The sequence below is a fragment of the Charadrius vociferus genome, unplaced genomic scaffold, assembly GCF_000708025.1.
Source record: "Charadrius vociferus isolate BGI_N301 unplaced genomic scaffold, ASM70802v2 scaffold147, whole genome shotgun sequence".
In the NCBI taxonomy this organism is placed as follows: domain Eukaryota; kingdom Metazoa; phylum Chordata; class Aves; order Charadriiformes; family Charadriidae; genus Charadrius; species Charadrius vociferus.
In genome coordinates, this window is record NW_009649570.1 from 359,772 (window position 1) to 430,067 (window position 70,296).

The 70,296-nt window shown below is 37.0% G+C and overlaps 1 protein-coding gene across 1 annotated transcript; it reads right to left on the bottom strand.

Moving 5' to 3' along the window:
* Positions 1-2,548: 2,548 nt before the first annotated feature.
* TFPI (tissue factor pathway inhibitor (lipoprotein-associated coagulation inhibitor)) lies at positions 2,549-30,377 on the bottom strand. Its single transcript, XM_009890125.1, has 8 exons — positions 30,263-30,377; positions 22,764-22,964; positions 15,453-15,491; positions 12,114-12,290; positions 10,462-10,557; positions 9,903-9,995; positions 3,036-3,218; positions 2,549-2,661 (listed from the first exon to the last, which is right to left on the bottom strand). The coding sequence occupies exons 1-8, from the start codon at positions 30,375-30,377 to the stop codon at positions 2,549-2,551; spliced, it is 1,017 nt and encodes a 338-aa protein (XP_009888427.1).
* Between the last annotated feature and the right edge of the window lie 39,919 nt (positions 30,378-70,296).

Below are 70,296 nucleotides of genomic sequence, written 5' to 3' on the forward strand. Positions count from 1 at the left end.
GTTTAATGTGAATCATGGTGATATATGTCAGAACCATGTCAGGGAATACCACAATTCTTTGTAGAAGGGTTTTAGCATGGTGTATAGGATAGTACTGCCTGTCTGTCAGATGTCAGTGACAGAAGGTGGGTGCTGCAAATGTGTTACTTACCTAGCACTTGACATTTTCTTTTTTGCTTTAATCCAAAACCATAGACTCAGAATGTCCTTACTGAGTCACTGCGCTGCTGGAGAAGCTGAGTTGCACATACCTCAGCTCTGTCTCCGTTCTGAGGTACATCGCACGATCTAGCGATGACCTAAGTTTTAATACTGGCAAGCCATGGGAAATTAGTATGACTAAGAATGGAAGATTAGATATTTTTACTGCCTTCCCCAACATTTATACACGAAAAAGTGCAGGCAGCTGTGCACTCACCTGCATTCCTAGCCAGGCAGACAGAAGCCAGTGTCGGCGTGGAAGCAGGGTAACTGCGGCATTAGTGGGGTGTTCAGCCCCCTGGTAAGTCCTGCCTCTCCCATACCTTGTGTGCCTAAAGCAACTCGTGCTTTCGGAGGCCACGTATGCTACTGTGCTGAGGCAGTTGCTATGCTACAAGTGGAAAGGCCTGGGAGCAGTTTAAACCATGGGCTCTCTGCTTGTCTGTGATGACAAATTCCAGCTGGTCCAAGTGTTTAACCTACCGCTCTGCTCCTGTGTGGAACTCCCAACTACAGACTCGACTCCTGGTGCGTGGAGTGCAGACGATACCTGGACAGTAAGGTCAATAAAAATGATGAACTAGAATGGGAAGATGTCAAACTGGAACAGAAACTGGCAGGTAGCTACACACCAAGTTGATTCTGTGTAGAGAATGGACATTACTAGTTTGCAGCAGCCTATGGAGTTTATAGGTTTCCTGTCAGATTTATATAGTTATTGCACTGTAAGTCTGTGGTGTTTATACATTTTAGATTACAAGACTCTACATAAATATTTTCTGTTGTGCATTTCAGTTTCATGAGCGTTTTTCGAATCAGACTTAATAGGTCCTAGATTAAAAGCCATGAAAGGGCTTAGACACCAGAAAAGAGATTCGGATAGAATCTCTGTACAAAAATGCGTGACTTTTACTTACCCACTCACTCAGATACTAGAATGTAAAAATGCTTTCATTTTCAGCAGTAAAGCTTAGCCTCTTTGTGGAGTTAGTCCAAAGCTTATCAGGCCTATAAACCACAGGTTTTCTGAAATCACACATGCGATTTGTGGTGCACAGGCAAAGGCAGCTTCGTACAACAGATCATTTAGTAGTCTGTCATTGCTGTCCTTGTCCTTGCTGTAGTGTCTGAGCCACTCACATGTATTTCGGCTACTTATTTCCACACCACCTCTCACAAACAATAGTGTAACTATCATCAGTAGTTTTAAGCATAAATAGTGTAACTATCCTTTGTAGTTTAAGCATTTAAAACATTGTGTGTGATACATAAAAAAAAAAAAAGATTTACGACATCAAAGACAGAGAATAGTTTAAAAAATATCCTGCTATCTTTTGTTTTGTGGGCAACAAGGTGCTTCTAAAAAACTTAGTAGGAAACAAACTCCCTTTTTATTTTTTTTTGTTCTTTCCTTTCCTTTAAAAAAATCTCATTATAAAAGATTTACTCAAGATCAGAGAGCTGCCTTGGAGAAGGGCAGAAACTGCACCACTGTTTCATGTCAGTCTTAAAAACACTCATGAAACCCCAACCAAAAAACCCCTCAAAGTCAACTGGAGAGTAAGTACGGTGTTATGTCTAAAGCAACTATACTGATTTCTATGAACGGAATTTGTTCGTTTTTTTTTTTTTTTTTTAAATTAATACTTATTTCTGGAAATTATTAACTTGCTAGCCATGACTCTAGTTCAGTAACAAAGATAAAAATCAATGATCCCAGCAAATATATTTTTACATCTTAGCAAGTGTCTGTCAAATTGCTTCACACATTCACAACTTTAACACTCTCTTTATGGGTTTCGGTGGGTTAATTCTGATCTTAAATTCACTTTACAATAGTGTAATTATATATACTTTGGAAGAGTTAAATCTAGCTTGCATAACCTAAAATAAATCTGATTAAAACAAACCCGGTGTCTATTTCCTCTTTATAGCAATAGGCCTGTCTTTTAATCTATGATTGAAACAATCATGCTTGACAAAGTGATTACTCTTTGACAAGTATTATCCTTTTTTTAGCACAAAAATAGACTTAAAAAAAGAATAATGGGTAAAAAAATAAATTTGAATCCTGTCTACTTTTTAATCCTTATGAGTTACACACCCACACAGTCTGTTCTGTCCTGTTTCAGCTCTGACAATTATATACAATCAAACGACAATTTAAGAGCCTTTATCAAAGTAAAGGGTAATGTTTATTAACATGAATGAGGAATACATAATAAAAATATAAGCAGCTTAATAATATGTAATCAAAATAATCAGTACAGTAAATATTTTTAAAGGGTGTACAATAAAGGCCTCCATTCACAGACAAATAGTAGTTGACTTCACATTTCCATAAAAATCAAAGTTGTATTTTTTCAGACATGATTTCCTCTCCCGGAGCCTTTACTGATTGTTTCTTTCTTTTCTTCTTGATTTTTATTAATCTTCTTTCACCTTTTTTTTTATTGAATCCTAAAGGTAAAATGAAGAAAGTAAGATTAAGTGCTGTACGACTAACACATCCAAGATTATCAGAAATAAGAGACAAGTCTTGCTTTCAAGGGATATTCATTAAAAAAAAAAAAAAAAGAACATTGTCTTACCTAAAGTCTTCATATGCCTGACCAATGCCAAGTTGTCTTATTTCTGTTCTTGTACACTGTACTTTACTGTCCATCTTTCTCTCTCTATCTCTGTCTCTCTTCTGATTTCCATTTTCACTTTTATAGGACTTTCAAGCATCACATTATACCAGGCCAATACTGACTACCAAAAGATGCACGAATGTTTCAGCCTGCATAATATTTACCTCTTAGGATAGTCTGTGGCAGTATCGCTTCTCATACCTTTCTTGCAGATCCTCAAACATGACTTTCTGGAGATGAAATTATTTTCATTCCCACCGCAACCACTGTAGCTGAATGGGTGACATCTTCCAGTTGAGTAGTTGTAGAAAAATCTTAACTCTTTGGCTCTACAAAGTCCTCTGTCCATAGGGGTCATGCACAAAGAAGGGATAGGGGGTGGTTCTAGAAAGACCGAGAAAAACAAAGTTAGAGACAACACTGCAGTTTACCAGTTTTCTATTACATCAATACGGTATATGATATTTGAAGGTTACGGAACTCTGAAATTTACATGAAATTTAATGGCAAATTTATTTCTGCCCTCCTGAAAATCCAGCATACTTTACATAAACATCTGTCTTTTTATGATTTAAGACAGCAAAAGCTTACCTAAGAGCAAGGTTTATTTCCTATATATTTAGTGATAAAATTGCCATTTCTGTGATAGGAGATAGCATTCAAATTCAATTAGAGAAGTTTCAAGTGAAGTATTTGTAGAAAGAGAAGTGAAATAAATGAAACTCGAATAGGTTTTAAAACATCATAAACATTTATGATAATTACTGAAGTGATTTTTCTTAAGTACTGCTAGGCATTCTGAAATCAAACAGAGGTAAAAGTACGCAGCATTTCCACTGTCAGATTCAATACCTTAATATTGGGTTTGTGGTATGAATACAGAAAGCTTGACCTGAGTAACAGAAGTTGGTCTATTGGAAAACACTGAGCAATTATCAAGAAATAGCTTGTAAATTGCAAAATAACAAAAGATGGAACGTGAAGAATAAGTGCACAAAGTGACCGAGATGCTGGTGCTTTAGTGCTGCTGTTAGGTTTTTACCATTCCAAGGAGCAGGCTGATGGTTTGTTTCTTCAGTGTCGCTGCAAGTGAGAGTATGAGAACTGAACCACTGGAAGATGAACCTCAGGTGTCCGAAGTACCTGGGCACTGCAGCAAGTTCAAGAAGCAAATCCGTGCCAGAATTCCCAAACCTGGAGAAACTCCATCATCTATCACCCTGGAGTGACCCGAACAAAATCAGAACTGACACAATTGCTGCACAGGATGCAGGAAACTGAATGGGAGCCATTTTATCAACAGTTATGAGGGACCCAAAGGATCACCCTTTTTCTTCAAGAAGTAGCAGAATTGAGATAGCTGAGATCTGAATGCACAAATGGAAGTATGAAGCTAGTCAAATGGCTTCTTGAAGCTACGAAGCCAGGTAGAAGTGGTTCAGAGGAAAAACAAAGTAAAAATTTTAGGGGATAATCTGCGTTACAACAGAGCAGAAGACATCCTGTTGTCACAAAAGCGGGAAGCAGAGGAGTTGCCGAAAGCAAGAAGTTATGAATTAACTTGGGAAATTCAAGAGGCTGACAAGAAGATATCCAAAAAGGACATGATGCATCTTACTTGTCTTACACATATTATACCTGCTGAAAAAGGTTCATCTGTGAAGTATAATAGTTGAACTGGCATGGTGAAAAAGTATGAAAAATTGCTGGGGAAAAAAATAAAATGATGATTTATGGAAAGCTAAGACAGCAGAATGAAATTAATATATTTGAAGCTGTATTAGCAACATCATACTATACAAAAAGAATTCTGAAATGCAAAAAACTTAGTCACAAGTTGGTTTTTCAAGACAGAATAAGTTAGTTTCAGATTATAAAATGAGCACTACTTAACTTGTTTTTATAGCTGTGACATTACTGTAAGAGTAAGGTTCACTCTGGATCAAGAGGAAGAGCCCACAATGTGATACGATTTATATTAAGTCTACTGTTTTATTTATAATGAAGACGGTAGTTAAATTAACTAATGCAATGCTTTTGGTACTGCTCTAATTGAGAACTCTTGTGCCTGGAACTAATTTCATCTCACTGTAGCTGGAAAGGATGTTAGCTTTCAAAGCATATGTTCAGCAACATTAAGAAAAAATGCTTGCCTATTTTAACCTGATAATTTCAGAACAAAGCAGAAAGGCTTGCCAGGGATGAAAGGGCCAAACAGCATAAGTTTCTCAAATATACAACAGAATGTAAATGTATTCTTTGTAACATAACTTACTTATCTGGTATGTAGAATTTTCCAGAGACTTCAGAGTCCCCTCATGAAGGAGTTCTCATGACTGTAAGCTTTAGGGGAGCCATGGAGCCAGTGATGTGGTTACTGATGAATAAGGACTACCTATGTACATATAATGCAGCTGGCAGAGTGGCATCCAAATGCTATTCAAAATCCTTCTTGCACTCTTTCAAAAATTATGTTGTTGTTTGTGTAGATTATTGGTGGATACATGCCCCAGATACCAAACACTATTCCTGTTCATCTTCAAAATATCTGCATATTCTTTACACTCACAGAAGCAACCAGCCCATGAAGAAAATATCTTAATTTTGCCATATAAGAACCATTTTTTTTCAACAAAACAGTATACTACAATAAAAATTGAAATGACATCATGATTTCCTGCCCGCTGAGGGTCATAAAAATTATGAATTTGTTTTAATATACTGATCACTAAAAGACCTGTTAGCTTTAAGTTACTGTAAACATAAAATATGTACTGTGCCATGCCCAGCCCAACATCTGTGTTGGCAGGACAATCTATAAGCCAGTATGTTAACACAGTCACTGGGAGCATTAGAACCAGGTAAGTTTTCTCTATTCAGCCCCAGCTTCTAATGCTGTACTTGGGTATATGGTGTTACAGTAAGTTTACATATTTTTCTCAGTGATCAAAATGTTTTATCTCCTGCTTTTTTTATGAAGAAAAGAGAAAGAGAAAGAAACAAATCCCACAACCTGCAAAACTACACAGAGAGGAAAGGGTACACACTGAAAACAGTAAAAGAAAATAGTAATACATGTCCCACTATCAGAATTATTTTCCCCTAATCTAGTCCTTACAAGTCCATGAATTACAGATGTCAACTTTATTGAGAGACTACTTCAGATAGAAATGCTGGTTTTAACTCTACCTTTTCCACAATTTAGATTACATTTGAACATTATTTTTTTTCCACAGTGCAAGTAGCATTACTCGTGACATTATATAACACAATACATGTTAACATCAATTGGATCATAAGAACATAAAAATTAATAAGTGTTATTACATTCTTTCTAACTTTTTTTATCCATGGAACTATACAGCCTATCCTACGCCTTTGATGCAATTTCTACAGAAATCAACCAGTTATTTGCACTGACAGCAACAGGCCTTGAGACTCCAGCTTCATCCTTGTGTTCTATTCTGTTTCTCCAAAATATCTGATTTAAACAGATTTTCAATATTCAATAGCAAGCTCACAAACTTGGATTTGCTATGTATATTATTTGCCAAATATATGGAACATAAGTCAGGTCATGAACAGGTATGGGAAAAAAGAATTTACAATTCACAGAGGCAAAGGACAAAGGAAAGTTTCCAAGCTGAGTTATTCAAACATTTCCAGGTGTAAAGTTTTCTTCTGGAAAATGCTGGTACAATGAAATACAAAGTTCTGTTCCCCAGAAACATGGCAATTCCATCAAAAACTTCTCAAGGAAATTAGACCTTGGAACCCATCTTCAATGGAGCTTGGGAACTAGAACTCTGGCCACTAGCTCTGCAGGAGCTTCTCAGATGTGTTTCAGGCTTTACATCAGCAAAATACAGCATAGCCCTTTCTGTTATCTTGTCTTTCTGTTACTTCTTTTTCTTAATGATGCAGATGTTTGGACTGATTTTATTTTGGTGAGAGAGTAAGACCAAAAACTGCAATATTTGATTTTTTTTTTCTGAAAAAATATCTAAACTAATTATATGAAATAAGCAGTAGATAAAAAAAGGCCATCATTCTCACCTATAAAAAGACTACTGTATCTTACCCTTCACTACCACCTAAACAACCTTTAAATGTGTATGGTTTAAGACATAATTATTACAATACAGCCTTTTCTTGAATCCCAGACACCTCCCCTCTATGGTGTGAACAGATGACATGATCATACTTCAAATCTCTGAAACATGCATATTCAGATATAGACTCATTTATAAAAATAATCCCAACAATAATCATTATCCCTCAGGCTGAGCTGGGGTTGTGTGACAATGAACTGTTAATTCATCACAGTACAAAAGAAGTTTGAAAAGATCTCGGTGAGCTGGACGAGAAACAATGCTTCCTGCATTCTCTTTCGCTAGACACAGGTGCATGACATTTGTAAAGTTTCAGCTTTATTGCCAGATTTTTGATATAGGCGGACCTCAGTATCTCATTTCTGGTTTCAGCAAAGAGAAAATAAAAGAATCTTCATGTAGACAAGCTATTACAAAAATAACGAGTCATTTGCACTTGACAATACTCTATAGGTATAAATTGGTGCAGATCCATTATAGCGAATAGAACTGTGTCAATTTATATCAGCAAAAGATATGTCCCTGACTTTGAGAAGTAATAACAGAAGCTGCCTCTGTGTGCCATTCCAGATTTACCGAGTTGAAAATTGCTTTTTGATCCTGCATCCCACTTAGCGAATGCAGAGTATAGCACTTGTAATTTCCTAACATAGATCACTACGTATAATCTAAAAATGAAAGGTTGGATTCTTGGCTTCACTTTCTCTTAACTTTCCCAGAATAAAAGTTAGTTTAGGTCTCGCAGCAGAGTAAGACCAGAACAATCTTCACGCTCTGCAGAAAGTTCATAGCTGAGACATAGCACTAGAAGTTTCATGTTTATATACAGGGGGAAAAAAATGTTTCTTTTGTTTGGCCACAGAAGAGTTCAATTTTCTGAAGATCAAGAACTTTGTTGGAAATCTATTGATCTGATATCATTACAGAGTTATACATACCACCAATAATATGTATTTTTTTCTTGAGATCAAGATGAAATAGCATTTCAATTGTGAGGTAAGGTATTCTGTAAAAGACAACTCCTTGCAAAATTGTTTTTTAATGGTGGTCATGTATTTAAAAAAATGAAGATGCATAGCCACACCAATATGCATGCAAAATAGATGTTACAGTGGCAGATTTTGCCCCTGCTAGAGAAGATGGGCATCAGCCACTCCACCCTGAACAGTCCATCCTGACTTCATATGTGCACAGCCAGATTCTTGTCCCTCACTGAGAGCTGTGGGAGTCACCATGCGTGTTTGTACAAGATGGCTCTACCTTGCAACTTCAGTTTACACCTCTACATCTAGTAACAGCAGGACTGGAGGCTATGCTCTTCGGAGAAATCAGCTGTCGGTTTTGGCCCTACCCTTTCCTCCTCCCATACTGAAACTGCACAGAGCACAGGATTTTAGCCCATCCCAGCAGCCTGGAAGGTACAGACTGATAAACAGAATGGCAGCAGGTGGCTGCACGGGGCAGGATAGTGCAAGACAGACAAAGGTAATACAGTAGGGAAGAACCTGTGGGGTCTTTCCACTGAAACACACTGGTCCTTCCAAGGTCACGTTTCTTACCCAACCCATCCAGCTACACCGACTCCACCCACACTTGTTCCCCAATCCTTTCTTCCATGGACTTTCGAGTCTTCTCTTTCTCTTACACTCACCTCTCCCTCCCAAAATCTGCTCTACCAGAAAATTCTCTATTGCTGACACACCCAAGAACCCTTCAGTTTCTTCTAAGAAAACAGAGTGAATCATGCCCCTTTGCTTGTATAGATTAGTTGTTTTGAGAATTTGGAGATGCCTATTATGAGTAAAAACCTTCAGGAAACGTGTATGCTCTTATGTCCCTAGACTTATTAGCAGCCCTTAAATCATACAGATATTTGTCAGTGAAATAACTTGCCAAAAGCTTCACTGTTTTATATTCAGTTTTTTTAATAACAGAGTGCATTGATGCTTTGTATGTGGTAAACAAACAATCCAGCTATCACAGAAACTTACCTCAACTCAACAGTGCATGTGGATCATAGTGCAGGCAAAAAAAATAGAATACAACACACATTCCATCTTTATTAGACATATCATTCTAAGCAAAGAGTACAAGAATGTTATCCTACATGCCCATTATCTTACAGAACATATTAAAGACAAAAACCTTAATGAATTTGTAAGCCATCACTCAGTGCCCAAAAGTACAAGTAAGTGTAAATGCAAAAAAGCAACAGAAATGCTTGGTAAGAACGCTCAGGCTTTTCCCAACTGTTTCTTGTTTCCTCTTGCATAACTGTGGATCATAAAAATGACATGCCTCAAATTCAGTCACCCTTTACAGTGTGAGCAAGTACCAGCAATCTATAGTGGACAGCCTCCAGCTGTAGAAACTCTTAAAACCTATCACTCTACAGTGAAGGTCCAGATTCTCATCTGCATTATAATACATAATGCAAAAATACCTTGAAGCAGACACAAAATTAATTCATGCTTATTTTGATTATACTCAAACCAAGGATTGAGTTTAATATGGCCCTACTGAAAAAAAAAAAAAAAAGTAGTATTATGCTAAATCTATCGTGCCGCATTCCAAAATCCAAATTATGGTCCTTATTTAACAGGTCAGAGGAGCTTTAAATCAGCTGCAAATTAGATCCCCACAAAAATACTAATTTTGACTAAAAGAACTCTTCATCACTGCTTTTTATCTTTAAATTTTTGTATTTATAAGACCTTCAGGAAGCACACACTTTCAGAAGATTACAAGATATGGTCTGTCTTCCACTTTCTAACATTTATTGAAGATCTGCAAGTAGCAATATATTTCTTTGCTTTGACTTTCTCTGCTTATCAAAACATTTGACATAGATTGAAGCCCACTCTTTAGTCTCAGATATGTTGGAGAATGGGCGGAAATGGAAAAGCAATCCAGAGTGCATATAAAAGACTGAGAGATAAGAACTGCAAAATCTTACCAAAAAAAATGGGAAACTGGTTGCGCTCCTCCTTTGAGGAACTACTGTTCAGATTGTTGGACTTCTCATTTTGAGCAGTTGGCAACAAGTTGACTGAAGGGAAAAAAAGTGAAACAGTAAGTGATGGATTATCTAGACACAGTGAAGCTCTGAAAATAAGCTATGATTGGTACCCGTTTGCCTTACTCCATGCCAGTATTAAAGAAATACTGCCTTTTAGTGGTATAAAGTCCCAAAGACATAGGAAACTGATGTGCTGAAGCAACTTTGGGATGGATTCTTTTTTCTTCTTTAATTTTACCAATGTAAGATTTAAATCAAACATGGTTTGGTAAGGTTATTTTTTATATCACTAGCAGACATTCTAACCTTTGCAATTGTAAGCCTTTTTCAAAATGTGTATTACTGACAACAAAACAGCTATGGACCTGGTTTTAATATTACTGAATTCACTGTGCTTATGTATTTCAACTTCAAATAAACAGGAAAATGCGTGGACAAGCCAAAGGGTGTCTGCATTAAAAAAGCGTAACTATGAACAGCAAAAGCAAATTCTTACCAAAGATCCCAGGAAACTGGTTGGGTTTTTCCTCTGGGGAACTACTGTTCCCAGTGTTAGGATGCTCTTCAGCTGGAGCAATTGGCAATAAATTTGCTAAAAGAGAAGTGAAAGGAAAACAATGAGGAAAACCCACATAAAACAATTCGTATCAATGATTCAATATCACTCAGGTAAAAACTTTGATCTATTTAAACCATGGCAATGGCCCCTAATCCTCTCTTTCTTCTTGGGTACTCATACAAATTTACACGAAGGTGTTATTTCAGATTAAAGTCAGGGAAAAAACCCCAACATTCTGCAACTTTTAGTCCAGAAGGTCAGAAGTGGAATCAGAGGCCATGAAGAAATGCTTCAGCAAAGGTAGGGGAACAGCACAGGGCTTTACATGTATATCTTTAAAACATATCTTTTAAAAAGAACCATAGTGGGTCTTCCCTTTTCTAAATGTGAATAAGCTCAAGTTCCCCTTGCCAAAACGACTGATTATGAAACAGTCCTGGAAAAAGACCCACCAGATATCAGCAAGACAAAAGGGTCTGGAGGCTCTGGGTTGGACAATGTATTAGTCCTATGAATAAAAATAAATACTTTGTGAAGGGGAGAGGAGTTATGAAAGTTCCTGTATTCTGATATACAACAATTCATAGGAACTAGTAGGATGAGGAAGTGGATGAATGGTCAGTCTGAATGGCTGTTTTGTAGCCTGAACTGCACAGCTAAATCATTCCCAAGTGAGGGACAGGTTTCCATGATTCTTTGGTGGGAAGCTAGCAATGCACAACAAGGAAACAGTAAAACCAGAAATGCCTACATTGGCACCTCTTTTCAGTCCAAGACTTGGTTTGAAAAGAGTATATTCAGATGTATGGGGTAAAAAAAAATAAAATATTAACATCTTATGATATTATAAAGCCAAGTAGCAGGCAGGTTTTAGATTATAGAAAAAGATTTATGTGGCTGTAACCAGAATAGGTCCATTTCTCCATTCCCTGTTGTTATAATCTCTATTACTGTAAACTCTCTGCCTTCTTCAATGTAGGTATCAATATTTTTATAATATATTTCAAACCAAATTTCCCCCCTAGAAAGTGTATTTATAAAGTCTTTCCCCTAATGGCAAGTTTAATGGAGAAATGTGACGCTCTAATGTCCAGGTATGGCCAGGAAACAGTACTCATTGTGGACCAAATCCCCTCTTTATTTGAAATTGATGTTATTTTAATTACCTCATCTGTCTGTATTGCTTCTAACATTCTGTTTCAAATTTTAGATCACGTTATTTGTTTCAACTTAGATATCTTAAATAGGATGCAGATTTCTGAAAATTAATACAGTGTTCTTTCTTACAGAAACAGGTTTAATATATATTTTTCAGGGAGTTGTAGAAAAGACATATATGCAAGCAACTAACTGTCATGAGAAAAGTAAAAAAAGTAGGAGTCCTGTAATATTAATTAAAATCAATAGTACCTACCAGTTTTTTTAGTTTGTTCTTCATTTTTGTATTTTTATTTAAAAAAAAATATATAATTACTGTTAATTTCAGATATAAATTATTGCCACCTCAGGGTACCCCAAGTTGTCTTTTCTTAAAACACAACACTGTTTATACAATAATAAAATTAAGAATAATGAGGACAACAACTTACCATTGCCTTGGCAGATAGTCTGGCATTCTTCCAAATTCTTGAAGTTGTTTTGGTTTCCTAGGCACCCACCATACTTGAATACTTCACATATCTTTGTCTCTTTGTTGTAGAAATACCTGGAAAAATAGCCTCGGCAGATTCCAGGGTCTTTGTCATGAAAGCAGAAGTTGGGCTTTTCTACAAACAATGGTGAATGATGAACAGGGTGGGGGAAGAGGGAAAAAAAATAAAATAAATCAACATACATTCCAAGACAATAATAGAACTGGAAGTTTATAAAATAAACCTGTAACTTTGGACTAAAGACCAACTGTAAAATATCTGCTGCTTTATTGTACTGCTTTTGTTCTATATATAACACTGCTATATTATGCTGGAGCATTATAGGGATATTTTTATTGCTTTTTTTCCTCTTTTCAAGTAGCCAGTAAATTACAGTTTAGAAAATAAGGACTAATGAGCCTTTAAGTGTCCTCCTACATTGAAGCTCTAAGAGGAAAATTAGTTTTTAGTCTGAATTTAAACAAGACTTGAATCTCAGCTGGATCATTTGAATCTAAGTACACACTGTTATTTATATGGGTTTTTTTAGTCAATGTTGATGTGAAACATACAGAAAGTAATGTTAAAATAGAAGGAAAAAGGAAATAGTTTTTTTTAAAAAAAAAGAAAAAAATCTAAAAATGCATTTTGTCTGGGACAGTCTACTGCTATAAAAGGATACAGGAAACTGGGAGACAGAGCAGCTATATAATTTTTCAGTCCCAGTTCCTAGTTTGCAATCAGTAATTACAATATCAACCAAGAAAAAGTTAACAAATGAATACTGTGTAATTTGACTGAATATCAAGGCGTGGTATCATCTCTTCTGGCAGAGAAGAAAAACACATAGCTCTACGTTAATCCCCAAATGTCAATTTCTCACCATATTCAATTTTTTCTCACAATTATATTCTCAAAAGAAAATCATGGAAACAATAATGAAATATATGTGGAGGTATTCTCAAATTCTTGCTAGTAGATACTTTGAAATATGATTCTTGACTGAGCTGACTTGCAGAGAAAAGTGTATTTAGCCATGATATAAGACAACCACATCAGATGTGACACATACAAGCCTCCCTTACCTGTGAAACTTAATAGAATATTGAGACTAAAACAGCATGCAGAGGGTGTCATTTTAATAAAAATGACTATAGAACAATTAAGTTGAAGTCCCTAACATTTTTGGAGTAGATTATGGAGTTGTGAGGAAGTTAATCCTATTACATCTATTTTAGCCAAGTATCTATGCAAAGTTACTGCTAGAACAAGAATATTACTAAATTCAATTGATGCACATAATATATTTATATAAAACATTATAATAGCTCATAATTAGTGTTTTTCCAAGAAATAATTGTCAATATCTTGTATTTCAATTATTATAAATCTTCATGAACATCAAAAATGTAAAACTCAAACCATTAAAATGTTCTTGCATAAAGAGAATCAACTATTTTAAGCACTCCTATATAGCTTAATTTTGATTTTTCACTACAAATTGCATTCTCTGCCAGTAAGTATATGTATCCTACAGTTCAGATATTTCACGTTTCTCACTATTCAAATGCAGCACCTATTGTTGTTCACAGATTTACAAAACTCAGTTCACATAGACCAACAAATACGAAAGGCACGACCAAGGCATACGATATGTTTTCAGCTATGTAGACAGATGGCAGGCAAGAATCTACCAGAGTAGTATCTATTCCATATACCATCTACTAGGAGCTCAGAGACAGTAGGAGATGATACAGAAACAATTCTTTCATCAAGCATTGCATAATATTGGGAAATAATAGAAAAACATTATTAAATAGAAATCAACTGAGAAAGTAAGGCAGAAAATGATAAGGCTGTGTAAAGCAGACAACAGGATTATGACTGATTCTTAAAAGCAGCTGCTCTTCATTCAGAAAATCCTTATATTAAAATGGTTCTTGCAGAAAAAGGGAAATTATGTCCAAATAAGTTGAGCTCACAGCTAACTTTTATAGCCACTTTTGAAGAGGGAGGTCATGAAGGCAATATAATCCTAACTATACAAACTAGTATTATACTTCTAAATGCCATGTCTTTCTCCAGAGACTCAATATTCAACATTACATTACTGGAAACAATAGTAAACATGTGATGACGTTGATGATAGCCATGAGCTGAATTTAACAGGATACGTTCTGTTTTGTCATTTGTCTGAACTCGGGTCAGACCTTGAAAGAATTAGTGCCAAACATCTTCAGCATCTGTGGAAAATCAACTTTAGTAACTTCCATAGCATAGAACCACAATTTTTCTTTTAATGCATTAGTAATAGAAAAGACAGTAGACAACAGGAAAAGAAAACCATCATCTTAGTGTGAAAATATTCAAGAATATCATTCTGCAAAGATAAATTATTTAATTAGTATATTTAAAAATGTATGTGCAAATATTGGTATTTCGGTGAGGAGTTAAATGCACACCAATTCAAGAAGAAGCAAGTGGAAAGAGGGGTAAGGGAAGGAGGGTCAGCAGAGAAAGATGAACTGACTTGTGAAGAAATTTACTCGTCTGTATTTGTGGAACTCTGGTTGCCAGCACAGGGCCAAATTCAGATAAGTCTCTGAGGTGGAAAGAGAGGGTGGTGTGGAACAGGTCTTCACAAGCTCTATTGTCAGTGTGGAACTTAAATGTCCTTGTTGGGAACATAGGTTACCTCAATAGACCAACAGTGCTTCAGACCAGTGATTCTCGGTACTTAAGCACTGGCTATTTAGGAAGTCTGGGTACCAAGGCATTTAAATTTCTGTAAACTGTCTGCCCCTTCCCAGGAGTGGGAAACATGCCCCCGTGCTTAACAAGTAATTAGGGGATCTGCCCTAACCTCTGCTAGCTCCTACACAGGCAATGCTTGAAAAGTTCTGTTTCAGTGATTTTTTCCCTATCTTTGCTAACAGTGGAGGAAGCATTTAGATCAGTCTCAAAACACACAAAAAGAGTTTCATATCATGGCTAATCATATAATGCTTGAATCTCTGCAGAGTCCTCCTTTTCTCTGTATTGAAGAAAGAGAAAAAAAGCATCATGATGTGTTTATTTTGGCAAGAAGAGATTGCAGCTACTATGTTCAGTGACCACAACTGTCCTCAAAGTCTTTGAGGAATACAGAAGATGATGATTAGGAGTAAGAACTCACTTCAGAGTGACATTCTTGATTTTACTCGGAGGTAGCTTGGAACCATACATAAAGAGTTTATCAAAAGAAGCTAAATCCCTTATCATTGTACGAGTCTTAGGTTACTATGTAAACATAATTACCTTTCCTAATTTTTGCTAACATCATCTTCCGAGGCAAATCTGCAATATAAATAAAAAGAAAAGTATTTAGCAAAAGCAGACTTGTTAAGTCTCACATGTGATACCAGGGTGCTTAGCAACGACCATGAGCACTGAGGAGGAAGAATACAACATCTCTTCCTCTTTTTTCTTTTCTTTGTTAAAGAAGTGGCACAAAAGCTTGCTGTGGAGGACTGAAGTATCATTTCCTTTGTATAAGACCTGCTATATTGGAAACTTGAGCATATGGAAAGTACTGGCATCAAATTATGCCACTATTGAATTGAACTGAGAAATTCCTCTTCATGTTACTGGAATAAGAATCCTGTATTATGTAATCTTACATCTTTAAAAGAGGAGTAATTAGCAGACTTACTTAACCCAACTGCTGTAGCTACTGATACTGCTAATAGCTTCGGAGCTGATCTAGTTAGCAATAAAGACCTCTGTCATGCCACCTAATTCCCTTTGCTTTGCTGTGCTATGTAGTGTTTCAGTAAAGCGTTCATTACGCTGTTTATGATATTAAAGCCCACTCAGCCAAGTATCTCCAGCCATCTTTAAGGCAGTACAGACGACAAACTTGTTTGCACTGTTCTTTTAATGCCTGACCAGGAGTGATGAAGTTGCTATTGGCATTTTTAATGGAGGAGCCTGCGTTTTATTGTACTTGCTCAAGAAGCTACATATCTGAATTCAACCCCACATTCCTTTTCAGCAATTGAAAACAAACTCGAAGTAAATCTATCAGGTAGAAATCCTGTCATGATACTTTTCCCTTCCATCTCTAAGACAATGCAGCTGGCATCCTTAAAAAAAAAAAAATATTTAAAGACACGACACGCACTTCAGAGTGACATATCATTTGTTTGAACATTTTTCCAGTGCTTCCTACTAGTAGGAGGCTGTGCCTTCAGCGTTTGAATCCGTGACCTAAACCATGGACACTCACATCAGGCCATTTCACTAATTTCACTGAGCTGTCCCCTTCAAGCCAAAATCAGCAATCATGCTTTGGCATATGATCTCTACTCTTCTGGCACAGGACAGGAAGAATTTGTTGTAAGTTTACACAGGCCTAGAATATTTTAATCTTACTACCATGTCAGCAGTGTCTTTTTGCTTCTGGTTTCAGTCAAAAAGGCAAATCCACAGCTGAATTAATTTCCTCTTTGTAAACAAACTGTATTTCTGAGTAGATCTACTGTGTAAATAATAGACATCAGAATTGCTGTCATGTCCAGAACCTTTTATCAGTAGGTATTTTCCCAGCTTACAAGCTTAAGTAGCCTAAGATATATATTCACTGCCTTGAAAATTAGGACATTTTTGCTAGTGGTAACATTTCTGATTCTACTCACATCCAGTAAACAATGGAGCATATAGGAAAAATCCTCTTAAAAGTATTTTCTACTTGCCTGAAGTGGTGAGTATGTGGCACAAGAAACAAGAAATGCAGCTGATTTCTAGGAGACGAGTCAGAACTTGGCATCTTGAATCTGAACACTGTCTTGGAGAGTCTTGGAGCGGCCAACCTCTAGTTTGGTTCTCTGAACTCTCTTGTACTGACTTTAGCCAGTTCTGGGAATTACTCACTGCTGTCTTTGATGGCTTATTCATTCAAAAATTTTTAAAACTTGCTCTGATTTAAGGAACCTGGCAATTCAGTCATGTTGGCTCATTTATTCTTCTATTTGTGCTTAATATTGGAAAATCAGACACTTTGACTATTCACATTATTTCTTTTGGATTTGTGTATATAACTTCCCTTTAGCTTATTTTTAGCAATCATCTTCTTCACATTCTTCACAGTGATAATTGTCTGAGTATCTCTTAGCTTTTTCTTTCTTTTCAAGCATTTTCCTATCACTCATACTGTCTTTTCAGTCTGATTTCTACAGTTACTAAATAGTGATCTTCCTGCAGTAATAAATACTGGAAACATTAAGTAAGATGAATATAACCATATACCGCAGGGCTGCGCAGACAGAAACAGATTTAACAAATAGAACCTACTGAATTATATTCTTTTTTTTTACTGAATTATGTTGGCACAAGCAAGTTAACTTATTATCATGGCTGATGGTCAACAGCGTACTGTGTGTGCCACCAAACCTTTTTATCTGCTGGTATTCATTCAAAGAATACAGAAATAACGAGCCTTTATTGCTCCAGTTTCTCATCGCAGATTCAACACTTGCAGATTCTTGGATCACTCCTGTTTTGGATGAGATACTGGCAGCTGCAGTCCTGCAAACAACCCTGCTCCAAGCATGGCAAAAATGCTGTGGGTTGAGCTGAAACCCAAAACCAGATACCAGATGTAAAGTACCAAAAGTCAGTCTCGTGACAGAAAAAGAAGAGCTATCTTCACATCCTAGATCCCAGGTCGTTCTGACACTGAATGCTAATCAAGAAAAATAACTTCCTAGTTTTTGTCTTGAAATATTGTATTTGTTAAATTTTGCAGACCCATAACTAGAAACAGATTAATCACAATTTTCTAAACAAAACACTGTAGAAGTGAAGAAAATGCCTTCTAAGGAAGGTTGTTCTCTTAGAATGACATTGTCAACATTCAATTTTTAAACTTATATGTATGTATTAAGTCTGGCATTCAGCTACAAGTTTCGTTAATTTCTGCGCTGAAAATTCAGTAAATATGGAAAGAAACTTTTAAGCTGTTGTTCATAGGGAAAAAAAATCAATTTGATCCATGATACAAACTTAGGACTCATGAAAGCTATATGACAAAGGAAGAATTTTATGTCTAGAAACACCATTTGTCAGATAAACAGACAATTACTATTGAAAATATCAATGCCACGATTTGAATAATTTTTAACTCCTTAACTCCTTAAAATGATATTAATTTGTCTTGAATGCTCATGGAAATATCATCATTCACTTCTGATGGAGATACATCTTCTGCATAACCATACAGAATAAATAACGTTAATTAATACTGAAAAATTTGCCCCGGTTGGATTAAGTAGAGGAAGGACATCAGCTTCTTTAGTCAGGGGTACTGATTAGCAAATGCCAAATGTGAGTATTTTACACCCGGTTTGGCAGGTGTAAAACCTTTGGCAACCGTAAAACCTTTGGCAACCTTCAGCCCAAGTTGGAAGCCTTTTAAGCCTCAGTCACTACATCCCTACCTTCTCTACTAACAAGCACTAAAACTGGCATATTCCGGGTCCAGAAAATGACCCAGCTGTAGAGAAATCAGAATTATCACTTAGACCTTGATACAAGACATCTGAAATGTGTTAATGATTACAAGCTCTGCTATAACCAGCACAAAGCTATTTGCTCTCCTTAAAACTCGTAGGGTTCAGTTCCTGAACAGCCAGAACTTATGATAGGACAATTTGTAGAAATGTAAGAAGAAAATATGGAAGGCAGAAAAGGAGCAAAATCTCATTTTCATGTTAGTTTTGTATAATGGTTAAGCACAGCCCTGACCTTCCGTTCCTCCATAATGATTTTCTGCCATGTTTGATTTTCTGCCAAGACCTGTCATCTGCTCCTATTCAGTAGTTTCTTATGAAGATCTAAGAACATATTACTTGAATTCTATCTCCCTTTTGTTTCTATTTTTTTTGCTCAGGTGTGAAGAATTCAAGATACACATAGTATAGTCTAGAGAAAGAACAATATTGTAAACAGCTTTTATCCTAACTGATTTCTAAAGACACAAATACAGGTACATGAGCACCAAAATAATAATCTGCACTTCTAGTAATATCTGAGACTTCAACATGAAAAGAAACTGAATCAGTGATGTAAGGGTTCTTGCCCTTCTCAGCCAGTTCAATGGAAGATGGCTTAAGACCCAATTCAGATCCAAGTAGGACAGAGTTTCATTGACTTCATGTGTGCTTGCACTTAGGGCAAGATGTTTATGTTCAGGAAGATGCTTTTTCCCTATATCACCTCTTTTTTGACTTGAAATGCTAGATTATGTTATGTAGTAACCAAGGAATTACGATTTTTATATCATTTTTCCTCAATGGAATGTCATTTCAAGATATACCTTATTTTAATATCATTAGTACTGCATTTACCCACATATGACTCCTGAAAAACAGAGCAAGACTGTGACGGATTCTTGCCACTACTCCTGTGGACCACATCCAGTCTCTGAGACTCATGAGTGGATCTTGCCAGAAGACATCAAAAGATAAGTTTCAAATTAAGCCTTAGAGTAAAATGCACTAAAAAACCTGCCATTCGTGATCTGTTTTCATTTTGACAAGTTGTTAGTGAAGTTTCATAATGTTTTTTCCAGCCTGATAGTTTTATAATTCTGCAATTGTTTCAAAGTAAAACATAACTGAAAAATAACTGAAATCTCCTTTCATTCTAAAATTTCAGGTTCATATTTGTGTGTATTTTTTTTTTCTTTTGAGTGGATTGTCTATAGTACCAGGTACAATAAGAGAAATGTATGGTGATACCAGCAGATCACAAAATAGGTGTGAATAGTAAATAATGCCTTGATTTGGTGTTTAGAAAGTAAATAAAATGCATGCAGTCTCCTCACTGTAAAGATCAAAGGGATCAAGACCAGGGATACATGTTAGGAAGGATGGGAATTCCTCTGTTGGCTGTTCTTCCAATATCTTCTCACCACTGAAACTTTGTGCTCACGTACAACACATTAGGCTAAATTTTGCTATTATTTATACATACAGTCCCATTGAGGCCTTGTTCCTTTCAGCCACACTATTCTGGCTCACTTTGTGCAGGTAAGAAAGCAACCCTGTTTTACTCTGTAAATCGTAAACACCATTGACAATTGTCATGCTAGAAATGTATAAGAAATGTAAATACTCACTTATTCTTTCCCTCACTGAGGCTGGACTGCATACAGAGGGACAAAAGTCTGATCCAAAGAACTGAATTACAGACTTGAGAAATTCACAAAGCCTATGCTGGATAATGACGTGTGTTGCTGGTGCATTGGTTTGTATTCAAACGAATCATTTTATCACATAAACACATCGGGGAGGAAACACCAGCTACCTATATGGATGGCTGAAAAGCAGTATAAGGAAACAGAACCTGCAACATCTTTTTAGTAACTTTACCTTTCCTTTTAAACCCCTGTAACTATTTGAAAAACTTGTTCAACCTTGTGGAAGAGTTAATAAATATTAAGACTATATAATATAGTATCAAGACAATATAGTTCATACAGACGGAAGAGAAGAGGTTATACGTACTGGTCAAGTAAATGCCAGACACGCTGAGCTGTACTTCCTGCTCTGATTCTAACACAGTCTATGCACTTCACTTATTTTTCTGTCACCTTACCACCTTTCTTTTTCTGTCAGTAAATGGAAGATAATAAATTGCTTATTTGCAATACCTGGCTTATAGGTATGATCAGTTAATGTTTGCAGATTCTGAGGATTAGAAGCATTATAACTAACAAACATTAAAGTGTTACTTAGGGTAATGCGCACATCAGCACCAGCCATTACTCTGACACCAGGATGGGAGACGGATACTTACCCTTTGATGTCTAGAATAAATTTGGTGACACAATTCGTAGTAATCTTTATCAGGAAATACAGATGTGTTGTGAAACAGATAATGTAACAGATTTAAGGTCTGATCTAAATACTACATAGATGTGAATTCTGGAAGGGATGAGAGGTGGCTAACAGAGACATTTATATTTATTACAGACAAAACATGATGCTATAAATCAGCTTGTCTTATATATGTATATTGGGTCAGAAAACGCAAAGAAGCTTCTGAAATCAACTTTCTCATCTGAAATTTCTGGAAGCATTTTTGGTAACATACATAAACTTGCTGTGCTTTAAAGTGACCTATGCTAATTCTGGAAGGTACAAACTTATATTCTGCAAACTATCTCAGTGCCTGTAGCACAGTGGCAGATTTGCAGTTTCACGGAAAGGCCCAGGACTAGAATAATTTATGAAAACAGGGAAAATGAAGTGACACCTACCAAGATCTGCATAGCAGTAGGGTGCTATGAGGGCACATCTCTAATAGGCAGGAGAGATTAACAATTTTCATCCAATCATGTTGCACATACTCAGAATAACCTATAAACTGTTCTCCACTGCAGGATTGCCCAGCATCACTGCCTTGAGCTCAGTAACAATAACCCGTTTTGCTGCTGGGCAAGGCATATGTGACAGAAAAGTACCTTCTAGTGAGAATGAATCCTTCTATCTTACTTCAAAGTCTAAATAAATGAACATCCAATATATGAATTCACTTGGGAAAAAACCCCAGATAGTTAGTATACTAACTGAGGGTTATCGTACACCTTTGAGGAGCTCTTTATTCTGGAATTTTCTTTCTATTTCTACTGTGTGTTCCCCCCATTACCTCCCTTGTTATCACTTCCTGTTTACACAGCCAGACACATTCCATCTAATTCCCATGAAAGCAAGATATACATTAGGTATCCAGAGGAAACCGTCAATAAGACTTTTAGAAACTTCAGTCTCTAAAAATACGAACTTGTCAAATTTCTAGCTCCACTGGCATTGGCCAGTCTTAATTTTAAGAATCTTCTAACATTCATACACTCCTGTGAGGAACAGAAGTTGGTTACTTACACAAGGCTGAAAGCCTTAGTTAATTATAAGAACTGCTTTTAATAGCAAAACCAGCATTCACAAGGCATTTTCTGTGTATTCTTCTGTGTATCGTATTTTGGATCTCATTTTTCTCTTTCTAATGATTAATTGATGAGGTTTCAACACAACAGATCTTTTATGACAAACAGCTATAACTGAAATTTTTAATGAGAATTATTTACTACTGTATTTCTAATTATGTTGAATCACAGCAGGTCTCTAAGAGTTTGGACAGCCTGTATCAGCCTCTCAGTGAAGGAGAAACCTGGGACCAAAAATTGGGTTCAGATACTCTGAAAGCAATAAAGAACATCTCTGCTGCCCACCAGGTTAGCCCAGCCTCAAAATCAACTTCACTTTAAGAACTCATTCAAAACAGGGCTCCAGCTAGAAAATGATCTTTCTTGTATTGGTCTTTCTATTCCACAGGTCCAATAAAAAAGTCACACATCTTTCCAAATCCTGACTGTTTGCTTGCATAATGTAAAGTAATTCAGATGACTACAACATAGTATAATACTTGGGAACATAATTAGAGGTACAACATTACTGCATTACTGGAAACTGAATAGGACCTCTACTTCCAAAATTCATACAGTTTGTGGGTGAGAAATAACAAATGCAGATAAAGAACTGGTAGGAGGTTAAGAGAATGGGTACTGGCCTGTTACCCCACACTTCTTCTGACATTCTTCCAGCGTTAGAAAGTTGTTCTCATTGCCATGGCATCCACCATATTCAAACATTTCACACTCACGGCTTTGAATATTGAAGTAATAACGTATATGGATTGCTTTGCATGGACCTTCATCAGCTTTCATGGCACAGACTGAATGTCCTAGTTTCAGTGGTGGCAAAGCAGCCCCTGTAATAAAGAGGAGCAGTAGAATAACTGTTACTAAGTTAGTTTGCTTCACTGCACAGCATAACTTCAAAATGAGATTGCTTGCGTCTTCTGCTCGAGAGGCACTGCGTAACATCTGGCTGTAAAGCTCTAAACACACTAAACATAGATGTAAAAAGAAAATCATCATCTGTATTGTAACACAAATTCCATTCAATCAAACCAAATGCGTAGTTTCAATTTTGAACCAAAACAGCTCGTATTTTAAACTTTAACTCATCATAAATCTCTAAATAGCTATGGATAGTGGCTCACTCACAGGGGCTAGCGAACAATTCTGAACAACAAATACATAGAGAAAATCCCAGCAGCTCCCAAAGACACAGTGACTACCCATGCATTAAAAAAAAAAAAAGTCAGAAAGAGGGTTCCTTGTGTGCTTTTCCATACACTTCTAACAGTGAACATAGCTCATAAAGACATCTCATAGCAAACAACGTGGGATGAACTAAGCAAGACAGCCCTGCAGAGGGCACCATTTCCCTAGCAGATCACGCGTTACTGGCACAATTGAAAGGTCATCATAATGTCCTATTTACCTTGATCTCACTGTTCTTGCATTAGAGCTTTCAAGAGCTAAGAAGTACACAACTAGAAAGTTAAGGTGAAAAGCAACCGTATCTTTCCAAATAGTGTCATTTCTATATCTTTCAATACACGTTATTAGTTCAGGGAATGTTTCATAAAAATTCTCATATATATTGTGAAGAATACTATCAAAGTTTTACACTGTCAGTGTCTATAAGGAAACATTGACTGATGACCCAGTTTGTGATACTGTTCCCTTATCAATACATGGTTTAATATCTTTTCCTGTTTTGCTTTTCCAAGGAACTGTTTACTCTAGCGGATTTTGAAAGCTTTACAGAGCTTGTGTGGTTGCAACAGCAGCCAGAAGAACAGACCTGAAATTTTTCATTCATTTTCCCAGAGCTAATCAGAACATCGATGTCTTTTAACATATATGCAAAAGTATCTGTCAGTGCTCTTTGCAGTGGCACAGGAAACAGGAGAAAAAAAAAGGATGAGGACAAGACTTTACATGATAATTGCACAGCTTACTACTACTAACTAGATTAAGTTTCCAGTTTTACTTAAACGAATCCACAAAAATCAGGCTTTACGACATTCTAAAAAGGAAATTAGTATGACTACTACCTACCTGCTCTGTGGATATCTAATTTTAACATGTAAAATTGGCCTTATTATATAATCTTTAAATGAAACACACAGTTGAGATAAATCCTCATAAATACTGAGGTCAATGGAAGTTTACCAATTTTATTCAATTTGAGCCTTTTAATAAATATTAAACTTACAGGAAAGAAACAATTTTCGGTAATATAATCTTTTAACTCATAATTTTTCAAGGATTTAAATGCTATCAACCTTTATTACACAACCATCAACACAAAAATTGTAGCACACAATTAGATATCCCCAAAATGGACAATTTGGGGTTAAAAACCAGATTAAGATGACTAATTTCAAAATTCTCATTAACTATTCAGTCCCTAAAATAGTTTGGGTCTGTCTCTTCATTAGTGAAATTATGTTTACAGACTTTGAAGTTAGCAAAATATACCTGAAAACATTATTGAAGACTGTGCAATAGGAAATGTAGACAAATTAAAAGAAACATTTTTAAGAGGTGTTATATTCAGTAAACTTCCTATGGAGCTCAGCTTGCCAAACAGACTTCTGAATTTTGTTTCTTGCCAGTTTCCTTATCTGGGTCTTCCATAATCCATGAAGAATTAGGATTTAAAAATTGCAAGAGATTCCAAATTGGACCTCAAAGGTCTGAAGTTGTCCAACAGGTTTGGGAATACTTTGGAAAGGACTTAAAAAGGCCCAACTTGAAAAGCTGAGAGGATATTGCATTGCACAATGAAACTTTGGAATTCCCCCACTCAGTAATAGGGAAAAAGCATCTTCAAAGCATCAAAGTTTTCAGTAACTTTTGGAATAACTCCTGAAATGGTAAATTCAAACATTCAGAGCTCCACAGAAACCAATCCAACTCAAATGTGGTTGGGGTGAAGGCTGGCAGCTGGTTTATAAACAGGTTATTGTCTTGGCACACAAAAAAGGAGATCTACGCAACCTGTGTCAGTGACCCAGTTCAGTCTAGGAGAGGTTGTGAAAATTTACTGGGTTTCCTAACTACTAGAATTTCAGACATGGGGTTATGTCAGCTCATGTTGCTTGCTACATTACTCGAAACCAATGTTGTGAGCTATCAAAACAGAAATACAGTGCAAGCACTGTTGCAAAACTACACAAAGATGATGGCTTAGTCAAGTTTATCTTAGGAATGTTCTGGTCTCACCTCCTAGCCTATTTCCCATCAAACCCACAGAACTAAATCATTGTTTTGTTTACCTCCTAAGGCTTTTCCTCCGCAGTCACAGTTAATACTGTCAGATGTACTGACATCTGCTGCAAACATATAATGACTATCTGTGTCACATTTTTTGGCAATCAGACATTTATTTTCCTAGGAACACTAGCAAGTTACCATACTTTGACTAAAATCTGTACCCTGTGAAACCCCCAGGGGCCAAAGCTTCTGACTTTGAACAATAACCAAGCCACTCTGAAGAAAGAAGTCTCAAAGGGATTAATGGGAACTGAATCATTTTTGTGTCTGGGAACACTGAAAAAATTTTTCCCCATTATTTTACACCTGGGAACACTTAACTCATACAGCTGATATAAAATTAGCTTTCCTTCTCAGATTAGAGCAGCAGATGAGAAGGCAAGCTTGAGTGTTCAGCCAGTAGATCGCATGGATACAAATCTGCCTGTACTCATTTTACGTGTGGAATATACCTTGAGAAAACTAATTCTCAGTATAAGGCCTCCTACTCTGCTCTTGAACACTGGAACAAATTACTCCTGCTACATTTTAGGTCCTGTGTGAAGAACACAGGATATGACATTTAGGGAAATTGTCTGTCAGGAAGGTCAGTGAATATTCTTCAATAGAAACATGGGAAGCTAAAACTGGATGGAATTTTAATGGAGTTTCTCATTCAAGTTTCGACATATTTCTATGGGATAAATACCTTTTCTGACAGATGTCCAAATTGTTCTTAAAAAAGTCCAGTGAAGCAAAATTCCCTGCAACGTGATGCAGCCCACTTCCAGGATTTCATTAGCCTTCTCACAAGACAGTCCTTTTTTGTAATATACAGCCTAAATATTCTTTATTACATATTATATCATTTTGTACTTTCTTCGTTGAATAGACAGAACAATTTAAAATCGTCCAGTCTTTCTTTCGGAAGGCATTTGTCTCCTCTTAATTATCCCTACAGTAAATAAACTCCCCTCTTCCAATCTTTTTACTGGCCTTGCTTTCTAACCCTCTTACAACTCTCCTTTGGATCTTTTCCTATTGGTCTGAATTACTGTTAAAGTGTGCTGCCCAGAGCAGAACATAATCCTTCACCTGAGGCATTACTGCTGCCAAATAGAGTGGAATAATTATCCTTTGATTTTTTTTTTTCTTAATACATGACAGAATTACTTGCCTTGTTTTACAAAAACATTGCATTATTTTTGTAATACTTTGCAACTTTCACTTACCCTCCAGCAAATATAACCTTGTTATATGGGTACTTCAACAGTTATTTTCTGCCTTATATTTATGAACACATTGGTTCTCCTTCTTATGTATAGTATGTTGCATTTGTCATTTTAAAAAGAAAGTTATTTTAATCCTCCACATTGGATCTGGCCCTGTTAGATATTTATTACTTATCCAATTCAGGGATCTGATCCAAATAAACTTAGCAAACCTATAGAATTATTCGACTGTACTACCCTAGACCAAGAAAATTGAGTTTGTTTTGCTAGAAATACATTCAGTGATGGTTACAGCTGATGCTCACCATCACACAAGAGTGATTACTTGACATACTAAAAATAAAATAAGCAAAGCAACACATCTTCTCCTCTCCTGGTCCTTGAATTCTTCATTTAATAACTTCATTACATCAGCTACACAGGTTTTCATAGCAGAAGGCACCAACCGTCCACTGCTTTCCACTCTATAGTTTCTGGAAAGTGCAAAGTAATGCTGATGAAATGGCTCACAATGAGCAGGAGTTCAGTGCAGATATTTTATGTCTGTACCTTCTTCTTCCATTCCTTCAGTCTTCCTACTTTTGGCAACTGTCAGGAACAGGATACAGGCCAAGGCTGGTCCTACACAGCACAGCCTTTCTCACTTTTGTTGTCATTCACACGGCAACTTTTGCAACTAAGACATGGCTGCTCAGCCACTATTAACTGTCATACAGTAATTTCATCGTGAGAGCTCTAATAATCTGCAATTAGTCATGCTGTAGCCCCGAGCGCATGGACCTTATATGATCAAGGTAAAGCAGCGTCATCACTTTACTTGTAAGCAATATAATATTGCAAAACCAGAAGTGGTGAATAATGTCTCTAATCCTCTTACATGAATACAAGTAAAACCAATACTTTTCCCCCTTGCTGTAGGCATAATACAAGACTCTAACTTGGCTTCCAGACTCCTAAGGATAATCTGCAAGGCTGGTTGTTAAAAATACATCCTTTTAATTAGAAAGTGAACTGATGTCTCTATTATACCTATGGCACAATAAATATGAAAGACAACAGTATTATTGCATAGTTGTTTTTCAGAACAGAACAATATTAATTAAATTAGGAAAAGAAAACTTGGTCAGGAATATTTCTGACTTTTTATGGGACATACTTTCTGGCTTTCTTTGCTTAGGTTATGGGTTCTCAACCTTACATGAGTTTCTGTGGTTATCCTTAATTATGAAGATATGCTGTCATTGTTCCAGGCTTTCTTGTAAATGTCTCTCTTTGATAAGTGATATCAACACTAAGCACCTTGTCACTAATGAATAGCTGTTTTTTCTCTCTCCGTCTTCGTCAGTTTGACAGCTTTCCACCCGCACACTGTTCAGGGCTCTTCCTACCCATGTGTTTCCTACCCTTTCTTTAAGCAGTCACATTTATTCTTGATAAAATTTCACATATGAATAAAAAGCACATTCAACTTGTGAGTCATTTTCTTCAGGCTTTGGAATATCAACTAAAGTGCTCCCAACCACATAAGGTATTATTACTGAACAGTATACATAAACTAGTTATATTTATATCTTTTATTTTTGTTATCACCCTTATTTATTGGTGGAAAAATGACAGTTTCTGCCAGATAAGAACAAACTGAGAATCCTTTTCATCCCATTGGATTTGGCTTGCAACCTTAATTTTTACTGTAATTTAAATACTAATGGTCAAAAATACCACTCAGATTCACAAAGCACTTGTACCCAATGTGATCCAAAAGTATGGCATTACAAATAATGGATGTACACAACTCATTTTTATCCTTTAATACTTGAAATTTATTCAATTCTAGGGTAAAATATGTCAATGTTTTATAACTATAACTCAGAAAATAAATGCTATCAGTGAAATTGCAGCCTACAAAATGTCTACAGTTAAATTCACTGAGAGCAGAAATTAACTCTTAAGAAAGCACAAATATAATTTTAATTAGCAACATTCTAATCATTTCACAGAAACAGAGTACTGCAAAAAAAATTTTTTGTAAACGCTTCAACTGAGTCTTCAGTAGTCACCAAAACAGGGTCCTAGTTTAATTTCTCAGCATCACATTTGATTTTTTTTTTTTTACTTTGGAATACATGGCCAAAAGTTCAGAACTCTTCCTCATACTAAATAGGTTACTAGTTATATAATCTTAACCGACTAGCTGTAAAATAATAAATCATAAAATAATGCCCAATAAAAAGACTATTTAATTTCCTTGAGATTATTTTTTATTGCCTTTTATAAACAAAGTAAGTAAATAGAGGCAAAAGATTTCTTGTTCTGTTGATGAAGTGGGTTATTGTAACAAGTAAGACAATCTGACCTTCATAAACTGGAAGCTTAGGCTAAGGATGTTTACAAAAGTAAGAGTTGCAGTGACTTTGCCCTCAAACAAGAGGGGAATGTATGTACTACAGGGCTAAAGAGAAACAAATTTATTCTGCATGAAACAGTCTTGACTACACAACCATTCTAAACATATGCTTAATGTGGAGCAGCACATATCTTAAACTGTAGTGACTAATTGTGACCCCGTCCTAAAGCACCAGCTCCGTTTGTACTATAGCCATGATTGAGCACAGTTAATATTTTTGTCTCAAGGAACACTGTTGCAAAATACTGTTAGAGAGAAATAATCTGGATGGAAATCAGACAAGACATGAGCAGATTAAACAGAGTGTCAACATAAAAAAAAAAAAAATTCCCCTTAGCTGCATTCCCAGTTAGGCTTCAAAATCAGGCCTGTAAAACGGGAGAAGTATTCACTCCATAGTTGTCTGCAGCTTAAGAAAGAGATCACAATTTTGTACCATTTTCTCAAAGGAAAGAAGAATATTTTCGTACAGTCCAAAAAGCGTTCCCCCTCATCTGCTTTCTTAAAATTTTGGGGGAGGAAATTAAAATACCTTTCACAATGATATCCAGTATAGAAGTTTGATACACCTTACTTAATTTCAATGTACTGAAGGTAAATAATGATCTTAAAATGGTAAGAAGCCGAGAACCTCCCCAGTTCCAACAGTCGCACTTTTGACATTCTTTTTCTTAACAAAAATCTCTTTCTAGCTGGTGAGTTTTTATTTATCCAGCAATATCAAACCACTTGGGGCTATACAAAGAGCTGCTTCAAGGCCCAGAAAAACAACTAGAGCAGCAATTGCATCAACTTTAGACCAAACTTTGCAAATTAACTATAACTCAGAGAGCTCTGCACAGGACAGAGTAACATCAGTCTACACTGTTATTCATTGTGTTTCTGCTCCATTTGCATGGAGAGATAAAACTTGAGTTTACCAGCTCTATGTTCTTTTCCCTAAACACTGAACTTTTCCATGGGTCCTAAAGCAAAGCTTTAAGGGAATAATCTTGATATCTAATGCAATGTTTGATTAGGATTAGAAGTTCCAAAAAGCATGGGGAAGAGAAGCCTTTATAGAAGGCAATTTTGCTAGAGCTTGATGCAACATTCTGAGCATCTCCCTGTTAGTTAGAAACCAGTGTATTTTTAGCTTAGTTCCACTTTCGAAAGTTTCCCAGAAAAATTCTCAGGTACAGAATTACATCTACAGTGCATTTTAACATTGTGGGTTTTGTTATTTAAGATAGTTTTATGCGTTATTTTTGTAACTTCTTACCCAGAACATCCTCCTCTTCGCCGTCATCTAAATCAGTAGTTGCATGTTCAGTGATACAGACAAACAGCAAGATCAAGGTTAAAGGTAAGGAACATCCCTTCTTTCTTCCTTTCATCTTTCCTGTATAACATATAAATGACAATATACACTTCAATCAAATTCCTTGAGTGCTCTGCAAAAGTCATTAGCAGGGTAGTGCATAGCCATACGGGCAGATATACAAACTGGGAGCTTTTGAAATAATTTGAATGATGTTCGTATAATTATATTGTAAGCACAATGAATAACAAGATAAGATTTATAGTTATGCTCAGCTGACTGCAAGTGTCCTATCCCATCTCTAGTACAGATTAGAGGCATTGCTATTATTTTTATTTTAAGCCCTAATTGAAATCACCTCCCAGAACACATAATGATATAAAATGTAACACACTGTACTTTGAATATCCTTTTAATTAATACTGTTTGTAGTTGGCTGGTATGGCCAATCTTTCCAAGTAAGTTTTACTTTGCACACCCCAGATTTTTTGCCACAAACATAAGATTCTTTTTTTAACAAATATTTCATCAATGTATAGTTACCAAGTTCCTGGACTTTTGTGTAATGTCCATTTCACAGGAGTCAGCGAACTTTGTGCACCATGGGTTTCAATGTTTTAGGAAGTGTTTTGTATCTTGTAGATCCCTTTAATATTGAATACCTCACTTAAGTGCAGAGCCATTATTTTTCACATAGGATCAGTGCAACCATAGTCATTCACACGAAGAAAATACTTTCATTCTATGGCAGCTGGCACGTTCAAGTTGTCAAAGATGAGGTTACGCATGCACATACGTGAGTATCTCTGGCAAACTTCTGCGTAAACTTTTTTAGAAACACATATTTTGCAACTAACTAAAAGCTTCTTAAGGATGTCTGAATTCTAACTAGAGAATAGGCTCAGTATCTCCTTTGGCTACCAACAGATAGATTCCCTATAGATACCCTCTGTTCTTCAAGTATGATACTAAACTTTGGCAAATTTTTACTTTTATGAACAAATTCAGAAACTCTTGCTTTCTACTAGAGATTTAATAGCTACTGTTGGAATAGAAATCAACTTGTTAGAAATTCTGAAACATTATGGAAATTGGGAAAACATGCAAGAGCTACAATCACTCATTTCAGGTATTTTTCACAGAACAGAATTAGTGTCCTCATTTGTGTTTCTAACTAGAACTACGGTTTTACATTCCTATACTATTTTATATATTCAAACTTAATCTAATAAGGTATTATTTTTCCCCTTTCCACAGCAACAAATATCTAGTGATCTGTTTGCGCCATTCAGAGTGGATAATGCATAATGAATCCATAACGAAAACAATTTTCCCCCACCCTTTTTACTGGAGGAACTACTTACGGATCGCTTGGCTGATTGCAGGATATCCCTACAATACTGCTAAAACACAGGGAAAAACAACATGGCACTGTGTTATGGATTTGTCAGGTATCAGTTCACTCTACCACGCTGGATATGTAGACTTAATTACATTCATTAATGCTACTGTCTCTGTCTACATTTACTTGTGTACCCCATCTGCTCTCATTTGCCTTACTTTTTTGTCTGTCTGTTTGGAAGTCTCCTGTTTATATGTGATAATTATGTGCTAGTTAATTATTTCCATTTTCTAATGCCATCCTTCTCCCAGCTGTTGTCCCAGTGTTATCTCATCACTGACTTTTTAAAATATTTCACCATTAAATGAAAGGAAGAGTCTGTACTGAAATGGTCATTGCTACCCACTGAATACTTTTGAGTTAGAGCACCTGACATTAGCAGTAGTATGCGCTCTCTCTGGGATATTTTCAGCATTTCTTGTCGTTACGCAGGTAATTTTCAGTTTTCCAATCAATCAAAGGAAGGCGTTCCCTCTCCAATTTTTTCCTGAGCACAGTACTACTATAACTCAGGTTGAAAGCAAAGTAACTGTACCAGACCAAGGGCAATGGCCAACCTTGACATTACTGTCACAGCTTCAGGACATTTGCCCTGAATTTGATCAACTTCTGTGAAAGTGCATGAAGTTGAATGCCAAAAGATCCACAGAAATAGATCTCTTTATACACTACCTGGCAAAAATGGTGTCAGTCTTCAGACGCTAGAAATAAATCACATCTGTTAAAAGCAAAGCTTTTAAGATATCAAAATAATACCATGTAAGAGTATAACAAAAGTCCAAAATAAACCAGGAAAACATCTTAAAAAGGAGTTCTATTGACTATATTACTGCACAAAGTGAACAGAGGCAACAATGTTTCTTTTCAGCTTTCATAGTCCATTCTATGATTTCCAGAAACAGACTACTTCTTACTATGCATTTGGCCTAATACCAGAGTTTCTTCCATGCAAAGCTTTGTGGTACATGGCCTTGCAAGAATTTTATTTTTTTAATCCAAAAGTTAGAGAAATAATTACAGCAAGTCTTTTCATTCATCTCTCTGGTCATGCTTTAAAAGAGGAACAAAATAACTCTGTACAAGGTAGCCTGAAGTTGTCCAAGATTTTCTTTAGGATTCGAGAGACTTTTGAGTTATTAGTTTGACATTAACTAAAAGTAAAATAAATCCACAACTAGGAAAAAATGTATGGGGAGAAATAGTAAGTAAAAAAATTCAAACAACTGCATAAGAACAAGTACTTAGCTTTATAATGTAAATAAAGGTGGTGATAATTTGACATCATCTAGCCTGAATAAAAGCAGAAATATCATAAAATATTCAGATTTGATACTTGGATAGTAATAACTTTCACGCTTTGCCTGGCTCCTGTGAGTTCATAGGAATGAAAAATTACAAAATATACTTTCAATTTCAGTTTTTGAAATGACATGGGAAAGGGTAATTTTCTAAGGACATTGTTTTCCTTAGAAGTTTTAATTTGTAATCACTGGCACGGTTGTGACCATTCATAAAGAAACTTGCAAATTTTCCACAACCTCCCTTGCCCATCGATTAATTCCAAGTTTACCCCTTCACTTTCATTTTCTGTATTTGAGTTTTTCCAAACATGACAGGAAAACTCTCACTAGTTCAGGAGAATTCGATTTGAATTCGCTTTTGGGACATTCAAAGCGAGGCTTTGGTTCCTTCTTCCAGGAACCTGCAATGTATAGATTTAGATTACAAAATTTAGTAATCCATTTTTACTCAGTCATCCAATATTCCTGAAAGCCTGTTCCCAAGTAGAAGAAAAATATAGGAAATGATTAGCCAGATATGGAAATCCTCAGAAAGTTTCTCTTTTTCATTTGGAAATAGAATTTTGTACATCATGAGCTACCATATATAATTGTCACTGTGTGATTATGCATTTGTACAGAGAACAGAAACCTTACCAGGGTACAGTATTTCTATTCTTCCACTCAACTCCTACATTTCCCTGAAAAGAGTGTCTTGTCAGAAATAGGACTTCTTGATGCCTGAGCAATTTCCCAAGAGGAAAAAAATTATGCTGTTTAACTGCATATCTGCCTTACTGCAATCTCCTTTGTCTTCTTGCTAACCTTTCCCCAAGACCACGTATTCCCAGAACACTGCATCAGGTATGGGTGGAGGTGGGATGACAGGGATGAAGGTTTTAATACTGAAATGCTTAAATCCTTCTGTAGCTTAATTATAATTCCTACATTCCTACAGGAAGAGCAAAATCCAAGATCAAAGTGAACTTGGCACTGCTTTTTCAGTGAAAAAACCCAAATCCTCTGGAAAAGTCCAAGTTTTCTGACTTAATGTTCATCTGCCCAGTAACAACTTTAAAACTGTAAGGCTCCTATGACATTGATTTTATTTCCTTTTTTAATGCATTCTGTTTATTTTTTATTGTATTTATATGGAAAGCATAATTCAAAATATTTCACCTATGACATCTCGCTCAGTAAAATATTCAAATGCACGCATTTGTGAAGGACTGTCTGGCACGGGAAAGATAGGAAATGTTGAGTTTAAATAATTCATGTTAAACAGTCTGATTATTTAGGCCAAATTCTGAAAATCTCTGGGAGTAAATATAGCCTCTTACTCCAGAAGAGTCCTAATTTAGGACAGCCAGGAATCAGTCCAGCATTAATAGCGGTTTTTCTCTACATCAAAGTGTCATTAATGCAAATTTTATAAATTCTTAAGACATTTCCTTAGGAACTGGCACTCTACTGCTCCCAAACTGCCTACCTTTTGAATGAGACATTTTTATATCTATAACAGACAACATCTAGGATACTTGACAAAGGAGATCAAAGGTCTATGGGTAATAATTGGCACCGATCTATTTACTGGTTTAATTAAACGCTTTCATTTGTGAGTAATGCCATTAGTTTCCACCAAGCTGGAATATAGGTAGACAAAGCAGACATCAAGCAATTGAGGAAGTTCCCAATAATAGATCCTTATTACTAGGCCTTACAACTAGGGCTTACCACCTAAACACAGAAATATGAGAAAACTCTGAAGATTATTTTTTTTTTTTTGAAAATGAACAATTATAAAACTTGGTGTGTTCTCCATGCAGCTTGCAACCTCTGGAGTCGGATCTTTTATATGTGTGTGTGTGTGTGTAACTATTGTTTTACTAAGAAGTCTCTTCAACACCAATTTCTATAGTTACCAGAATGTTTGAAAGCAAACATTTCTTCAGCATGGTATTTATCTCTAACTAGCTGACTGGAAAAACCAAAATAAAAGCTAGCATTTCCGGTAGTAGCCAAAACCAGAAAGCTTTAGAAAATGACATAAAGTGACATTGTAATGACTGTAAAAGTGACTCATTCACACTGACAGCCCAGGAAATGGAAGCACACACAAACAAATTAAAAAAAAAAAATAAAAAGGCAAAGGATAGAAGTAAATAGAGGAATGAATAGTAGGAGATAGGACATACATATTCAGGGGTTGAATTTAGCACAGCCTAAAATTAAAGACAAAAAGGTCTAATTAGACAGGATTATGGCACCTCTGATATAAAAGCAGGCCTTTTTCAGTTCACTGTACTCCAGAGGCATTATATTTGCCCTACAACGTATCCGTAGCGTTGTCTCCCAGCTGGCAGGGTCAGCGAGTTCCCTTTAAAAGTATTCTATTACATGTACTATTTCGCAGCTGTTTGAAGCATCATATTTTCTTATTTACTCTGGAGTAAGTATGAAGAATGAAGCGAGTATGAATTCTATCAATGTAAACTGAACAAAGAATGATGATACATGCCCCAGCTTTATAAGTCCCAGAGTCAGTGCTGGTCTGTCATTCAAACTGACCTCCACTAAAAGCAAAGCCTTGCAGTGTCACATAACTTAATAAAAAGGGAGGCAGTCTGCTATAGATCGTCAGTATGCAAACATTACCGATTGAAAGCACAAGCTATCAAAATCCGCCCCCTCAACTTATGTCCCTCCTGTGCCGTACTGTAACAGCCCTAATAGTCTGTTTCAGTCCCGAGACCAGAGACTCCATCAGATTCCTCCAAGAACTTCAAAATTCCATCTTGTTATTAAAAAGAGCTTTGTTTGCTTCCCTCCCTTTCATCATTTAACATTAATGTTGACTTGCTGCTGCACTATTCCCGCCTCTTAAATTCCCAAATGAAAACTGGGAAGTGAAAATTTAGAAAAGCAAAGGTCTTTTATTAGCTTTTATGCTGAATAGTTTTATGACTTGATATCACTGTTTTGGATTTAAACTCCCATGTTGGTTCTGTTTTTATTAAGGTTGTAAATGCTGCTTTGTAAAACACAACTGATAACAAGGTTTTCTTTTCAAGTCATTTGTGTTTTGAAATTGAAAAAAACCACCAAAATTAATAAGCCCACAGCAATAACACTCTATTTTTTTACATAACTATAGACCTCTCTTGCCTTTTCACTTTCCTTTGTCTAGTCCTTTCACTTGTGCTTTAAAACTGTTTTCTGTTTTCCCAACTTAACTCCAGGACCTATTTATTCCCTTTTCCTAGTCAGCTCACACCTGGCACCGGGTACTTTTGCCATCCTGGCTCCACTCAACTTCTTTTGTGACACAGCTCCACACAAATTTCCTCCTCCACTGAGTTTTCCTCCTTACCTGGCTCAGTTGGGGCTTCACATACATGATATCCATCACCCAAGAGCTGGGAACTGGATATACTCTGGGAGGCAGAGAGATGGTGAGAGTGTGCCTTGGCATTAGTAGCCTGCAAGTCGTTTTCCTAACTCCCTGATCATGCGGTGCAGAGCACCTGATACAAAGCCCAAGTGAATTACAAAACTCTGAAATTAAGAGGGATTTTTTAAAATAGCCTCACATTTCACAGGAACACTGTATTTGCCTACATCAAATCATGTAATTACTACTAGGGATACCTTTATGGAGAACGACTAATGATTTTGTAGCTACTTCTATTAGCCATAGGGAGCAAACTAAAAACACATGGCATGGGATCCAACATTATGAGCTTATCATAAAGGACATACTAAGAACATTACTTTAATTTCAGACTTGCACCTCACAGAAGATCAATTCAAACAGAAATCAAGACATAAGCCAGTTATTTATTTGGATGCGGCAACTGCATCTATCTGACATGCCACATTCCAATCTGAGGTAAAACTGTACTCCACATATACAGCCTGTTTTCATTGTGACATAGCTTTCAACAGGGAAAGGAAAGAGTCCTTTGCTCCTACCAAAATCTTTTAAAATGTGGACTAAACCAATTTACTCATTTACATAATTTCATAAAACTTACAAAACAAAACACGAAACCCACCACACTCAAACCTGTACTACATGTTTGTAGCAAAAACTTAGGTCATATAAATCTATTTTCAAACAGGGAATGCCTTCAGCATCCTAATAATAGCTACTCTTAGAGCACAAAAGCCACTACAGACAAGCAGCAACATTAGTTCTCATTTTCGGAACGCAGCACGGCAGTCCCAACATCAGCATCATAAAGCCTCTAGCCTGTTTTTTTTTTTTTTTTCTAGCACTGGACTAGGACTGGACTAGGACTGGAAAAGTGTAGCATATGTTTTCAAGTCTCAGATGTACTTATCGATAAATAGTCAGGTATTTAGAGGTCAGCTAAATTACCAGCCTTCTTTTCCAATGGAGAGAGTCATTTCAGTGCTGTGTATTTGTTACCAACCCAGCTGTGTGTAATATTGCCCTGTACACACTACAGAAACACAACTACTCAATTTCACTAAAGTGAAACTGCCAGTTACTGAAGGTATAACAGGCAGACACAGGAGGAAACTACCTGCCACACCGATTCCTCTCAGGACGGATTTTGACCATATCTGACTATTAACCTTTTGTAACCTCATCATCACATGGATCACGTTTTGGACACATACCGAAGATCAAAATACAAGTTCCCTCAGTTTGTCAAGCAGGCTTAGCTCTTCCCAGCTGGAGACACCCCATAAATTTTTACTGCAAAAGATGCGCAAGCTTTGGATCATCACACAGGTTAGAAACGCTGTAATGGCCATCAGTGGGAATACCCCCAGATTCAAACTGCCTTAGATTATCACCCTGCAAATACTTAAAACCAACAGAAAACAACACTGCCGCAGAAAAGAAAGGGTCATATTCCCTTCACCTCCCACCATAGTATAGGTGGCACTGCTTATTCTGGTGGCAGTGCCAGCTTCTGTGGACATACAGTATTCATCAGATGAGTCTCAGAGCACAGAAAACTTCAGCCTCATCTTTCTTCACTGCCATGTCTCTGATCAAAGCATAAATCATTGTCCAAAAACTCATTATGTTAGAGATTGCACAAATATAGAGGAAAAAGATTGCTTCTCAGCCAAAGTAGAAAATGTTTACAGAAAATGTTAATACAATTCTGCAGACATTTCTATGAAGTTCATAAAAACTGTACCAAGTATTTCATTCATATAATACTTGTATTTCTAATTTACTTGCTGCAATTGCTACTTTCAATGTAATTGTTTTAAAATCAGTTCTTTTGGAATGCTCTATTTTCTGCAAGAATGTTGAACGTTCTGGTGTCCAGATCACATCCTGGGCAAACATGTTCAAATGCCTAGTTTTACTTTTTCACTAAACAGTAAATCAAATTAACCAGCTAACTTCAGAGGCATACTCAGTTATGAACGGCACACATCAAGGAAGATGGTAACGATACTAAAGATGGAAAACGAACAGCTGTATTAACAGCAACAGGATATAATAAGGAAACCAAGGAAAGGAGTTATGAGAGAAAATTAACAGGACTAAAAATAAGTATATTTTGCTGTGAAATAACTATTGGAGGAAAGGAATTATACAATTCTCCATATGGTTTTGCTTCATTCTGTCCCCAGGGTCACTCTTTCAAAAATATTGTAAAGTAAAACCAGCTTCACAACAGAAACAGACAAAAGCAGGTAATTTGCCCCTGATTTTTAAGACAGTCCTCCCTGCTTCAGTGTGAAGAAGAGCTTTACATATGAAGACCTCATCTTCAATCCTATGAAAACATCTATCCAGTTTTGTTTTCTTAAGAAACTGTCAGCTTCTCCTAGTTCTTTGAAAGAAAGTACAGCTGTCCAGAACGTAGCCTAAACAAAGAGCAATAGTAAGTACTGGAATTAGATTTTAAAGATTTGACTCCAAAATTGTGAGATACGAGAGTCACATACTTCTTGAGGCTTCTAAGCTCTACTGATATTCTATTTTTTTAATTTAAAGTTTCTTTTCTTGTTCCTGTACATATACTCTGACTCCTTCTGGCAGACATTCTCAGAACGTACTGAATGCACACCAACAAACTCACGGTAGTTACAAAGCACTAGAAGCAGAAGAGTAGAAGACAGTTATTGCCAGAATCACCTTTTTAAAGTAAATATAGGTGCTAATGCAGCTTCCCAGGATGTGAAAGACTCTGTCAATGAGTCTTTTTTTTTTTTCCAGAGGAGATTTAATATTCATGTTTCCAGAAGTGATCCTGATCCCATTGATATATCCATGAGACCAATCTGTGTTCCCTGCCCCAAAAGTAACTCAAGATCCACAGAGTCAGAAGAATAGCATAATGGCCCTGTACTGGAGAACAGGCAATCTAAGTGCTACTATCTGCCCCTGTTTATGCACTAAACTGGGAAGGGGTGTTGGAGAAACGTATAGACAGTCCTTGAGGCTAGATCTGGAATCCAGTAACTCTCCTTTTCTAACTGTGGGTCTGCTGTAGCTAGAGGTGAGATTTCAAAAGGCTCTGGACACCTTCTCTGAAAGCCTGTTAGAAAGCTTGCTCTTTTACACCTTTGCTTTGTTTCCTAGACATGCTATTATAATGGACCACTTTTCCCCCGATCTCTTAAAATGTCTTCTAGGATAGAAACTTTTTGTACACTCTCCCTTATTGCACTTTAGCTCTGACACTAAACCCTAAAATAGTTACCAACAATTTGTAAGTTTTTACCACTAGATTTTCAAAATTAACTCTCCAATGAGATTAAGCACAGATTAATCCAATGCCATTAATTGTTCTACCTGTCCTGAGTCAAGAAGATCATAAACTTTAACTTACAGTTATTTTGCATTTAGAAGATTAGTTAGATGAATTACAATTGAGTTTTCATTAGTAATATTAGTAAATATGGGCACTGCACTAAAAGGCTGAATGCCCTTTAAAGGTCATATAACTACACTGGACAGCTGAAATGCGTTAAATCTCCAGAATGCGGACTATTCAATGTACAATGTAAGGATAAACACAAAGATCACTGAAAGTCAATTTAAAGTACACTTAGAGATTCGCCAGCATAAACATTATAAAAATTTCAAAGAAATGGATTTATCAAGCAATTGCCTGCATGGCGACTTTTTAATTAACCCTTTCATGTGGGACATGTTTGACAGGAGAAAAGGCCAGAGCAGAATGTGTTTTAATCATCTTTACCTCCTTTATTTTGTGTGCATTACACACAAAGTAAACTTCATTACAATTCTCAAACTCATCTTAAACAATAATCCATATTAATTTACTGTGCATATAGATATTTGCTGCCTCCACAGAATCACAAACTTTCTCCTAGTAGAGTTAAAGAATGAGCAGAAGATCACAAAGAGAAAAGGCTGACAATTTTTCCCAAGGAGGTGCCCAGCAATTCCTAAGGCATGCCTTCGCTCTTCATATCTATACTGTCAGCTGGACTTCCTGTCTTTGCGTCTGTCCAGAAGACATTCAGGAAGGAAGGTTTATATCTTTACATGTTTTCCATGAAGTACTTTGATGACTAATTTCTAAAGTACTGAGTCACATTGACCTTTCACATACTCCCCCCATCCAAATTGTTATCATTCTCCCAGCTCCATGTTTCCCATTGTTACATGCCTTTTCTTCATTTAAATTGTATTGTTTAGAGTTTCTGAAACATAGCTATTTAAAATTTAGCAGAGTTTATCTTTTTTTTTAAATACAGGCTAGTATCACTGTTTTTCATTATAGTTACTGAAAATGAAGTTTATGTCAATTCTTCCAAGTAAAATATTACAAAAATCACCAATAATATTTTGGCTTGTCAGAGGGGTGGGGGAGTAAGTTTGGTACATTGGCGCCACTGTAAAGCCTCATTCACTACCCTCCTCATTGTTCAAGTGTTTTTAGTTTCTTGAGAGTGAAATTGGCTTATAATAGAATCAGCTGAATTTGCTCCTCCTAAACTATTCTTGTACTTCCCAAAATATTAATTGCTTCAGATGTTACATGCCTTAGAAGGATCTGAAGTAGCCTGGCAGACCGCTCTGCCTGAATCAAGCCTCCCTCGGAGCTATCGTAGAGGAGAAATTGTTTAAAAAAAAACCATGAGACTTTTTTCAAATTCCAGCTAATGATCAAAATAAACATATTCACCTTTAGGATGGCTTTCTTGCAAAGAACTGTCTTGGAGCTCAAAAAACCTTAGTCTGACATTCTGACAACCAAAGATTAGTTGCGTTAGTAATCATAAAAGTATATTCATTGTCCTACTGTTTCAAATTTACAGAGAAAAAAAGTCTCCCTTTTCCCAGCACTCATCACTGGACTTTGAATCTAAACATCTGCCTACTGCATCTGCTATATTCCAAAGAAAACAGTAGTTACTCCTTTCTGCCAGCTAAAGAAAAAAAAAACCCAAACAGATCTCTCACGCAAAACTGAAAGTCTGTTACAAAGTACTCACCAAACTCCTAGCAACAGCTCTTGAAGAAAGAAAGAATTCCTGAATCACTGCCGAATAGATCCTCCCCTACTAACTCACGTTGGAGGGGTGTGGTGTAAAGCTACAAAGGCAGGATAGGATTGCAACCTGATCTTCCGAGAGCAGGCTCCTGCCTGGGGATTAATCAACTACTCGTTGTTCTGGCTTCTTTTTTTTTTTTTTTTTTTTGTAGAGCACATGGGTTCTCTCTGGGTAGAAGTCAGCGGCAGGGACGCTTCCTGTGTGAAGTTTTCGGTATGTGCCTGCAGTTCAGAGCAACAGTTGTCCAAACAGCGCTAACTGAAACAAAACGCGCTTTTAAAGAACGAGAGACAGTCTGTAGGATATTCTGTTCGTTGTACCTTGCAGGCTTTGATACAGCTCACGAGGATGTCATATTCACTGCCTACTTAAAGATATGTTGTAGTTTACTGTTGGTTTTTTGTTTGTCTGTTTTTAAATAATGCCGTGCTCTTCACTCTAGATCCGGGCTGCATTCATCACAGTATCTGAAGCTGTACTACAAAGGCTGTTCTGCCTTCAGAACCATCTATTTACAAATCAAGCCAAGATGTGTTAAAACTAAAGTTAAGCATCTTCAAGAGTACTATGTCTGAAGACAGGGACAGGGATTCTAGTTGTAAGACTGAGACCCTGTAACATGTGGATGTAGAGACAGACAACCAGAATCCTTGTCCTGGACACACAGGATGAAAATTCCCCAGATAATGAATTAAACAGCAACAGAGACAGAAGTAACAGCTGAGGATCAGTAACTTACACAGTTAGTAGCTGTAACTAATTGCAATTATTTCAGGGCAAAGACAAACAGGTGAGTGAAATCACTTTAATTGAAGATCTATATTCATCATCTGTTCATCATCATCCCCCTCCTGTTAACTATCTCTGACACAAATGAAGTGTTCCTGGCAGCTTCTTAGATCTCCTGTCTGTTGTTGCCGAGTGTAAGAATCTCTGTAATCTTTTCAGGGCAAAGTCAGTAGTCAGCTGAGTCTACTGACTATTAACTGGGTCAATAATCAAATGGATTAACTGTCCTGAAATGGACGAGAAGTATGCACAAAGTAAAGGGGCACTCTGAATGTTGGGGGTGGGGTTCTACCATACAGTTACAAATTACCAACTCCTAGTTCAGATAAACTGAGAAGCAACCCAGCTCAGGAGAAGTTGGTTAAATGGAAATGGTCGGTCTGTCATTTGTGTGACACCAAGCCTCTGAAAAAAAAATGTTTTTGGGGGCCCATGTGTTAATTAGTATCTATCAGTGCTCTTCATAAATCTCTTTGAGGCTCACAAATAAGACAGCCCAAAACAGATCTAGTAAATGACACCATGATTTAAGGACATTTCAGTCTGTACAGTTACAACAGAAATAAAACCAACCAGATTTCAAAAAAAATGACATACTTCATTTTGCTTTTCTTAGAATCATAGAACAGTTTGGGTTGGAAAGGACCTTAAAGATCACATAGTTTCAACCCCCCTGCCATGGGCAGGGACACCTCCCACTAGATCAAATTGCTCAAAGCCCCAACCATCCTGGCTTTGAACATCTCCAGGGATGGGACATCCACAACTTCTCTGGGCAACCTGTCCCAGTGTCTCACCAACATCACAGTAAAGAATTTCTTCCTAATATCTAATCTAAATCTACCCTCTTTCAGTTTGGAACCATTATTCCTTGTCCTAATGCTATGCTCCCTGATAAAGAGTCCCTCCCCACCTTTCCCGTAGGCCCCGTTTAAGTGCTAGAAGGCTGCTATAAGGTCTCCCCTGTAGCCTTCTCTTCTCCAGGCTGAACAACCCCAACTCTCTCAGCCTTTCCTCACAGGAGAGGTGCTCCAGCCCTCTGATCACCTTTGTGGTCCTCCTCTGGACTTGCTCCAACAGGTCCATGTAGTATGTGTCCATGTGGATGGATAGATATAGTTTCAAACTTGCTCCACTCTACAAGGCATTTGTAAAGGAGCTGCTTTATTTTTAGTCATACTGGATGATGAATGGTTTGAATTTACTGGTCCATGCAAATATAGTCCTAATCTAGGGACTTGACCCCGTCATTAGTTCAAGTAGATTTTTTTTTTGGTTTTAATGAGAAACATTTTTTTTTAGATGAACATGCAAAAAAGAATTTTCAAAGTTTATGTCATAATGCGTTAGCATAATTCCTTCTTTTCCTGCAAAATCTCTATCAAGTCACTCAGATTTTGTGTGCAAATTAATAAAGTAACTCTGAAAGAAACAGTCCACAGACATGAAAAACAAGAAAATGCTACAGTTTTAAACACATTTGTCTTTTTATAGTCAAATAAGCTGAGAATCACACATAAAGAGAAGTACACTTTGGGAAACGTGTAAGAGGATAAACCCCCTTAATTTGATTATAAGTTAGATAAAGAAATCTTTGGTAAATAATAAAACAGGATAAGACCTGCATCTTCATGCACATACCACCATGTGCATGAAGAACACACATCCAAAAGAAAATTTCAAAGGAAACAGTATTTCATTTTAAGAGGAATATTTTTGCTTTCTAGTCTGTTAATGTCTCTCCAGTTCCCACATGCAGTTCTCCTCATTTAGTTGTCAGGAGAGTCTCTGGACTCATTTGCACTGTAACTATAACATAAAAGGCTTCAGTTGAAACTGGATTTAGACTTTGAAGATAGAAACAAAACTGTTTTGAACCTTTAGTGGGATCAAAGAATTCCATTCAGCTATGACCTGGCCTAGACAATCACACTAACCTCTGGCTTATCCTGAAACCTGCTGATAGCTTAAGACAGTTGTCAATAGTTAAAGGTCCACAGTGGAAAAAGTCCCTACAATTCTAAAAAACATTTTTTGTTCCTCTTTAGAAGGGACTTTCAAGATGAGCAAGATGGAATTTGTTAGCTCTAAAACTAGTCACTAAGAAGCACTTTTCTAAGGTCCTATAGGAGGCTAGAAACCTCTCAAAAAGTAAAACTTGCAAATCACACAACTCACCAGCCTAGCTTCTTCTTAAGAGATCACCCAAGATTTGTTGCTTCTCTGAAGAACCCAAGAATCCTTACTGAGGGAATTTCTAACCTTTGAATATGTGACATTATCATTATGTTCTCCCTTCATGTTTATTTATAGCATATGCTACATGAATCAATTGCCAATACAAAGATTACAATTCAGAAGATTACCATTTCACATGACCTCTGAGGTCAACCCACAGAGTCAAGCTCTGGCCAGTTATGCAATAGTAGGAACTGTACACATTATTGAATCAGCGTGAGAAAAGGCCATTTACAGTACATACATCAACAGGGTAGCTACCAAATTCTGCTTGTTTTTCACAGATTACCCAGGAACACATCTTGGGCAGTACAAGCCCAATATTCCAGCCCCCTTTACAAGCTTTTTGCTGCTGGCCTATTTTGAAATTACTTGAGTTTGACAGTCAAAGCACAGTCCAGAGAGCATTTATATGATTCTTCTTCTATAGCCAGAATAGCTTTACTCAGGGATTACAACCCAAGAACATCACAGACTGTAAAGGGGCAGAAATGGTCCAGCAGGAAGGTCTGAAGGAGAGTAGGCAAGACCAGTGCTATTGAATGCATTCCAGATCATTCATATTCACATGAGCACAGTCTATACTGTATTTCTGTAAAAAAAAAAATAAAAAAATTACTTAAGCTGCATTTTTCATAATCTCTATATCTCACTATTTATCAGTCAATAGATAGATGCAAAAGTACAGCTAAAGTAAACTAAAACAGAGATGCCATAAAAAATGCCTTGTACAAATTCTTGGAATACTCAAAGGTAGTTTGGCTCTGGAGAGTTCAAAGCTGAGATGGTTAGATTTTAGCCTTCTGATAGTGCACAGAATTCCTACCCACAAATTGTGAGATCAGGGAATGAAAAAATAAAATGGGAGAAGCTTTATGTGAGAGACCAGCATCATTACACACCTGACAAACAAACAGACACTGCTTGAAAAGGCATGCTGGCTACTTTCTGACCACAAGAAAAATCCTTCAGCTCTAGGTTCTCAACTGATAGCTCTCACTGTGGAGCTCTTTCTGGTCATAGCTCCCATTTTTCCAACAGCAAAAACATAAGAGAATGCGCCATCCCAGAACACCCCTTGGCTTGGAGCTCTGTCTTGACTACTGGTCTGCAGAAGGCAGGCAAGGAGAACAATTCTAATGGTAAAAGTCTTAGGATTTTAAAAATGCTTAAAATCCACAGGTCAAAAATGGCTCACTCGTTCTTGAGTCACACCAGTAACTTCAGGACAGATACTCCACCCTCCTCTTTCATCACCTGCCATGGTACTACCACAGCCTATGTTCCCACTGCAGTGCGGCAAGCTATTACTGGTTTTACACTAGGAGTGTTGTTAATGCCAGCAAGACATCAGGAAAATGGAAGAAAATGGCTAATAACTAACCTAATAGCTTCAGAGGACTGGGGCAGTGTCGCTGTCTTCTGGAATGTCTGTCCTCAGTTTGGGTTGGTGATCATGCTTATATTGAAAGGGGTGGAGGGAAAGATAGTGAACTTCAAATTAAAATTCTCCCATACTGGGCATCTTCATTTGTACAAAGTCCATGGGCTTCAGCAGAATATGTTATACTTAACCATAGGGCTAAATACATGGTATTCAGAAACAAAAATGATGCTCAAATGTCCGATCTTGTTATTGTTTTACGGTATAAGAACAGAGTAGAGCAGCACAAAACTATATGGAAAGATTTGTGTGTGTGCATATATATATCTATTTGAGATCTGTCATCCCTAAAGCAAGATTTACTTTGTAACACAGTTGGAAAACCACAAAAGCATTTGCTTACACAGCTGCTCTTCAGGTCTTAACAAAAATGCCCCTCTCTGTGAGGGTGTGACATTGCTTGGTCTTTAACAATATAAATGCTTGTGATGTTTTGTTGCCCTCTAGTGATGCCAGTTCGTTTTTCCACTGCTTAGTTCTTTAAAAATTTTCATAGAAGCAAGAGCTTTCTGTCTCCTGCCTTCAATAAACTAAATCATTACTTAATACTTCTACTTGAATTGGATGAAAACATATGGGTATTTCTGACTCCTCATAAGGAACTAGATAGCAAGCTTACAGGCACACTACCACCAGCACAGCTGGCTTGTCCCAGCATGTTTAAAGTCAGAGCTAAGATGCAGCAGTCACTGTCACCATACAGGGCAAAAGCTCCCCAAGGGCCTTTTCCTCACACTGAAAGTTGCTGCTTCCCATGTACGATGCCACTCCACAGCGAACACCTACAGGAGGGGACAGCCAGCTACCCATCACAGACTCCCCCTTTGCCCTGTTAGTAGTCAATTTTGTAGTTAAGTGTTACATTATCTTAAAACTAGCTGATCTTTTTGAGACCACTGAAGTATATGCCTGCTTTTCCAGCTGAGGTGGATGACATACAACTTTCAAACCCCAGCCAGGTTCTAAAAGAGGAACTTATCTTAAGTTCCTTTTAATACGAGTTTTGCAAATAGGGCTATTACTGTTTTATATTATCTCTGTTGTATTAGTTTTATTGTGGTTCTTCTAGCATTTAATATTTAAAACCCACCTAAAAATACATGAAAGTAAGTGAAAGTGAAGGATCTTCTCCAGTGAAAGGAAGATCAGAAGCCAGCAGCTGGCCCTTGAAAACCTGTCTCTATAATACACGCCTCTTTTCCCCCTTACAATTCTTCTTTCCAGTAACTTCCTGTTCTTACATAAAAACCTCGGCTATCTCAAGTGTTTTCTAAAGACTGAAATTAGAATGCACAGAGAGGGTGACTGTTGTTGCTGATAGCAGAATACTGAGATAGTACAATGAGAATACTAAAAACAGAGGCTTTGTTTCTATCCTCAATTTGAAAACTGTTTAAAACAAGCAGGAAGAAGCAATGCAACCATGACTAAAACATAAATTTTTGCTCTTTTCCTCGTATCACTAGTCAAACTGTTGCCTCTTGCCAAAGGACAGATGTGACAAACTTTCACATTTCTTGTTTTCAGCTGGGTAGTTGTTTCCTTTCCCATTCTTTTAATCAGTTTTTCTGTGCATTTCTTTTTGCTTATGAGCTTACATAACTCATATACTTATTTCTTCATTCATCAATGTCTTAACAGTAAAAAAGCGGGCAACTTGGAGCATGCTTTGAAGTTTAAATCCGAAAGAATTAGTTCCTGTTATGACCTTTTTGAGAAGCCCAGAAATAAGCTACTTCTATAGTACAATTACAATAATCAGAAAGTACAGAACATATCATGTGACATTTTGAATACTGTGGAGATTCCAAGACTCAGTTCCAATCAAAAAACTTCTGGATAACTGAGGAAGTAGGGGGTCAGGTCAGTACCAGATGCTCCTCATTTTTAGAGCCAGAACCTATATGAGGTTTGAATTGCATTATAAAACTCCCATTGACTTCAAACAAAACAGAATAAGGGACTTTTTACGTAAAAGGGCGGTAGCATTGTGCCACCTTCTCTACACAAGGAAGGTTTCTTAATTCTTTTTGGTCTTTTAATTTCATTAATTTAAGAAAAATTGAAAGAACCTTCCATCACACAGTCACGTTCAGATCTGAGGTAGATTACAGCTGAAGCAAAATATAATAGAATTGTTACCTACTGAGTTCTGTTGTTACTGTTAAATAATAAAAAAGGGCGTGAAATGCCACATAGTCTTGTAAAACAATTTGCCTCACTGGGTAATGCACTTGTTCTAAAATAATTTGTTCCTCACTTGGCTCAGCAAATATCTAATTCTAAAACAGATATAGGTTAATTAAACATTTCTATATTTTTTCTAGATTAGCTGTTTATCATGTTTTGCATTCTCATGCATGTCTGTTTATCGTCTCAATGAGCCCAGTGCCTCACTAAGGATCTTAATAAATAAGCTTCCCTTTCCATCCGTGTCCTTTCGCATTCATTCCAAATGCAGATCAAGTTTACAACTGACTTAGTCACTGGATGTCACTGTTGCAGCGCTAAGAGCTTAGGTATTTTATCTGGAAACAGGAGGCAAGTATATTTGTATGTATTTTATTCCTTCATTATTATTAAAGGGTTGCATTCCTACTCAGATTGAAGTCAGTGGGCATTTTATTACAGGTTGAGTATTTCGAATTGCTCAGGCCTGAGGGTAGTTTATGCTTCCAGGGGAAACTATTCTACCAATGGCTTTTCATTTAAGTTTTAAAACTGTTTCAATTTTAATTTAAAAATGTGCCCTTTCTTAGTTCTTTGTTTCTGTTGCTCTGATGAGAGCTTTATTTCTGAATATATTTTTTTTATATACGTACACAATGTACATAATTCTGGTAATACATATATCCACACATATGTATACACACCAGTACCAGAATTATATCATATTTATGCATATGTTACTGTTATATGTGCATACATAAGATTTCTAAAAAAATTCCAAAATAATTTTCTGGGTAGGTTCATATAAGCAATACATTTAACGGATTAATTATTGCAAAAATAAACCACCTACCCTTTGCCTTAAAAAGCCTGAGGGAAAGCTAAACAGTAAGAGAAATGCCAATCTACATGTTCATAATTTTGAAAACTGAGTAACTTGAGCGTGTGCGTAAGTAGCTTACAAAGTCTTACTTCTCACAGGGGATTTTCCAAAACCCTTTGAAATGTATTACACCAGTAGCAAAGTTATCAACTAGAAATATAGTATGACAGCATTATTTAACTGTTTCCGGCTCTCATTTAAATGAAACAAAATGAAACTAAATGGAATATGTTTTTAGATAGACAACCAGAAACAAGTAGGATTCCCTATTCATTGGACATTCTACTGATTTCTCAGAAAGCTGTGGGTATGCCCGTACTTCCTTTCTCTTGACAAATGCTGAATAGAAGTGAAAGTTATTTTCTCTATGGTGAATTTGACTGGGAGACACTAGTTATAGATGCTCCTACAAAGAGAACCCAGGTCACCTTCTGTGCCTTTCTGTTTTGTGTTTTTTTTTTTTTAACATGCCAGCTTCTCACAAGTTGAATCCTCCTCTATGGTACAGCTGGGGAATAAATAAAGAAGGTACAGGAGATGCTTAAACCATGACATAAGGAACAACAATGGGACTTTCACAGTATGCTTTCAGAAAAAGTATTTTGAGAGTATGAGTAAGTGAAGGAGATGGCAACTGAGGACACCACCATTGGCTGCCAGTTCTGGGAAGTCTGAGCAGCTAGTAATGAAGCATTTACCAAGGGACATGCCAAACCTGTATGCATCCCTCAGCCCCCGCTGCTGTAGCATCAGACCTGCTTCCTTCTGTTCCCCCCACCTCAACACTGTGCCGTATCCTCTTGCCAAGAGTGGCTCTCTGCATCCCTGCCCCAGTTGTCATTTCTATGCTATCACCTCCTGGCTCCTAATGTCTAAACCAGATATAGGAAGGCAATCCAAGCACATAAGGAGGAAACCCGTTTCCCAACCCTACTGGGCTGCTAAAAAAGGAAACAAAGCATTACCAACAACTACTGTGATAAAGACCTGCACTCCCTGGGGCTGACTGCTTCCTCAACAAGTCATAGAATCATAGAATCATGTCACTGGCTTGCAGCATGTCAGGCGCTTATTTGGAGAGGAAAAGGGTTCTCTAAGAGATACAGAGAGGGAAAAGTTGTTTTGGAAACGCCACATAAGCTTTGGCTGTGCTCAGCTGCTATCTAGTATCTAAGATGACACCTCTAAGCTCAACAAGCTCTTAAAGTGTTCTCATGAGAAGTCATTAGAACTAAAACCAGCCAGTTCTTGTGTGACAGTTATTGCAGCACACATGCTTACCAGAGAATGGAGGACAATTATTTACACAGTGTTCATAACTCCTAGAAGGCACAGAACAATTGCTGCCCTTTGCCATGTTCTTGCTCTCCAAGCAGCTGGGTACAATTCATGTTTCTTTCCCAGATGACAGAACACTAATCCTTCTTCAGCAAAGCTCATGCTGCCTACCAGTGAGAAAAAAAAAAATATTCTTCCAGTATGATTACTATTTTTTTCCAGTAATAGACAATAAGTAATAAATAATGAGCAGATTAGACACAGGTAGGAAGTCTAAATATCAGTCTGAACGTAAAGAAAGGGGGAAGTACTGGATTCAAACTGAAAAAACAAAGCATATTCAAAGTCCGGTATCACACTGTTTCAAAGCTAATCAGTCAAGAGAAAGCTATGCTGAACATGGAATATTTTGTACACTGTAATACTGAAACTCATGAAGCGATACTAACAAGTTGCATGTCACAGGTCCTGTGAGACTGTTCTAGCTGGGAGACCCCTTCCAAACTCATTAGGTAAGAGTTACCTTAGATGACTGCTATACATCAAATTATTCACTGGTAATATCATTTGTTCCTCTCTTTAGTAGCAAGACGACTTCAACTAATATGCTGGATTCAAAACATCTCTTATGTGCAACAGTTTCATGGCGCACACACAAAGCAACAAAAAAACCAAAACAGATCCTCCACTAGATTGCCTGTCTCAGGAGATAGGAAATGGAACATAATGCCTTTCACAAGAGTTTTCCGTTTGGGCTTAATCTTTTCAGAATGAAGAGTAAACATCTGGGATGCTGATGAGCCAAAATCACTTAAGTGTGTGCCTAACTCTAAACACATAAGTAATAACACAGGAATAAGGAAGTATTTTTAAAAGGAGAAAAGCCCAACAGGTTGCTACAGAAAAGTGTACTTACTGCTGCATTCTTGTTTCATCCGGCAAGTTCAGACATATTGATCTGGTCAGTAACAGGATGAATAAATCAACTGAAACAGTATCCACAATAGTTCTTTAATAGAAATGAATTAATTACGGCTCATGTGAAAGATTTACTAATAGTACTACTAGAGGACAAGTCACATAGGAAAAAGATTGGAGTCTCTGGAAGATTGACAACACTGTAATAATGATCCTGTTTCACTCATTAGAAAAAGCAGTATTTATAGGTGCTTCATGGGGACTAAGTACATCCTTAGTACAGCATAGTTCAGCACAGTTGTTCAGAATACTCACAGAAGTTGTATTTACAACACATGGAAATCTGTGTGGCTTCTATGGAAAAATCCACATTTAATTTCTGTAAAATTCTAGTTTGCTGAGTGGCAAATTTTTAAATGGCAAGGATCTCCCACTGCAATATTCTGATTATATAAACAGATTTTTCATAATCACTATCAAAGACAATATGAAATCAAAATCCACCATCACACTTTTGTGTGCTTCTCTGAACCAAAGCTATAAGAAGTGTGCTGCCACAGATGAGATTTCCTTCTGATGCTGGTTTTGTGAAGCTTTTTAATAATGCATCTTTTTCATTAAAAATCATTGTGAACCTGATCAAGTGCTGAAGTTTCTCTCCACCTTCCCTGAAGTAGCCCATTTTAATAAGAAAACATGTGGAGAAGGAGGATTTTTCGTAAAGCTCATGTGCTGTTGGTAAAAGAAGATTAAGAATTACTCTATATTTTCCTTTCATCCTCTGCAATCTTTTTCTAGCACCATACAAATCTCCTCTAGATTCTGGCAGAAGCCTGACAGCTTATTTGATTTCTTTACAGCACGTGGGATAGCAGGGGTGATATTTTTTGCTTCCTTACAGAATCACAGAATGGTTAGGGTTGGAAGGGACCTCTGGAGATCATCTAGTCCAACCCCCCTGCCAGAGCAGGGTCACCTACAACAGGTTGCACAGGACGGCGTCCAGGCGGGTTTTGAATGTCTCCAGAGTGGGAGACTCCACAACCTCTCTGGGCAGCCTGTTCCAGTGCTCCACTACCCTCAAAGTAAAGAAGTTCCTCCTCACGTTAAGATGGAACTTCCCATGTTCAAGCTTGTGCCCATTACCCCTCGTCCTATCACTGGGCACCACTGAAAAAAGACTGCTCCCATCCCCCTGGCACCCTCCCTTTAAGTATTTGTAAGCATTTATAAGATCCCCCCTCAATCTTCTTTTCTCTAGACTACAGAGACTCAAGTCCCTCAGCCTCTCCTCACATGAGAGATGTTCGAATCCCCTAATCATCTTCGTAGCCCTTTGCTGGACCCTCTCCAGCAGATCCCTGTCTTTCTTGAACTGGGGAGCCCAGAACTGGACGCAGTACTCCAGATGTGGTCTCACCAGGGCAGAGTAGAGGGGGAGGATGACCTCCCTCGACCTGCTGGCCACACTCTTCTTGATGCATCCCAGGATGTCATTCGCCTACTTAGCCGCCAGGGCACACTGCTGGCTCATGGTCATCCTGTTGTCCACCAGGACTCGCAGGTCCCTTTCCACAGAGCTGCTCTCCAGGAGGTCACCCCCAACCTGTACTGATGCATGGGGTTATTTCTCCCCAGATGCAGGAGGGATGCACTACAGGGTAACAAAACCTGCCCTGAGCCAAGACACTATAATACACACACGCTGCTCTAATACACTGGATAACTATTGTAATAAAGGCATATAAACTTCCACAGAATAACCCTCATACAAAGAAGTGGCAATTGCTTACAGCTATGTTTCAAGGAAGATCTTAATACAAACTACTTGCAATAATTCAAACACTGAAAAAGTTTCCTCTCAATAACTAAATGTAGGCTGAACAAAGGTTTCTTACAGTCACCAGAGTGCTCTGTTGGACCATATTTAATTAAAGACATTTAAATATTCCCCCAACAGACTTTTTTCCTCCAATACTTTTTAAATTTTGTTGCTTGTTGGAGAAATAGCTGATATATAGGTACCAGATATCTGTTTATGGCGGCTTTCCATCATATCTAGAAATTCACATGAAATTCGACCAAACTAATTTTTTCTTCAAATATATTGTAAAATTAAAGACAAACAAAACCACTTTTACAAAAATGCTACAATTATTTAAATAGAATAAGCAACTAACTTTGAAGGTAGATGCAAAAGAAAGTATGTTACTATTTGATTGAAAGATTTCCAATTTCAGATCTTTTTGATGGAAAATAGGTTTTTATTATATACCCCTCCCTCCCAACCCCCACTGAAATTCTGGAATACACTCACATGGATAGATTTCAGCCAGGAATGAATATTAAGAGAAAAGCTATATATTCAGAGAGGCAGATTCTGTATACGGACTTCCTTCAAGAAGGCTCTGTTCATTCTGTTGTTTCTTCCAGTTTCATTTTACAAAAACTAGTTGTGAAGATTGATATTGTGCAGATTGGTCAGAATCCAAAATGTGTTAGTAAAATAACCAGCCAGTCTGTGTGGACTTCAAAGCAGAATATCTCAAGTTAATCTTTCCTAGCCACCATTTGCACCACAACCAGACTCATGCTGGTAAAATTAAACTCAGTGGGGCACATCGACGGAATCTGGAAGATTGGCACTTGTCTCAGCAGGTCAGTTCAGAAAGGGAATGCCAACTAAGGAAGCATAACGAATAGCTGAGCAAGTCAATTGAGAAAAGCAACAAAATAAATAAAGCGTGAAATTGGAAGCTAACTAGTACCACTTTTTGCTGCATAGTAAAGGTTACCACTTCCAGCAATGAGAGGTTGGTTATATTCTAATACATCTGTCTTTATGAACTGACATGCAGCCTTGATCTGCTGTGCCAAAATACAGCGGTCCACTAGTACGTCTGCGTCGTATCATGATTCTCTTTATGCCCACAACTGTTTGCATATATACATATGGTTGTGTTAACATTCATTCAAAAATAGAAGGGCATATCACACACAAAATATGAATTCTTTCAAGTCTGAATAACTTTTGTTAACCATCTTTTCTTGTTAAATGCCTACTTCTGTACATGCAGTTCCACGCTTCTGGGTTCTTCTATAGACTACATGTGCCATGTAAATACTGGGAAGAGCATTGTTGGAAGACATTGAACATGACGAAGAATTCAACACACACTCCTCTGGGACATTGTGGAGATTGCAGTATCATTCTGTACTAAGAAAGATGTCACAGGTTTGTAGCATATGAAGCATTGTAAGGATTGAGCTATAATAGTACTCAGTGTATTTCCTACTTGGTCAGGACAGAAGAACTTCAGGTTTTGAGGGCGAAGTTCTGATTCTTCTGGTTCTCAGAAGCTCTTCAGGTTAACTTTGAAATATTTATGCCAATTTATTCTGCAGTTATGCTTTAAAGAAATAACTTCTCTCCTTTTGTACCCTGCAGAAGGGAACTAGGTGATCTCTATTTGCACATAAGTATGGAAATCTTGTAACCATGCTGCTCTACCATTTCACATATCAGCTCTGATCAGCTGATCATTTAATCAGATGTGTGACAAATGACAAACTTCTCTCTTATTTTTGTTTCCTTACTGCTGAAGGGACTTACTGCTGAGCGAAAATAGAAGTGTAGATGCTTTGTAAATAAGAGTCTTGAATAGGTTACAGACCCAGAATAGGGTTAGAATTGTTCATACGCTGAAATGCAAGAAGAAGAAGAAAATGAAGTTTTTCAGGACTTGTTCCAGAGATGTAAAATTATGTGTATAAAGGCAAAAGCATTTTTAAAATTCAAGGGTTTTTTTCATTTCTGTTAGTGTACTGCAGGGAATGGAGGATGAGGTCAAATTTAACAAGAAAGCAAATTGAAATGTTCTTCAGGGTAATCAGATGTTCATGAGAAAAAATACTTTGTAACATACACACAAGAACATATAATAATTTAATTAATTTAATTAATCATCTTCAACCTAAACAGCACCAGTGCTGTTTAACATCTTTGTTCGTGACACGGATGTTGGGACTGAGCGCACACTCAGCAAGTTTGCTGATGACACCAAGCTGCGTGGAGCAGCCCACGCACTGGAGGGAAGGGATGCCATCAAGAGGGACCTGGACAGGCTTGAGAGGCAGGCCCATGAGAAACTCATGAAGTTCAAAAAGGTCAAATGCAAGGTTCTGCACATGGGCTGGGGCAATCCCATGCACAAATAAAGGCTGGGAGGAGACTGGATTGAGGGCAGCCCTGAGGAGAAAGACATGAGGGTGTTGGTTGATAAGAAGCTCAATGTGACACAGCAGTATGCGCTTGCAGCCCAGAAGGCCAACTGCATCCTGGGCTGCATCAAAAGAAGCGTGGCCAGCAGGTTGACAGAGGCGATTCTGCCCCTCCGCTCTGCTCTCGTGAAAAGCCACCTGGAATATTGCATCCAACTCTGGAGCCCTCAACATAAATAGAATATGGACCCGTTGGAGTGGGTCCATAGGAGGGCCACAAAGATGATCAGAGGGCTGGAGCACCTCTCCTGTGAAGACAGGCTGAGAGAGTTGGGGTTGTTCAGCCTGGAGAAGAGAAGGCTACAGGGGAGACCTTATAGCAGCTTTCTGGTATCTGAAAGGTGCCTACAAGAAGGCTGGTGAGGGACTTTTTACAAGGGCATGTAGTGATAGGACAAGGGGTAATGGCTTCAAACTGAGAGAGAGGAGATTTAGAATTGATATTAGGAAGAAATTTTTCACTATGAGGGTGGTGAGGCACTGGAGCAAATTGCTCAGGGAAGTTGTGGATGCCCCATGCCTGGAAATGCTCAAGGCCAGGCTGGATGGGGCTCTGAGCAGCCTGGTCTGGTGGGAGGTGTCCCTGCCCATGGCAGGGGGGGTAGAACTAGATGACCTTTAAGGTCGCTTCCAACCTAAACCATTCTATGGTTCTATGATCTTTGACTCTACCATATGACTTTGTTTCTTAGCACAAAGACCGTTAGTTCAATCAGTGCTATTGAGAATATGATTTTTTTTTTTTCAGATTATGTCAAAATTTTAGAAATAATGAAGAACACAGGCATTATTATGACTGCTTTGTTCCATTTAAAAAGGAAAAAGATTACTGTTTTTTGAACTGTGCTTTTTGGACGCAAGCTGTAAGCAGGTGGACAGGCCAGCTGGAAAGCAGAAGGAAAAAAAAAAACTCTGAAAATAGTTACAATTGCCCAAAGCAAGAAACACAATTATTTAAAGATGAATCCCTAGGGAGATTTTGTATGTATTTTTGGAAATAAAAATATTCATGCTAAATTAGGTCCCCCTTCAGTAAACAGCATTTTTTTCTGAAAGTAAATTGCTTTTTGCTAAACATATCTGATTCACATCATCAAAAGAATGTTCTTTGATTTTTACAGAGAATATTCACCTTTCTTATCAAAATCTCATTCTGAGCTATCCATCCTTTGGTTACAATAGACAGCACAAAAATGATTAAACCAAGTATCTGTGTGAATAATGGGCTACCAGTTCTTCCTGCTTATGCAGTTAAGGGGGCACTGAATAATCAGTTAATAAACAGTTAACTGATCTACTGCGTAAATACCATGCCTGGGCATAAGGCATATAAAGGTGCATGTGCTTAAAACACCAAACATTAAAACAGTTTCTTGGTGATTGATTACTGATCTTTGGTAAAAAGAATGAAACTACACGATATTTAATTTAATCACTTGCTAATGATTCTGCAGAAACATTTCTGACTTAGGTGGTAGCTTTTACTACCATTAAAGTGGGAAAATGATATGTCTTCCTTCATGTTGCATACCAACCTACTCTTTGTGCCTTTGAAATCAAAGAAAGTAACTACGACTCTGTAATACTAAGCATGGCTGTACGGAATACAATGAGCCTGGAGCTTTCCTGCTAGCTTGCAGGTGGACCTTTATGCTTTACCCAAATGGCTGCAAAGTGTCTGGAAAGAACTAATTTACCTTTTATTTCAAAATGAAGTTGAAAAATGACAGTCTGATCAGTGTAGCTTTATCATTAGGTAAAAAAATGCAACCCTGCTTTACTAGAATATACACATCTAAGGTTAAACAGTGGAGTACGTTACTGGATGAAAATAGGATTCGTGATTTTTGTACTCAGTCTGATATATGCAGATTTTTTTGTTCATGTACTTTGATGTTACAAAAGAGTGGAAAAAAAAAAAATCCTACCCCAAAATGGTTCTTTCAGATTTACTTTAAAAGGTGGTCGACCTGTAAGTGACATAGCAAATATTCTGTATGCGTAATACTAAGCAATAGCTCAGAGTATATTTTTGTAAAGTATACATAATCGGAAAGAGCCACACTAGTACATATTACAGTGGCTACTTGTAAGAGCATCCCTCTTCCTCCAAAATAAGCAGAGTTCAAATAAAGTGGAACACTGAATATTTACCACCTCACAGGCATGGAGATACTCCAACATCCTCTGGCAAATCTCTGCAGGTGTTGGGCTCTGGCAGGTTTTAAAGCGCACTACTCAGAAAAGCAGCTCAACCACTAGAGGGTGGGGAAGTATTCCCGAGGGCTGGGCTGTGCCAGCGCATGGTCTGTATTTTATACAAATCATTAACATCACAGTTTTGTAGCATTTGCTCAATACTTTAAATTTTTTCACCTGCATATCCTGTACCTTCTTGGAATTAAACATATTAATCAAATTATAGATGTGTTTCAGTAAGATGGACCACGTAGATATCTGCAAGGTACAACTTCTCTATAGATATGCAGGTTCTTATTAATCCCGAAGTCCAAAGTATGCAGAATCTGTAGCCCCTATTTACAGCACAATCATTTTTTTTTTCTGGAATGACACAAGAAATATGACCTGATAAGGAACTACGTTTTAATTTAGCCATTGGTATGAGCTTTAAGCCTTTGAAAACATAACCAAAACAAAATTAAAATTAAAACTTGATGACTTGGTGTCTCAGCAGACCTCAGCAGCAAATAACTCAAAGATACACTCTACTTAGAATCCTGGAGCGCTCAAAAATTTATTGACTTCTCTAAAAAGCTTCCTAGAGGAACTTATGTATTTCTTTAGAAATAAGGTGGTTACTCATTTGGTCACTGTCACCAGAATACTATATAAAATTAATCTCCCTTACTCTTAAATTTGTCTCTACATTATTATTAAAGTCTTTGCAACATAGGTAATGCTTTCTACACAGACCAGTCTCCAATCTTAACAAATGCTTCTGAACTATATATAGTTAATGTTTGGAATCTGCCACATGAACCATGCACGATGTCATGACTGACTGTAAAACCAGCCCAAATTAAAATTCATGGCTCTTAAAAGTACCAAAAAAATGCCACATATAGAATATCCACCAGTTCTTCTGTCAAAAGAGGCCTTTTTGCATGAACATAATTCCCATTCTGCAAAGCACTTTTTGCAGGATCATTTTCCATGAGCTCTATTTGCAAGTTTATATGTGAAACCCCAGTATTTAGTGATCCATACTAGTAGAGGTCGTAACGTTTAAAGGTCATCTTCAGTCAGAATGCTGAGATATCATTTCCTTAGGACCCTTTCTTCCTATTTTTTCCAGTACTAAGAACAGTTGTCACCAAGAGTCATCCATCCAGAATCACACATCCCAGAAAACTCAGTTTAGGCAATAGATATTATTTGAGAACAAGAAAAATTCTGGAAATACAGGTCCTCCTTACAAGGCCCTAGCTTCTATAATTTTGAGAACTTATCAGCAAACCTTTAAAGTAATTCAAAGGCAGAAGTTAAATGAAGATCATTCCACATTTCTGACATAATATTTAAAGAAAATGTGTGAATTGATTGTACAGCTTTTCCTACCCTGGAACCAGTTGCAGAATTACCTCAAGGAGGAGGCATTCCACCACTCTAAGTATGTTCTAGATCTATTTTTCTAGTTCACTGCCATAATCTATTATCTATTCTGTTCAATCAACTAAACCTGCTTCTCAAAGAATAAACAATCATTTATTAGTCTAACAGTAGTAAATAAAAGGTTTTGTCTGCAGTATACATTTAGGCAAATTCCTCTTGTAAGATGGCATTTGGGTCATTTAAATCAAAGACAATAGAAAGAAAATTCTAAATGAATACTGCAGCTAATGGGGATATAACCCATGTGTTCGCAGGATCAATCCACAGTTCACTATTCTATTTGCCTCTACATTTTGTGGCTGACAAAGAGGATTTATTGCTCCAATTAAGAAGAGAAACATCTTCTTAGCAGATTTTTTTTTTTTTTGCTAACTGTTCCTGCCCAAGGTTTTAGATCTGAAGGAGAAGAGGAAATAAATACCTGAATGAAGGATTTTTTTTTTTTTTATTTATATGAGATGCTGTGTTTATCCATGGCTCCTGCAGCATAAAAACAAACAAGAAAGCACCCCAAACCAAAAACCTTTGTGTGACATAACCTATTTTCTTAGGATAAGCAACAGATAAAAGATTTCACTCTATTTTCTACAATAAGAAGGTCAATGGATGCCTACATTCATATTACTATCAACTCACTTTGTAAAAGTAAAAGGAGATAATCAAGGAATAAGTTTCTCTGATGCCAAGTCCTCCCCCTACCTCTACCCCAGTCACTGTAATTTTTGACTGTTTTTTTTTTTTGTTGGTTTATTTGTTCAGTTTTTTAAAATCTGAATTATAACCATAAAAATTCCTTGGTTGGGGTTGAGTCAGGTCTTAATCAGTTACACTGAGAAAAATTTCCACAAAAGACAGGCCTTTCCAGACAATCATAAAAATAGAAAGGAACAAATAATGTAACTGAAAAAGAAAAGCAGTTATGCAGCAGTGTATCTTAAGCAGCAGCAGATTAAGCATATCATTAAATTAGAATCCATTTTGATTTATTCATGTTGCTTATTTCCAAAATGAAGTCTTTTAAGTGTTCAGTGCTTCCAGGGATAATGCAAAGGTTTTTAGAAACTATGTATCAATTCAGGACTTTTGAATATCCAGACCTAATTAAGATTAACTTCAGCAAGATACAGTTATTTAACAAGCTATAGAACAAGCTATCCTAGCTGGTAATACAATATAAAATTTTATAAGACAAAAATAGATTACAGAGAGAAAATTGGAAAAGAAAATAACCACTGATATCAGAGTAAGTATAGAGTCTAACCACTAAGGAATTAAGTTAACCCTTCAGCATTATCTGATGCTGTGAAAGTGCAGAATAGGCCTGCTTTGTATGAACAGGATTTGAAAGTAATAATTGTACCACAGGCTTTCAATCAGCATGTAATATGCAAATTGAAGTCATTAATAAGCAATTTTATTCACAGACAAAATGTGATATAAATGGAGCTAGTCTTAAGCGAAGCAAGTCAACTCTGTCAGCGTGCAGAGGGTGAGCCCATGCGCTGCTCTCTGCATGCTTAATGAGAAAGACCAATCTGATGGCCAAGGAATTAAGTAACTTCTGTGCCCCACAGCTCTCACGCTCAGTAAAAAGGAGGCTCATAATGACACAGTCCTGGAAAACTGCAGCAGAGCTTTAGGAAATTTTCTATTTCATTGGAATAATATGTTCACGTCCACAAACTCCACGGGGCTATACAAATACACGTCCTATTTCAGCAATGCAGAGCAGACAACTAGGCCCACATTCCCTAACTGGTTATTTTTACAAAGGATGTTTTGAACAATGCGCTCACATTTCTGGCTGGTTATGAAGAACCACATTCTTGACACACAACCAAGCTAAAAGGTAATTTTCATTAACTCTTTGTCGCATCCTTTACACAATTTAAGTAGAGGATACTGTGAACTTCATGAATGTCACAGTTATGAGGCAAAGTCTCACTGGTTGTTGCTTGTCACCATTAATGAGACCAAATTCCTTGAATCAGTGTTTTGGGAGCTTTGTTGGCTGAGAACCAACTTATACACTTTTATGATCAGAGAGAAGTATGTTTTAATTGCTAGGCATTTAATTATAGATAATGAGTCCCAGTGATCATCAAACAATGAATAAAGAAACACCATTGTTTGCCATTGTCTAAGAAAATGGAAGACACTGGCAAATCCTGCTGACATTGAGTGTTCAAGCTTACAGATAGAAAGTGTGGTACCTTAAATATTTCTATGGCTCCTAGAAGGTCAAAAGCCATGATGAGTTCTATGACACAACTGCCAATTTTAAGCCTTATTAGTGCTGAGACATCAAACCAGGAGCAGAACAGACAACTTTGTGGCCAAGGCTCCAACATTCCTCTTCCTCAGACTTGGACTATGGTACAAGGTTTATAACACAGGTCTGATACTGCACAGGCTTCCTGGTGGGACCTTTTCTGCTCCACCCACAGCAACATCTGGTTCTTAACTAGGCATTAGGGAGTTTAAGGAAAAAGATTGTTTCAGGTTTTAGTTACAGAAGTGTCATGAATAACCTTGTCCTTTCTATTCTTGGTGCTGGAGGGACCATTTAAACTCCCTGTTGCCACTGTGTCCTCAGCCAGCATTTCAGCTGGGGGGAAAAAAAAAAAAAAAAAAAAGGACAACAAGCAAGGGCTGCTAATTCTTCTATTCTTCTTTTAGTTTTTAATGGCATAACTTGACAACTTACATATTTTTTATGTTTCTTCCTTACTTCACTGTCTCTTCAACACCTTTCCAAACCTGTCTTTTTCTGACAGAAGATCTAATAGTGACATTTACAGCAGAAACTTTTGTCCAAAGAAAAAACAAAGCACAGTACAATAACAGTAGCACAGAAAGTATTTGTAGAAACAAGTGATATATGTTACACAACGCTGCAGAAACAACCATTATAACTAAATGTCACTTATTACAAAACATGAAGTTCCCCAGTGATGTTTCCTCATATCATCCAGCATCAGTCTTGTTCGTTGTCCCTTTCAGTATAATTCCTTCTATCGTTCCGACAATTCCCTTTACTACTGACTACAGCACTTGACTAGGAAGAATAAATCTTTCTTTCCTCTTTTTTGCTCCCATTAAAGATACAGTGACGGAAACAGTCTGTTACTGTTAGTTTATCCTCCCCACAATTTCTGATAAAAGATATAATACCCTTAAATATGTCACATGCTTGAATTGGGACCAGTGGAAATCTGACCCTTGTTACAGAAGTAATTTCAGAATGGATAACACAGTATATGTAACTGGTTTAACTATAGCTCAGCAGCAAGTAACGCCAACACTTCATACAATGCAATGATAACGTAGTAGAAATGGTAGTCATTAACTGTAGTTTAAAAGTAAAATTTAAGCTTATGGGATAAGAAAACACTTGAGCAACAGTAGCTGGACTCTCTTTGAGGCGAGTTTTAGGTTATTTTTATATTTGACCATGATAATTCTAACTATTGAGTCAATAATTTTTCATTAAACTGCCAAGAAGTCACTGAAATTAACACACAAAGAAGTCTGCCCCAATACAGAGTTTATTAGACTTACAGATAACAACAAGCCTGTAATTAAACCTGGAATATTTGGAACTGAAATAAAGGTAGTTCTTCAGGAAACACAAGTATCAGAAACGAAGACAATTTCTTCCAGCTACATTCATGGAATAAACTTTGAGTAGTTTGTCTTTTATCATTATTTTATAGAGTTCAGCTGAAAAGTTCCAGCTTGCAGAGTTTTAACCTGTGTTTCAGTTTGTGTGTCTGGAATGTAATGTTCTTATTAAAATGCAACCCATGCTGCTAACTTCAGGGTTTACCTACAGTGTCACTGGACTTTGAAATTAACTCCAGAGCAAAACGCAAAGCTTGAATTACTTATAAAAAACCATGATACTTAGAAAAGCAATAAACTATCAGCTAATTGGGGACAATTTTTTTTTAAATAGCTCTTTTTTTTTTGTCCACAGCTCATCGATCGCTTCAAGTAATTTCAGCATTTGATTTACCTAAATTGCATTAGAAATTATGTACTGATGCTAATTTATAACAAAACAAATTACAAGGTCAAGAATGAAAGCTGGAATTTTAAAGCAAGTTTTAATGCCTAGCCCCGTATACTTCTATATTTCAGTATTTAAGTAGTCAGTGTATGTGCTGAAGATAGCATGGAAGTAAATTGAAAACCACTTATCAGTTACTTTAATTTCAGTCCCAGTCCTAAACAGCATCTCATTGTGGGAAGAAGTCCATTAATTCCAGAAAAACAGCCAATGATTAATATGCAGATCTAATGTTACAAGCACATTTTGAAAAGTGCATTTACACAAGCTGTCTGCCTTCTAACATACAAACACACGAGTAATTACTTGTATCATTTCTACATTAGGTGGATTTCCACATATGATTCATAAATACGGTATAGCTAAAATGTTACAGACTATGCCTTTGAGTTCTGAACATTTATTTGATTTCAATGCTACTGTAAGCTTTGACAAGTATCACATTCCAACTAAATAATATATAGTTTAGTATAAATTATTTCTATGTATACACTATTTCTTAGGTTAAAAAAAGAACAGAAAAAAACTTTTAGAAGTTATTTCTTTAAAAGTAATTTTGGAGTTATTTCTTTCCAACAAGTTAACAGGAAGATTCTACTTTATTCAAATACCTCTCATAACTTGGCAATGGCGTAAAGTGACATAAGTGTCAAAAGGAAGGTAAAAATTATTTACGTTTTGACAATAAAAATCATAATTTTAACCCCTGAGACCAGTGGCTCCAGCTCTCCAGCTGAGACGATCATTACTCACAGGAAATGTTTTGGGCCTTACCCACCACTTACAGCCCGAAAGAAAGGAAAGGCAGTCCTAATCCCAGATAGCTGTCTGTAACCATGTCATACCAAGAGCACTGAAGGCTTAAAACTAAAGCAGATTAGCACCTTTCTTTTCTTAGAACTCCGCAGTATTGAGCAAAATCCACTAGCATAGACTGAAAGAATAAACCTGGAGGAACAGATTTCCAATATGAAAAATAGGGAAAAGGAACACAAATAATAGCACCAGCTTCATACTGACTCTCTATGTTTTCTTCTCTTGTATTATCAGCTGTACCACACTTTGGCTTTTGCGTCAAATCGTCCTTTTCCACATTATCAATTCAACAGGATCAGCAGAGAAAGTGAAAGACTCAGAACACTGAACACACCTGCTATTCAAACATAAAAAATGTTGCAGAAGCCCAGAAGTTATTTAAAGCAAGTGAGTGACATCAATAGACAGAAAATATCAACACCCACTTTCATCATTAAAAATGTTGAGGTATCAGGAAATGGCATTTCCTCCCTGGTTTACCATTCTTCCTTTTTATGGATAGCCTTAAAAGTGTGATAGTCTCATACTTAAAAAAAAAACCCAGCAAAACAAACCCACAATGCTGTCATTGTTGAAGTCAGTTAATGGTTTGCGGGAGACAGATATATATGTACCCTGGTGCGTAATACTGCTGTATTATCTGCGTTCAGTATCCTAGTATAAGAACATGACCAAAATATAGAGGTGAAAAAAAACATTATAGAAGCAAGAAGCACATGAATAATTTTTGTTGAAAGGCTAGGCCCCTGTAGTCACAAGCAGTTAGGTCTATCTAGAGCAACCCAGTCTTCAATCCCATCAGTTCCTGAGTGACAGGACTGAAAAACTGTCTCTGCACCAAGGAAGCTAGTCAGATTTTACCCACCTACTGAAATGAAAGCAGGATTGAGCTCTAAAACCCCAGTAAAGTATACCTTTCACAGATTAAGCCCCGGTTTTGGGCTTTGAGCCAAGGAGACAACTATGCCCTCCCACTGTTAAATGGTTTTATGAACACTCAAAAACCCTGACACGCTTAAATTCCGAAGAGCATGTTTCCTCTGCTTTACAGTTGAAACATGCACTACAGCTTTTATTTTCTTCTCCATTTTCCAAGAAGAAACTTGCAGGGTTGCTTTATCGACTAATAGATTATAAAAAAAGAAAACAAAAACAAACAAAAAACTTTTCACCATCTAATTTGTCCTTTTGTATACTTCTGATGACAGAATTTTGTTAATTCTTCTACTAAATTTAGTTACTGGTCGTACAATATTTTTGAAGTATATATTTAATCTTGATTTAAAGACTTAAGATCAGGAAGAGTGTCCAATGTACTTTCACAAATACATCTGGTAGCTGATTATCCTCACCACATGCATCTTATTTCTGAAAAGAATATACTACTCTTGGATCCCAAAAAGGTAACCTTGTTATGAAGTCAGCTATCAGAAATTTCTTCCCAAGCCTTTATAGGTGGACAAAGACAGTGTAATTTTGGTTGTTATTAGAATACAAATTATTTCAATTCTCATCTTTATTCGCTTATTTCCTCCTCAACCAATGACCAGCTAATAATTAAAGTTACCATGAGTATTGTTAGTGGTACTACTAGTGCTATCAAAAGCCTAATCATTTTTCAAATCAATCTACCAAAAATACAAGAGCACTAGACAAATGTGCTAGCTAGCTCATTTGTCTGTGTTTTCTATACATGCTAAAGTAAAAGTCCTTCAGAAGTCAACTGCTCAAATAGCAGTACAGCTTGAACTAGGGATTTTGGACCAATTCAATTCAGTACAGTCCCAAATAACATCCACTGAATGGCTGCTCTCCGATAGAGTGAATTTCCTCCTGCTATTAATGGGCAAGTTGCAGCTGACATCCTACACAATAAAACAGACTCATTGACTTATTGACAGGCATTTTACATGGAATGGAATAAAACATTAAAAGGATTAATAAGCAACTGTGGAAAGGGAATATATTAACGCCTTTTGCAACTTTCACTTGGGTGCAGATTCCATAGAACCACAGAAAAGAAAGCTATAATAATTAAAACTCCACAGTGACTACAGATTTCCTAATACAAATCTGAAGTTAAAAGATTGCTATGTTATAAGATACTGATGCTGTTTTATAAACATTCTTACTTTTGATTTCAGCTAATGCAGTATGTCTTAACATGACTACAATTGAAGGGCTTGCCACAAAAAGGAAATAAAGCCCTTAAAAGAACTTAAGAAGAAATGTGGAAGAGAAACTTTCACATTCTTTGTGCATCAGGATGAAAGCTTTGTACAGCTGCTCTGCACTGTGATCTTAGTAATGTTGTTCTTTTTAAAGAATGAATCTCCCTAGCCTAAACTTCCCTCTCTGCAAGGCTATTAAACCATGTCTACATACAGATTAACCACCACCTAAAATGTCATCTATGGATTTGGGAAAGCAAACACCCTTTAAATGCAGATATGCTGCACAAATAGATATGATTTACCATGAAACAGCTTTCAATCAGAAAAATGCCAATCCATTAAACTTAACCTTTTCTTGGGAATATACCAACAGAACGCTACAATCAAATCTATGCAGAAAGCCAGAAACTGAAGACAGATGCCAAAAGTGCCAATATCTTCGCAATTAGAGCCTTACTTGAAAAGAGAAAATGGTCTCAGGCTTTAAATGGTGCTTTTAGTCTGTTTTAGACTTTAGTCTCTTTAGACTGATTACTGGTCTGATTTTCATTTTGTCCTTTTTGTTCTGTGATTTAGAAATGTAAAGGCAGCAGCAACATAAGAGGTTTGGGCTCTCACCTGCCACAGCAAAACAAAATTCTGAAACTCAGTTTAAAAAAAGATTAAAAATCATTAAATAGAAAACTCATCTCAGTACTTAGGTAAATATTTGGAAACTGTTGTTCCTTACACAACACAGAAAATTCTTTCCTTCTTTCAAACCTTCTTAAGAGCTCATACTTAAGCTTCAGAAAGTTATAACTTATCAAAATCTAGAAAAGGAAGTGTGTTCCTCCAGCTAGCAGCTTCATTATTTCAAAGGATCATTTGTCTACAGCAACAACAAAAAATATTGCTCTCTGGTATATGTCATACTTATTACATGAAGAAGTAACAGGAGAGAGTGTATTGAATACTTAAAGCTGAATCTTTCTTTAACCTTATGTGATGATATTACTAAAACTATGTGAGACATCTTCAGTATTTTTTTTTTTAAATATATTTACATTTCTAGTATTAGGTGATGAACAGGTTTAGAAATCATCAGGAGTTGTAACAAAGTTAGTGAAAATCAGATGGCCTTTTGCCTCCCTCTGCCTGAATTTACTGTTAGGACTGGAGAATGGAAATGTAGAAATCCAGGTATGACTATAGCATAGAGATGGGTGTTCTGGTTTCAGCTGGGATAGAGTTAATTTTCTTCCTAGTAGCTGCTGCGTTTTGCATTTAGTTTCAGCTGGGATAGAGTTAATTTTCTTCCTAGTAGCTGCTGCGTTTTGCATTTAGTATGAGAATAATGTTGATAACACATATTGGTTTAGTCGTTGCTAAGTAATGCTTCTGTTAAGCCAAGGATTTTTTCAGTTTCCCATAGAAGCTGAGAAGGAACATAGACAGGACAAGCTGGCCAAAGGAATATTTCATACCAGTACGGTATGGAATGCTTAGTATATAAATAGGGGTTGCCTGGGGGGCAGGACTCTGGGATCAGGATAGGCTGGGCAATCAATCATCGGGTGGTGAGCAGTTGTATTGCATCACTTCATTTTGCATATTCTTTTACCATTATTATGATTTTCTCTTCCATGACTATTCTGTCATATAGCTGTCTTTATTTCAACCCATGAGGTGTTTTTCTTTCCCCTTTTTCTCCCTCTTCTCCCTTCCCTACTGGGGGGTGGGGTGGGGGAGGGGCGTGTGTGTGTGTGGGTGTGTGTGTGTGTGGGTGTGTGTGTGTGTGGGTGTGTGTGTGTGTGGGTGTGTGTGTGTGTGGGTGTGTGTGTGTGTGTGTAAGTGAGTGAGTTAATGGTTGCATGGTCCTAGTTGCCAGCTGGAGTTAAGCCACAACTGTCCTTTTTGGCACCCACCGTTGGGCTCGAACGCATAATCCTGTGTTTAAGTTTCATGCTCTACCAACTGAGCTAGCCAGGCATGACCACAAACCAATCCACTACCAGTGGCTCCAGCAGGCTGTGCCCTGAGATCCAAACAACAATCCCAAAGCCTTCCCTGTCATGATTTAATCCCAGGGGGCCCCTAGGACCACGCAGCACCTAGGACCATGCAGCAGTTTAATAGTACAAGCAACTGTATCAGCGGGTACATTATAGAATCACGTAGGTCGGAAAGGATCTTTAAGACCATTGAGTCCTACCATTAACCATTATGCATGACAGAAAGGTGAGGTTATATATAATAGCAAAGAAGTGATCAGGATTCTTAAGGGAACTGAAACAGAAGCTGAATGCAAGTGAATGTCTCTAAAGAATTAATAATCACTTTGCAACCAGAAAGTGTCCTCTTATATTCTGTCTTCCTTGGACTAAGGTTAGGATAAGAAAAGAGAAAAATGAGATGTTCCAAGAATGGGAAAGAACAAGAGTTGCCATAGAAAATGCAGGACAGAAAAGCCCTGTCCCCTTTGGACACCTGTCTGGGATAGACAGACAACCATTGGTGTCAGGAATGGAGCCAAGTTAAAGTGAACATGAAAAGGGGACACAAAAAAATGGGGCAGATAACCCCTACCTTACACAACCTGAGGGCTCACAGCATCGATTTCCTACACTTTAGCTCAAACTGGCAGTTTCTGCCACCACATCCTACATTTGCATAAAAACTTTTTGTATCTTTTCTCTTAACACAATCTCCACAACCCTTATGTGGTGCGAGTTCTCCTGCTGGACAAGACATGTCTGGAACATTTCTAAAGCTAATCGTGTTAGTTCTTCTGCTCAGATTGTAGCCAGCTGTGCTACAGATCTCCCTTTTCTGATATACATGTAGGTCAAGACAACCAAAATTGCTGCCTTCTCACCAGTATCTCTGCTTGAAATGTGAATGCTGTATGTAACGCCTTCACCTGACACAATAATGCCTTCACCTGACACAGTTGATTGTGGTCAATATACTTCTCTGCCTCTTTGAGACAAAAAAAAAAAAATGGTTGTTCTTAATAACCTTGATAACTTTTATAACCCTGTTTTACTTTCAAATAAAATTTGTTTGCCATCCTTTCATCTCTGAGGTTGTATTTACATCCCTCTCCAACATGAAACGGTAAATGAAAATCCCCTGTGACCTTCTCTAAATCACACTCATTCAATATGCTTTTGCTATGCTCTTTGTTACTCCTACCTAAACTGAATGAGCTTATCTTTCTGATCTCTTCTTTTAGGGAAATCTTTCCTTGTTTAATCTTATTGATTGCCCTTTTGTGTCCTGCCTGATTGACAGTAAGAGAACTGGGCATTGTATTTAAGGCAATGCATGCCTTTAATTTACACTATTTGCACTGTATTTTCGTTAATTTAATCCCAATCTTTCTTCATTAAAATCTAAAATAATTTCGAGTCTTTTCATCTTGTTTGCTTGATAATATCTTCTTTGAACAACTTGTCATCAGTGCTTTGCCTCAAGTACAGTTTCCTACTTCCTTATTTGCACACAAAGCCTATGGTTTCACAAAGCAATCCTGGAGAATTACTGCTAATGGGATTGGCTGATACTGTTTTAAACCTTAATCTAAACACAAATATATTTATCGCCTGTTATTTCTTGGGGGTTTTAAGGAACACTTTAGACTTCTCAGCAAATTTGTTTTAGCAAAACAACAAACAAAACCAGAAAATTCAAACAGGTTTTGGAACATTGATTACATACTAAGTATTTTCAAAGCACTTACCACATTAAAAAATTATATATAAATAAATTATAATACAAGACTGCAATCCATAAATGAAGAGGAAACCTATTTTAACTTAGCTTTCTTAGGTAGAAGCAATAGATATTATTAATAGTCAGTAACGCCTGCAGTATCATCAAAATACCTGACAATAACCTGTTACTCATTCACATAACTTGATTCCTGAAGGTAATTACAAAACAATCCTATCTTTTTCCTCCCCTCTAGTAATTAATATGTCTGGGTTTTTTGCAACTTGTCTCATCTGACTGTCTCTCCCTGGACAACTGTGAGACCCATGAGCTTTTGTGTGGGTGCAGTGGTCAGTCAGGGCAGAGCTCGCTGTGGGTCAGAGAGAAACAGCAGAA

What these genes read in the sequence shown, in the direction of transcription:
- TFPI (XM_009890125.1), bottom strand. Translation starts at nt 30,377, where the DNA reads ATGAAAGGAAGAAAGAAGGGATGTTCCTTACCTTTAACCTTGATCTTG. An exon ending in GACTATCTGCCAAGGCAATG is followed by an intron (nt 10,558 to 12,113) that starts GTAAGTTGTTGT and finishes CTTCTCTTTTAG; the next exon opens with CAAATTTATTGCCAATTGCT. An exon ending in CCAGTTTCCCATTTTTTTTG is followed by an intron (nt 3,219 to 9,902) that starts GTAAGATTTTGC and finishes CGGTCTTTCTAG; the next exon opens with AACCACCCCCTATCCCTTCT.